General features: G+C 37.6%; 1 protein-coding gene across 1 annotated transcript; it reads left to right on the forward strand.

Moving 5' to 3' along the window:
* The first annotated feature begins 26,367 nt into the window (after nucleotides 1-26,367).
* LOC149804574 (molybdenum cofactor biosynthesis protein 1-like) lies at nucleotides 26,368-60,214 on the forward strand. Its single transcript, XM_089941725.1, has 10 exons — nucleotides 26,368-26,537; nucleotides 27,610-27,760; nucleotides 28,498-28,665; nucleotides 29,946-30,178; nucleotides 34,324-34,395; nucleotides 40,613-40,765; nucleotides 43,356-43,466; nucleotides 45,593-45,713; nucleotides 49,993-50,040; nucleotides 53,754-60,214. Exons 1-10 carry the CDS (start codon nucleotides 26,406-26,408, stop codon nucleotides 54,608-54,610), a joined length of 2,046 nt encoding a protein of 681 aa, XP_089797851.1. The 5' UTR covers nucleotides 26,368-26,405; the 3' UTR covers nucleotides 54,611-60,214.
* Nucleotides 60,215-62,297: the final 2,083 nt, after the last annotated feature.

Here is a 62,297-nt window from a genome sequence, read left to right on the forward strand (position 1 = left end):
CCACCTGTTTGCTGTACCAAGCCGACGAAGAGAAAGGAGAAGAAATCAAATACTTGGACGTGTGTTCGCTGTATCCTTACGTGTGCAAATATTGTCCCTTTCCTGTAGGGCACCCACAATTGTTCACGGAACACATCGACCTGGTCAACATTCGACAATACGAAGGCTTGATCAAGTGTAAAGTTTTGCCTCCCACGAACCTATACCCTCCCGTCTTACCTCACCATTGTCAAGGCAAACTGATGTTTCCATTGTGCCGTACTTGTGCCGAAACGTGCAACCAAGACCAACCTTGTCAGCACACCCAGGAAGAACGGGCCTTGACGGGAACCTGGGTCAGCGTAGAATTGTTCAAAGCTCTGGACATGGGATACCAACTGTTACAAGTGTACGAAATTTGCCACTTTTCCAAGACACAACAATACCATAAGGCTGACCCCAGTCAGAAAGGCATTTTCGCCGACTACGTGGATGCCTTTTTGAATCTGAAGCAAGAAGCCAGCGGCTATCCTTCCTGGTGTCACACTCCCGAAGACGAAAAGACATTCAAAGAGAAATACTATGAACAAGAAGGCATCTCTTTAGACCACATCGAGAAAAACGAAGGCAGGCGGTCGTTTGCCAAAGTGATGTTAAATTGCTTGTGGGGTAAAATGGCACAACGACCGTGTTTACCCAAGACGGAATATTTGACAGAACCTTCCCGCTACTTTCAGATGATTCACGACAAAACCAAATACATGAAACACGTGGACGTCGTTCGCGAGGATTTGATCTTGGTCAATTACGAAGAAGATCTGGACTTTGTACAAGACGACCCTTTTGGAAATGTCATCATTGCGGCTTAAGTGACAGCTCATGCTCGCTTAAAATTGTACGAAGCTTTAGAACTGTTAGGGGAACGTGTCCTGTACTTTGACACGGACAGTTGCATTTACATCCATCACCCGAGTCAACAGCACCCTGACATCGAAGGAGACCGTTTAGGAGCCTGGACAGACGAACATCCCGACGACAAGATTCTAAGTTTCGTCAGTGGTGGTCCCAAAAATTACGGCTACGAATACCGGGACCCACAAGGAGAATTGCACACGACGTGTAAAGTGAAAGGATTGACTCTGAATTATCGTACCAGTCGTGTGGTGAACTTTGGGGTATTGAAAGAAGCCTTGCAATCGGGAGAGGATGCAAACTTTAATGTGACCACCTATCAACCGAACAAAATTGTACGTTTACCCACTCACCACATCGTCAGTCGACCCTTGGAAAAAGTCTATGAAATCGTGTACCAGAAGCGAGTGCGACTTCCCAATCATTTCACCTTACCGTATGGACACGTCGGTATTGGTCTGTATATAAAAAGGAACCCTAGGCAAGATCGATAGTTCATTGTAACTACCAAGTCCAAGCGAACAAGATGAATACTTTCAGAGAAACACAAAACAAGTTTAGACAGGCACAATTCCAGTGTGGGACTTCTGAAGTGGAATGCGATTGTGAGCCTTGCGACTTTTCAACCTGTGTTAGTGTCGGTGCCAGAAGAACCCGTCACCCAGGACAGGACTGTCGTGGACAGGCATGAAAGACCCTTTCGGGAGGACACTTGTGTGACCTTACCCCCTGATAGAACTGGTCAGAATATTACCCAAAACATGTTGTACAGACACTTGTGTTTATTCCACGTTAATGGTTATCATGTGCCTTTTATCCTTGTACTTAAGCCTTTGGCTTTTATGTATTTTTTTGTCTTTCATATTCATGTTTGAAACATTCAATAAACGTGTTCTGAAAAAAAGTATATAAACTCTCGTCTTGTTTGTTTTCGTGTCACAAGTGACATTCCAGACACTATGGTTACCTCTGCTGTCTCTGCTCCCTCTTCCTCTACTGTCAAAGTCATCGACGAACTCTTAGATCCTGCCAGTTGGGAGGCTTTGTATCTTCGCCATCCCTTTAACATGCTCATTGCTGGACCTAGCGGTTCAGGCAAAACCGAATTCGTCAAACGTTTGATCGAACATAAACATCATTTGATCGATCGACCTCCTCAGCGGATCGTGTGGTGTTACAAAGAGTGGCAATCGGCGTACAGCCTCTTGCGAGAAAGTCAAGGCGATTCCATCGTGTTTGTGGAAGGCATTCCTAAAGAAGACGACGGCATCGTCTCTGACTCCCGTCAAACCCATTTGGTCATTTTTGACGACATGTTAGGAGAAGACGAAGAAGAAATTAAACTGTGGTTCACGCGCAAAGGGCATCACCGTAATGCCAGTGTCGTTTACATCACCCAAAATTTGTTTCAACAAAGTAAAGCCCATCGCACCATCAGTCTCAATGCACATTACGTGGTCTTATTTAAAAGCCCTCGAGATAAATCGCAAGTGCAAGTCTTAGCCAAACAGTTAGGAACGCCTTGGCTGACTCGGGCGTACGACGATGCCACTCAAACTCCACACGCCTATTTACTCGTCGATTTGAAACCTTCTACCCCCGAGGATTTGCGATTTTGTACCCACTTGTTTCACCACTGGGGCCAAGACGGAGGGCCTCTCCTGTACACGTCTCCGTCCTCGACTTAATTTCACTCCACAAAAAAAAAAATCTATAAAAACCTCAGACCCTTTTCGTCTGCCTCACACACATTTTGAACATGACGTCCCTTCAGTCGCATCTTCCCGTCAAATTGATTCGTGCCTTGTATGGCATCAGTCGAGAAAAAAATCCACAAATACGAGCTCGAAGTCTTACGATGGTTCACGGTGACGGCACGTCAATTACTCCAAGGGATCATTCAGATTCCTCATCAAACCAAACGCTCTTTTGATCGAAACAAAGTTTCTTTGGTCCAACTGGCCGATCCCCGCATCGACACTCAAACCAAAAAACAAATCACTTTGAAACCTGGAGGAAGCGGTACTCTAGGAGGGGTCATCATTCGCTCTCTCTTAAGATGGGATCCTAATGCCCCCAAAGTTCTCCCCAAGAAAAAAGTCAAACGAAGCTCCAAGACGAAGAAAAAGACCAGGTCCCCAAGGAGAACTTCTCCAGTGGCGGGACCCTCCTCTTACCACACACCACCACCCCGGAAAAAGAAAAGAAGCCCCCAGAAAAAGAAAAGTCCACAGAAGAAAACTAGTCGTAAGAGAGGCACTTCTTCGGCCAGGACGCAACTTTACACTCGCAAACCACGACCTGCCACGGCGGTGACTGCGTCTCCGGCAGCCTCACGTTCATCCACTTCTCCGTTGATGACACCAAGAACTGAAGAGTACTTGGAGACGTTGATCACACCAAGAACATCTCCGTTGATGACCCCAAAAAGAACTTCCCCAGTGGCAGGACCCTCCAATTTAGTGGCAGTGGCTGCTGCTCACAAAGTACCTTCTCCCAAAATCAAAGTCCAAAAAAGATCGGGCATGTTACAAAGTTTACTGGATTTGTCCAAGCAAGAACTGGCTCGATTTAGTCCGTTACGTACCCCTGCACGACGTGTCATGCCTGTCCTCAAACTGATACGACGTAAAGACAATCAGTGGCGACGCGTTCCAGTATAAAAAAGGTCTGTGACCAAGTAGGGGTATCAGTGTTTTTGGTGCTGAAGACTCAAAGATGTCACCCTCCAGAAAACATCCCTCTTCTAAACAGCCCCAAGGAAAGAAAAGAAAAGGTCTGCCTCCTCGTTTAGTTAAACATGGGGACATGTTATCTGTCCTGTCCAAAGCTTCTCCACCCCTACGAAAAAAACCACGTTCTTCGCCAAATGGTTCAAAAGAAAATTCCCATTCGTCAAAAGAAGAAGATGTTGGTCCAACGTGGAGGCATTTTACCCCTCTTGTTAGGTCCCTTACTGAAAGGAGTCTTGGGAACCATGTTGGGAGGACTGGTGGGAGCAAGATAAAAAGGCCCTCGGAAGTCCCAAGATCTCAGAATCGACCCCTGACAACCCCATGGAAGGACGAAAACTAGCTTTAGTGCCTTACAAACGATGGATGGAATACCATCGGTGGCAAGAACAACCCACCCCGCATTTACCTCCCAATCCCCATTTGAGCGAGATGTCCCAGTTACAACACGAATTGCAGTCCTTGATGGATCGCCAAGATTTGTCCGAAACAGAAAAATCGCAGAAGTACGGTCAACTCTTGCAACGACTGCAACTCTTTCACCAGAAAGCTTTAGACGAAACAGCTCTACCCACTCTGAAAGATTTTAAGACCTTGATGAAAAGTCCAGCACCATCACCACTACCAGTACCAGTACCACCACTACCAGTGACCAAGACAGAAAAAGGAGAAGAAGAAGAAGAAGAAGGGTTTCAAACTCCACCAGAAAAAGTATGCAAGTTAACAACACCACCTACCTCCAGAATTGGATGGATTAAAAAGATGATGGCCACCCCTTCTTCATCACAAGAGAAAAAGAAAGTGAAGACAGAAGTGAAACAAGAACCGATATTCCCCGCTCAGACATCCTCCTCTTCAACACCTATTGCCGGTCGCACACGCAAAGCATTGCAATCCAAGAAAGTACCCCAAGAGAAAAAGAGTAGCACCCTCCAAGAGTGGGTGTCTTATTAACACACAAACACAAAAAAAATGGAAAAAGTCTTAGCCAGCATTTACTACGATCCCTCTCATCCTGCAGGTTACGCAGGAGTTCAAAAATTGTATCGTGCTGCCAAAACTCGATTGAAAAGTCTCCGTTTACCTCAAGTGCAACGATGGTTACAAGAACAAGCTACCTACACTTTACACAAACCCATTCGACGCAAGTTTGCCAGAAGTCGCACCCGAGTGGAAGGCATCAATCATCAATGGCAAGCCGATTTAGCCGATGTCTCTCATTTGGCCAGCTACAATCGTGGCTACAAATATTTGTTTTGTGTCATCGACGTCTTTTCCAAATTTGCCTGGTTCGTGCCCTTGACTTCCAAATCGAGCAGCGAGTTAGTGCGAGCCCTGCAACGAGTGTTGAAACAAAGTGGCCGTCACCCTCTTCGATGGCAAACGGACAAACGCACTGAATTTCTGAACCACGCTTTCCAAAAAGAATTAAAGAAACGTGACATTCATTTTTTTACCACCGAGAATCACGAAACCAAAGCCAGCATCGTGGAACGTTTTCAACGCACTTTGAAAGAACGCATGTGGAAATATTTTACGCATCACCACACTCTGAAGTACATCGACATCTTACCGCACCTGGTGCAAGCGTACAACCAATCTTACCATCGAAGCATCGGACGTGCCCCGCAAGAAGTGACTCCCGAGAACGAAGTGTTGGTATTTGAGCGCCTGTTTGGTACATCCCCGACGAGGGCTGTCCCCAAGAAAAGTGGAGAGTTGGCCGTAGGAGATTGGGTGCGCATTGGCAAAACCAAACGCACTTTCGACAAAGGTTACTTACCTAACTGGACGACCGAATTGTTTCGTGTCACTGGACGAGTGCATAGCCGTCATCCTGCCGTCTATAAATTGGAAGACATGAACGGAGAAGTGCTCAAAGGATCGTTTTATTTGCCCGAGTTACAACGTGTCACCAAAAAAGAAGACGACGTATACGACATCGAAAGCATTCTCGAACGCAGAACCCGTAAAGTGGGCAAACGACGTGTCAAAGAAGTCAAAGTACGTTGGAAAGGATATCCACCCAGTTTTGATTCTTGGATCGACGCTTCGCAAGTCATCGACTATAAAAAGAAGTGACCATCATGCCCTTTCACACAGACTCAGCTACGTCGACCACTCCTTCACCTAGTTCTTCTGTGCAAGATTTACAAAAACAACCCTTGTGGGTGTGGTGTGGAGAACGTGTGCCTAAAACGCAAATCGTCTTTTTCTGCCAAATCTTTGTGGTGTATTGTGTCATCGGGGCAGCCATTGCCAGTTTGAGTTTGCAACAAGGAGACAAACAATTGTGGACCATTTTATTGAGCAGTTGCATCGGTTACCTGTTTCCCAATCCCTTCCTGAAATTCTCTTCCAACGGGAACCACGGGAACCTTGTGTCCAGTGCCAGAGCCAGTCACCACTCCAACCACAACTAGAACCCCATTTTGGGCGGAGACACGCCTCTGACGTCCAGTAACCCCTCGGACAGCCACAGAACTCTGGAATTATGAGTCACCAAAACCAATTTTACTTAACCTTACCCAGTGACAGTTCCATGGAGGTGTTTCCCCACAACACGTTGTGCTGTTTACACGGCCAAATTACCTCAGGCCATCCCATTAGATCACGAAGTCCATTGGGAAGTGGCTTTGGTAGAAATGATTCAACCAACACAAATCAAAAACATCACTGAAACTCAAAACACTTTTGACGTCGAAATTCTGGACCCAACAGTACAGCAAACCATGACGAACACTCCTCAACATAGATCATTTCTTGCGAAGGACCCATTACCCCGCAGCAGCAGTGACACTTCTCCACCTTTTTACGTTTATCACTTTAAAATTAACTCAGGCCATTATTTTAGTGGTCAACATCTGGTGGAGGCCATCGCTGACAAATTCTATGCAACATTTGACAAAGTTCTGACCGGACTAAGAAAACGTGTCACCATTGAGTACCACAAACTGTCTCACCGTCTACTCATCAAATTTGAAAGTGAGGAAAAAAGTATACGTATTAAATTTTGCCCTAAATTGTATGACATTTTGGGTGGAGACCTCAATTTGGTCACGGATAAAAAGACCAAAAAGATAGAGAAAGCAGAGATTGACAACAACGGGCATTTTGCAAGGTATTTTCGTTTCCCGGTAGAACTGAACCAGGGACTGAATTTGATGTTTGTGTACACCGATGTGGTGGAGTATAACGTGGTGGGACACACCTCCGTGCCGTTACTGCGTGTCATTCCTTTCAAAGTAAATTCTGCCACGGCCACTGACGAGGAAGGTGGAAACACTTACCACGTCCACCGCGAATTTGTACATCCTCATTATTTGCATGTCAGCAAGTCGTATTTGGACACGGTCAACATTGCTATAAAAGGAGATTTGGGACAAAATATTCCATTCACCAAAGGAAAAGTCACGGTGAAACTCCATTTTCGAAAACGGTTCTCTCACAATTCGTAAGTCATGTATCCAGTGTACCGAGGGGTTGCTCGACAGCGAGGACACGGTTTAGGAGATATGTTGAAATTGGCCTTTCGTTCGGTGGCTCCGGTGTTGAAACCGATGGTGACACGCGGATTGCACGCCTTGAAAGATGCGGCACTGACGCAAGGCAAAGAATTTCTCCAAAATGTCATCATCGACAAACAAAGCCCCAAAGAAGCCTTCATGAGGGCAGGCAAAAATGTCTTGCTACAAACAGGTAAAGACCTTTTGGGCCAACGAGACACACCTATAAATGCCCTGCACGCTACCGAGTCAGGCATTCAGCAAGGACAAGGCAGAAAGAGACGACGAAGAAAACACCCTTTCACCAGACTTCACACGTCTAAAGCTAGAAAGACCAAGAAAAGAAGAACCGTTCGAGAATTAGACGTTTTCGATTATTGAGAAACAGCAACAAAAAAAAAAATGATGCACCGAGAGTCATGCGCCTGTTCCAAGTCGGAACTGGATCTGTTTGCCATGCCCCCCACCATGATGACGATGCAAGAATCCCAATGGGTGGAATTTCACCCCGTCTCCTCATTGACCGATTCCGCTCCCATCGAGTTTGAAATCAAGGGGCAGCCCGAAGATTACATCGATCTGAATAGCAGTTACTTGTACCTGAAAGTCAAAGTTCTAGATAAGGATGATGGTGGAATAGAAGACACTGAGAATATAGCTCCCGTCAACAATTTCATGCATTCCTTGTTCAGCTCAGTGGACTTGTACTTGAATAACAAACTGGTCAGCAGCAGCATGGATATTTACCCTTATCGTGCCTACCTGGAAAATCTCTTGACGTACGGAATAGATGCCAAGAATACTCATCTCAATGCTTGTGTGCTATGGGAACCTGACGAAGCGAAGGAGTTTGACGAAATAGATAAAGACAATGACGGCTTTGTGAAGAGACGAAGCAAAATCTTAAATAAGAAGAGTTTAGAACTGATGGATCGTTTGCATTTGGACATGTGGTTGCAAGAGAAATATTTGCTGAACGGGGTAAATGTTCGCTTGAGACTGAATCGTAGCAGTGCCGCTTTCCATTTGTTGGCTGATACTGCTGCTGGCAATCCCAAAAGCCAAATCGAGGAGGCCAAACTCTACGTACGACGCGTGGAAGTGTTACCTAAAGTGGGAAACGACATCAGTCAAACGTTGAGCAGAACGACCGCCAAGTATCCCATACGACGCGTGGAAGTGAAAACGTTCACCATTCCCGCTAACCATCAAACCATGATCGAAGATCATCTGTTTCAAGGACAGTTACCCAAGCGTTTAATCCTTGGTATGGTCGAGAATAAAGCTTTCAACGGAGCCTTCACTAAAAATCCTTTCAACTTTCATCACTTCAACGTGAAGAAAATCGAAGTCAGTCGCGATGGCAAGACCTTGTGTACCCGACCTTTCGAACCTGACTTTGATCCCACAAAGATGAATTACTTGAGATCGTACTTGTCCTTGTACGAAGCCACCGGACAGTTAGGGACCAACACCAGTCACGGCATTACGTACGAGGATTATGCAGGAGGTTATGCTTTGTGGGCATTTGATTTCACTCCAGACCAAGGCAGCGACGAGGGACATTTTCACCCTGTAAAATCCGGCCAGATTCGGGTGGAACTTCAATTTACAGAACCACTGAAAGAGACAGTGAACGTCATCCTGTATGCAGAATTCGATAATACGATAGAAATCAACAGTTTGAGAGAAGTCATTCTAGACTATTAGAAGCTATGGAAGACTGTTCTCCCTCTTTACCTAGTGGAGAAGCTTTGAAGATGGAATGTGAGGAGACCGTGGAAGGAGAATCCCAACACAAAGACGAAAAGGACATCGTGATGAAGTCGAGATGTCCAGAATAAGAACAGCAATTGGTCTCCTACTGTGCTACATACCTGGCAGACACAATTACGATATGGATGAAGCATGATTACTATGGATGCCAAAACATCAGTCAAGAAGAAAAATTCAACGAATATCTGGACGAAGCTTGGAGTCTGTTTAAAAAAGACGTGTTACGTTGGTGGTATAAAGACTTGCGTGAACATTTCTGTCCTCCATTAACGACTCGAGACATCCATTACATCAAAGCCCTCTTTGACAAATTCAAAGAGAAAGTCGAGATCGAAATTGATCACTTATTATCAGCAAAAGAACATTTAGTGACTTATTTTGATCGTGATTTTTCTAGAAACGATGAGAAAGTAAATCGTTGATTTTGTGACTAGTATGCTTATTTTGTTGTCTTCAGCTAGGAAACGTAGTGTCCATCCATGACTCAATGACTTGCAACAGTGGAAATCACAATTTCATTCACAACTTTGCCAACCCTGTTTAAAGTAGAGTGTAAATTGAAAAAATGTTTGTCATTTGAAAAAAATGTTTGATGTTATATTGTTGGATTATTGTTAAAAAATGTTAGAGTTGTTGGTTAATGTTAAGTGATTTTGAATAAAAAATGTTGTGTTTTGAAAAAAATGCCTTTGTGGTTTGTTTGGCTATAAGAATGTTGATTTATGCTCTTTGACTTCTTACTATCCCTCTCATGACACTCATTGAACGTTGCGGCTCGAAAACCGTAGAGGGATGTTTTCCTTCACGTCCGCGCTTTGACTTTAAGAACCGGGTTGTTTCCAGTCTAACCATCCATAGTCTGCAGCGAACACAGTAGAAGCAACACTGAACTGAATAATGGAGCTAGCGACGGAAAACTTAATCCCACAGCAGGCGTTGAGCGCAATCCATGGACTTGGTCTAAAGATAGCCTCCGGCTGGAGCTTACGAGCTCAACATAAGAGAACGACACTCTTATTGATTTGGGAAGACAAAGAACTACAAGAGAAAAGAATTAGGCCCAGGTACCGACCCAATAGAGGGAAGAAACAGCAGCAAATACAGAGGGAGCAAAATTTGCAGACCCAGTATGCTAGCCGTCCCACTATAACGACGAGTACTACTACTACAAGACAGCAGCCGACAGTCCCGAATGTTCAACCTCCGGTAAACATTAATAGGGCCCGGGACTCGGAACAAACTGCAAGGTCAATTATGACCACCACCACCACCATCTCTACTCAAACATGCGATTTTCTACCAACCCAAAGGGCGGTGAACAACAGGGAAGCCTCAGCTACAATTACAACTTCAAAACCGCAACAGTTGGAAACAGTCGTGAAATTACCATCACCACCACCACCACCACCACAAATTCCACCAATGCTGAAGAGCATCAGGGATACGACTGAAACACCAATTCTCCATACTGCGAAGAAAAAGAAGAGGCTAAAAATAACTCCATCGCCGCCACCACCACCATCACCGGCCATATCACCGGACATTTCACCAAAACTAGCGGAAGAAGAGGAGCCTGTAAATCTAATCACATCTCCACCTAAACCAGCAAATCCAGCAGACCCTAGGGTGGGCCCTCGAAGTCTGTATGAGGCAAACAGACATATCGCCTGGGGATACTCTCAAGACTATGGAATTTCTAACATCTGGCACAACAACGAAGAAGCCTTGCACTTCATGGACGAACTCAATACCCTGATACTACACAAATGGGTAGAAGAAGATCCCTCCATCGCCATTGCCAACAAGCCGAGAAAGAAAAAAGCAAAAAAATCGCTGACGGCTTTCAAAAAGAGAGGTGAAATACTCCAGGAATGCCCACTCAACCTAGCAGTAATGATAGCCACCATAGTGGGCCATCACCACTTGTTGGAAGCAGCACCAGTAATAGCATACCAAGTTAGAATGCACGACTGGATTCTGAAAGACATAACGGAACCAGGCCCACCGGTAGACCGTCCCCGGAGACGATATACACCACCATCAAGATTCGTCGATATGAGTAGAGTAACATACCGGGACGCACCACCAAAACAGTCCTTTTAAGGGCTATCAAATTGCCTCCTTATCTAATAGGGAAACCTAAATTGGCTTGGTTTCCCTCTTTGAATTTACCAAAATACCTACAAATTGGAACCATTGGACCACCGCTCAAAATTCATAACTATCGAAAACCTACCAGTGACAAAACTCTAAAATGTCGCATAGACATATTACTTTAAATAAGGCACAATAGGGAGTTCGTTTATGTACACTACTGTACTAGATTAGATAGAACGTTTAGGGATAGGAAATTCAACAGACTGATAGGATTTGATCTAATTGCACAGGTGGCTTACACATTATTGGTTTTATCATTGTCCACTAGTACAACTGGACTCTATTTGAAATAAGTACGGGCTGGCGTTTCGGGAGTACAACATCCAGGGCTGGCTGCCGAGCACTTTTTCCTCCTTTACCACGCTCGGACATCGTACCTCACGTAGCAAGATGTGGAACTATTTCCACTTGCCACAAGACCAGGTGTCCTAATGTGACGTCATAGCTGCCGACCAATGGCAGCTGGCGTTACATACTGCTTGGCTGACACCTGGGGCGATTCAATGCAGCTGAAATACATGAGTGTGGGTTTGCACTATTCCTACTCATGACTTGGCCTTACATTTAGTTTTGTCGGGCACATCACTACTGCCCACAAGACTAACGGCCCAATCAAAAAGTACTCCATGAGTACATAAATGCCTGAGGGGTGTGGCACTATTCCTCCCCTCAGGAGTAATCCAAAATTGCACAGTGTGCAAACAAACCAGTGGTACATGCTCATGGCGAGCGAACACCACTTTAATTCAACGCAACAACAACAAAAACAAAGTCTAACCATCCATTGTCGACTCATCCTCCTACGAAGATGTGCTCCAAACTAGCTAAGCTAAACGAAGCCTACGTGAATTTGCATAGGGTCAGACACAGTCTGATACCGAAGCCAGAAGAGATAGAGAATGTGAGAATGTTAAAAGTTACTGAAGACCTGATAGAAGAGCTCTTCAGAGAAGAAGTGAACAGGGAGAAAGAAGAATGGACAGAGAAGTACAGACTTCAGAGACAGCAGCAGCAACAGCAACAACAACAGCAACAGCAGCAGCAGCAGCAGCAACCTGAACCTGACAGAGGCTTTGTCGATTGTCGTATCGACACCAAAGAGTTCTTCTTCTCTTTCCGAAGAAGCAGACCTGTCGCCAGAAAGTCTATCCTCAGAGGACATCGCATTCTTAGAAACTAAAAGATTGCCATAGCAAACAAAAAAAAAAAAAAAAAAAAAAAAAAAAAAACCCTTTTCAGGGCTACCCAATACTCTAGAAAAGAAATAACCATCAATTTGCCAATGTGTGTAGGTAGAGTAGTGTGAATATAAACACTAACTCTTTTTTTAATAGTGCGAGTGTTTGTGTGTTTGTGTTTGTAACATCTCACGTACGTTGGTGTGGATAGTAGATTAAGATCATGTTTTTTTTTGCTGTTTGAGGTGTGGGGAGAGTAGATTTGGGGGGTTTGATTGGATTGCTTTACGTATGTGAATAGTATATTGAAGTGATTAATGAAAAAATTTTTTAGAATAGGAATGGGTAGTATAAAAAAGTGAGTGAGTGTTTCTTTTAGGTCCGCGCGTTGTTTGGTCATGATCTAGGTAAGATCAATTTTATGTTTTTAGGGGGATGTTTTCCTTCACGTCCGCACTTTTAGTATAAATTGAAACTCGTTCGGCAGTCCAGCTACCCTTGTTGATTGATCAACACCAGAATGAACACCAGACTAGCGAAACTGTTGGAACTTCATGTGCATCTGGATTATGCCAGGCGCCTGTTGAACGAACTGGCCGCGGAAGCCATTGTGGAAGAGGGAAGGATGAAAGAGGAGGAGAGAAGAAACAAAGAAGAGGAGGAGAGAAGATACAAAGAAGAGGAGGAGGAGAGAAGAAACAAAGAAGAGGAGGAAAAGGAGAGAAGAAATTTCAGAATCCCAGAGACAGAAAATTGGGATTCTGAAGCTATTTATCCTCCCTCTGCTCTCTCCCCCAAAAAAGTAAAAAGCAACTGGAGAACAAGATGCGTATGTGGCGCCAGGCCTGGAAGGTGCCATCATTAACCAGGTGTCCATGAAGTTCCACAAAACAGCCCTTTTCAGGGCTACCCAATACTCTAGAAAAGAAATAACCATCAATTTGCCAATGTGTGTAGGTAGAGTAGTGTGAATATAAACACTGACTCTTTTTTTCATAGTGCGAGTGTATGTGTTTGTAACCGCTCACGTAAGTTTGTGTGAATAGTAGATTATGGGTTTGTTTATTGTTTCTTAGCGTATGTGGAGAGTATAGTTTGGGTTTTGTAACCGCTCACGTACGATTGTGTGGATAGTAGATTATGGATTTTGTTTATTGTTTCTTAGCGTATGTGGAGAGTATAGTTTGGGTTTTGTAACCGCTCACGTACGATTGTGTGGATAGCAGATTATGGATTTTGTTTTAATGATTTGCGTGTGTAAATAGTAGATTTGGGGTTTGTTTATTGTTTCTTAGCGTATGTGGAGAGTATAGTTTGGGTTTTGTAACCGCTCACGTACGATTGTGTGGATAGCAGATTATGGATTTTGTTTTAATGATTTGCGTGTGTAAATAGTAGATTTGGGATTTGTTTATTGTTTCTTAGCGTATGTGGAGAGTATAGTTTGGGTTTTGTAACCGCTCACGTACGATTGTGTGGATAGTAGATTATGGATTTTGTTTTAATGATTTGCGTGTGTAAATAGTAGATTTGGGGTTTGTTTATTGTTGCTTCACTTATGTGGATAGTATATTATATGAAATGAGAAAAGTAGGGGATGTTTTCCTTCACGTCCGCGCGTTGTTTGGTCATGATCTAGGTAAGATCAATTTTATGTTTTTAGGGGATGTTTTCCTTCACGTCCGTACTTTAACTATAAGAACCCACAAGGTTTGATGCTCGAACCATTCTACGGAATAATAAAAACGAAGATGGTGGTTGCAAGTGAGTTGTTCAACAATTTGGTACATATATACAATTGGATAATGGATGGTATCTATGTAGTGGAGAGACTAGAAAAAGAATGGAAGATAGCAGAGTATCTGGACTACGCTAAATGCCTAAACGTAGCAAAAGAAGTGATAGCAGAAATGATAGAAGAGGAGGAAAAGAGATTGAGAGGTATGATAAATCCCACCTATGTCAGAGTGGGAAGCCTAAAGGAAGAACTTGACAATGCAAGCAAAGTCAGGTGCTTTCTTGAAAATATGTCACATGGGACAGAGTGCTCTTTTGTGGAGAGAAGTCAGGAAAGACTGAGGAAAGGAGAGGCGTTGATGAGAAAAGTGATGGAGGTAGAGGTAAAGAAGATTAAAGACAGATGGAATAAAGAAAGAAAAGATCAGGAAAACAAAAAGAAACAGGCTGATTTTGAAAGGCTAAATCAGAATTGGATCAAAGTCCAGGAAAAATTTAGAGCCTTTTGCCATCCAGACTGGATGCCAGAGGAGAAAAAGAAGAAGAAATGAATAATGGAAAAAGTGAGGACTTGGTGGAAGAAGCGGAGGAGTTAGAAGAAGAAGAAGAAGAAACCCAAAGGCCCTTTTCAGGGCCACCCACATTTCTCGAAAAGAGATAGCCTTTCGATTGCCTACCCCTTTTTTAATTTTTTTTTAAAAAAATCCCATGTTCAATTCCCCTTGTCCCTAAAGTAGTTTTTTTTTTCTTTTCTAACATGTTCAATTCCCCTTTATCCCTAGACAAACCCAAACTCTATTCCCATGTTCAATTCCCCTTGTCCCTAGACAGACCCAAACTCTATTCCCCATGTTCAATTGCCTTTGTCCCTAGAATCGATATTTTTTTTCCATTGTTCGAATGCCTTTGTCGCTAAAATCAATATTTCCTTTTTTTCCTTTCTCCAATGTTAAATTCCATTGTCGCTAATCTTACCCAGGGTTTTTTGCCCATGTTAAATTTCCATTGTCGCTAATCTTACCCAGGGCGGTTAATGTTAAATTTCCATTGTCGCTAATCTTACCCAGGGGGTGTTTTTAATGCTAATTCCCATTGTCGCTAATCTCACCCCATTCACTACTTATAGTGCACTGTTTAGTCCACCATGGTACAGGGTTTTTTTTTTTTTTTTTGGATATTAGTTGTCTTTGGGATGCATCGGTTAGCTGCCTCTATAATTGTGTCTGTTAAGTTATCATAATATATGTCAATATTCGGGCTTTCTAAGTTATCTGGATTTACTCTAGCTGGTCTGGATTTACTCTAGCTAGTAATAATTGGAATTGATCCCAGTCTGCCTGTTGGTACCTCCATTTAGATGGGGTTTCGTTTGGAATGTGTTGAGTTTTTGTTTGAATATTGATTGTGATAGGGAAATGGTCACTTCCTAACGTATCTTCTTGCTCCACCCACCAATTTGTGATTTTAGCCAATTTTGGGGTAGTGATGGTTAGGTCTATGGCTGAGAGAGTGCCATCTTCAGGGTTTAATCTAGTGTTCGACCCGTCATTTAAGATGACCAGATTGTTCTCAGTTATCCATTTTTCAACCATTTTCCCTCTTTGATCTTTCTTTTTACCTCCCCATAATTCACTGTGTGCGTTGAAGTCGCCACAGATAATTAGATTGTTGTTGTTGTTATTAGTGATTGCCCTTAGTGAGATTAGGTTGGTAGGGAAGAAGGTACCCCCTGGGTTGTATGCATTTATTTTTTGAATGTTTGTGGTTCCTATATTTATCATTACTGACATTATTTCGATGCTATTATTGATGTTTAGGTTAGGGGGTATTTCTATTATTTCATAGTAGATTAGTGTATCTTTCAAAAAAAAAATTGCTAGTCCACCCCCTTTCTGCCCCTTGGGTCTGTTTTTAAAGATTCCCTGGGTATAGCCTTGTAGTTTGGGCAAGCGTTTGTGTTCTTGTGTTATGAGGGTTTTCTGTAGGCAGATTACGTCTGGTTTTACGGCCGTATTATTCAGTTTGTTCTGCAGTTCTGATAGGTTTTTAAAGATTCCTCTGCAGTTCCATTGCCAGATGGTGATTTAACTGTATCATGCAATTCATTTGGCCAACGCGTTGGCATATGTGCCAGGGCACAAGGATGTGATTGAAGGGTCATATTTAGATTTACATTTTTCACCATTAATTTGTGACGGATACAACCGTTTTGTAAAAAAAGAGATACATTTTTGGAATTATTTTGTCACAAATAATGAACTCACTCTGTTAATATCATTAAAGTCGTAACAAGATTCCTTGGGAATTTTCGTACGTTCCTTTCTGACGGAAACTACCGACGTACCGGTACAACGAAAAAGTACCGTTGTACACACCACAGGAGAAATAACAATATTTCGGTTAACTGGTATACCGGTAATAGCGCGTATCTCTACTTTTGATATTATACTTGTAATCACTTTAATATAAACACTGGCAAACAAAATCTTCAGACGGCACATGCTATAAACCACATAAGTCAATTTTAAGGCAACGACGCCATTGCACAGTAAACAATTTTCCATCGTATCGGCGTCGAAATAAATTTAAAAAGGGTATGTTTTCGTGTTTCTCTGTTTATTAATGTAAACATAACAATCCAGCTGATGGTAGCAGCTACACATAATGAATAACAAAATTAATCTTTTGACTTTTAATTTTAAGTGATAATGCATACCACATGGCTTTTGGTATAAAGCTCATCACAATTTCATAACCATACCGTTACAACGACTGGAGTCTCGAAGATTTTAAATTTAAATAAATCCGTGGCGTTTACATCTCTATCACGGCAAAGGACATAATTTTACATAACCATAGCAGTCTTGGATCTGGCGGATTTGCATTTAATGCTTTATTGCAATGCAGTGTATGACAATTTTTGTACAACATTTCATATATCCAACGATGTTTGCATTACGAAGGGAAGAAATTATGTTAAAATTTAACTGTTTACGGTCAAAGTTTTTAAATGTTTTCTTTTTCTGTGATAAACAGCCCAAAACGGCAAATTGCGTTGTTCTAACAGTCACCGGTTAAAGGACAGACCATGTAATTTTCGGGTGTGAAGTGCATTTTTTTCTTCTTTTTTTTTCTTTACAAAATCAAGGCAAGAATATTTGTTCCAGCTATTTGAGAGTCGGATTTTATTTTCTCAGAATAATCTCATCCCCCACCCTACTGGCCTCAAGTTCAAGAAAAACAGAAAACCCAACAGATACTGAAAGTGACTAAAACCTCAGGGACTGTTTATAGACCATAGTGCAATATCTGTCGAATGGGAAGAAAAAAAATTACGTCGGTTTCCAGAGACATGTATGCTGTTATCGGCCGTTAATTACAAACCGGAGCTTTTCTTAAACTGGACGAGAGGTAAAGGGGGCTAGAATATAAAAAAATATATCCACTGTCAGATATTGATATGATTGGGAACAAATAGTTGTTTTTCAATCCAGGAAAATGTGGTACAGATGGCTACACAAAAATATCTGGAAAACAGATTACCACATTTTTTTTTGTAGGAAATGTTTTCCTGTTTGGTGTAGTCAACAGTGTATTGGAACACTAATTTTTGGAGAATACAAAACAAAGATAAATAGTAGCGAATGTTCGGACGAGTTATTTGTATATATATTTTGATCCAGATTCAAAGACATTCTCAGCATCATAATCTCTCTCTCTCTCTCTCTCTCTCTCTCTCTCTCTATATATATATATATATATATATATATATATATATATATATATATATATATATATATATATATATATATGAATGTGTGACTCTGTCTGTCTGTCTACATGTATGTATGCATGCAGCATGTATGTATGTATGTTTACATATATATACTAGATAATAGTTTGACTTAACGCATCAGCAGTTACGCAGAATGCACAAATATAATTTATTGTTCAAAAGTTCATATTTTGGTCTCAGTTAGGCAACAACAACTGTGAAAAGTACATCATTTTGACAACAAAAAATAAGAACAGAAATGAATATTATTAATATAAGTTACAAAGAATTAAATAATTTCCACCAAATTCAGCTTTCTATTAGCACACGAATTTGAAATTGCGTATGTTGATCTGTTTCTGTAAAAAAAAAAAAAAGACCGTTGTCTTAAGGCATGCGCTGTTCCGAATAAGTAAGCAGAGTCATTAAGCTGCACTTACTCTTGAATAATATGAGAAATTATGCGTCCAGCGCAGTTTTGAGACAAGAATTATCACTTGTAGTTGCCTATCAGGTTGCTATCATTGGGTACGGACCGATTCGGACTGTAGCTGAATCGAGCATATTCTGGTTCCTTTCTTCTCATTGTTTTCCTCATTCTCAATCCACAATGGTACAGCTGATAGCAAATGCCCGGAATATACAAATTAAGTAACCAGACAAATTCTGTCCAAGTTTTTTCGGACCAAATTACAGACTGATTCTAACCAAACCTCAGGCTGACTTTGACAAAAGCACGTGCTGAATCGGACCACGTGAAATATCAAGTTTCTTCTTATATTAAAAGCTGAGAGTTACAACTATATCAATATTTCCGATTTATGTTGAGCAGTCCAGAATTTCATTTAAGGAAACAAAGCCCAAATTTTGCTAGACATGGTAGCGTTGTTCTGTATACCCGTCTGTACTAGCTTATAAGACGGCTCCAACTGCAAAATGAACGCATCCAGGTCTGCCGTCGCATAATGCCCCGTCAGATCAGGATCTGTTAAGTTTGCTAGGAGTAATCAATATAACGGCAGATTGAGATATTTTTGTTGTTTACAGTTTGACTCAAGCGAGTAATAATGACGGTAAGGCAATGTATCATGTGTACCAATTAGTTGTTGTTGTTGTTGTAGGGTTTAACGCCATTTTCAGCACATGATAGACTATACATGGCGGCCAGTATTAATGGTAGAGGAAGAACCCGGGAAATCCCCGGAAAGAACCACCGACCCTCGAGAATCTACTGGCAAGCTTTCTCACGTACCTACATTGGCCGAATCCGAGACTCGAACCCACGCAGACAGCGTACCAATTAGTGAAATATTTTCAAAGCAGATCATTTACAGTAGGTTAAAAAAAAATTTTTTTTCTAAATTAACAATGTATCACTTAATTGTATGCAACTTAACTGAAAAATCGTGAAAGAGCTCATGCAGTAATTTTTTTTTCGTGTATGAATGGAAGGATGGATGCATGTATGTTATTGCTTTTGTTAGAGTTATGTAGAATTTATTTTTTATCCTGTATATTGTACTATATACCTACAAAGCTACATAAAACGTTTATACTCAAATATAAAACTGGGGTCCTGTCAAATTTATGATTAGTTCCATACAAAATCATAAGTTATGGATTTAACATGAGTTTTAATTTAAATATTTACGTTTGTTAATATTTGTGTGCGACTTTGTGTATTAAACTATGTAACAGAAGAAGAGAAAATAACCAATTTAGTCAAATCAACAATTACTTTATTTCTCTAAGTTATAACGTGGAAATTAAAAACACAGTATTGTGAATCAAATCCCAAATAATCATGTATGCTCTATCACAAGTCCAAAAATATAGAATGCTCCGAATATTTCCAATAATCTTGAATGTGCTGATATGAAAATAGTCTTGAATGTGTTGCTGTACAACAACGACACTATCCAGTGTTTTTGAATGAGTTCTCAATAATCCCAAATTTTTATTAAGTCCAAAAGGGGCCCCGAGTGGCCGAGTGGTATAAAGCGCTTACCGTTCCGGATCACTGCCATCTCACCTCTGTCTGCGTGGGTTCGAGTCCAATGCTCGACTAGCGTGGATACGTGGGAAAGCCTGCCAGTAGCTTCTTGTGGGTCGGTGGTTCTTCCCTGGATTTTCCAGGGTTCTTCTTCCACCAGTTATACTGGCCGCCATGTATAGCCTATCAGAGCTGAAAAATGGCGTTAAACCCAACAACAACAAACAACAATATTAAGTCCAAAACGTCAATGACCACTTTGTAATTCCAATTAATAATTTCAATAAATAATTCTTCTAGAATTATATATGAGCACAACTGCAAACTTAGTCCCAAAAGACGTAAATGAAACAGGAATGAAGAGTTTGTTGATTAAACGTTTATTTATTTACAAACTGTCACCTAACCTATGACGCAACAGATTGCCATGGAATTCCCTGGATACAGGTGGAAAATTACATTAAATTCTCAACAAGCTCGCTCTTAGAACAATCTAAGCTCGCAAACAAGGTCAGGCAATGAACTCAAATTTTAGTATATATCTTAAACAAAGCATGATAAAAAAAATCCGGCAGGCACAACCCTCAATATGACAAAAGTCGTGTACACAATATAAATTATATGTACACAATATTTGCAACATTTTCGGAGGTTACAATGGAAATAAAATAAGTTGGGTTAATGGATTCTGATTTTACTCTCAAGATAAACGTACAATGATAACAGTAAAGTCAGTATTACTATTATGCCATTCATCAGTAACTCTTTCTACAACATTTCTTGGTAAATATGATGCAAATAGAACATGATTTGCATGAGAAATAAATAAAAGCTCTTGGTTGGTTTACATTAGTGCTTGATTGTTTTAAATGTCGACGATACTGGCCTGATTTATGTAACGTTATAACATGTTTTTCAAAAATATTAAGTTTCTCTTTGCTGCAAACATTGAACAGCTACTTTGTTTTTTTTTTTTTTGTTTTTTTTTGTTTTTTGTTATATAAATCTAATGTAATAGATCATTCCGGTTAGTTTTTGATTTCTTAGAGGTGTATTTTCGAATGACTGTAAACTCTGACTTAAAGTATGATCTGGAATGGCTGTCTTATCTTCACAGATTGAAAGTGAATAAGCGTATTCTCTTAGGCAGAGGGGGACACTTTATGTACATAATGATAGAAAGATAACTCTAATCAAATCGAATTTTTAATCATCATGAAATAGCGTTCTGTGTCACTGAACACTCCCCAAGAAGTTTTGGCAGAAGTTCACAGAAGGGATTTTTAAGGAGACACGAGTGATCCTTTCCAATACTATATACCTCCACAAAAGAGAAAAATCTAGATCCCTAAAAAAAAGAAATTAGTTCGGTAGCCCCTGAAGAATATTTTCACATTCGATCTGCACACAAAGTGACTTCTAGAAAATTTAGAATGACTGCCTACACTTACACGGTCAAATTCAAGTTTCATATCCCTGCATAGAAAGCAGCTGTCTTATTTATGGACATATTGGAGTCTATGGTAAAGGAATTGAAGCAACCAAGATAAAGATCAAGAACGCTTGCCACTGACCACCACTCACGACAGTTTGTAACTCCTGTTTGAGTTTAGTGCAAGTGCAGAAGTAACTTATTTAAAAATCGAGGACGAAATCCAACACGTCCAACAATAGAATGAACAGGCTGGTATCACCGATGGAAAATACACCATTTATATAACGCATCCTTTACCTCCTTCAGACAGCGGAAAATTAACAATCTTTTTTATTGGCGGATCTACTCCCTACTACTTAACAAAGTACTATGCACATTAACAACGATCGGGGGCCCCGAGTGGCCGAGTGGTCTAAAGCGCTCACCGTTACGGATCACTGCCATCTCACCTCTGTCTGCGTGAGTTCGAGTCTCAGGCTCGGCTAACGTGGGTACGTGAGAAAGCCTGCCAGTAGCTTCTCATGGGTCGGTGGTTCTTCCCGGAGTTTTCCAGGGTTCTTCCTCCACCAATTATACTGGCCGCCATGTATAGCCTATGTTGTGCTGAAAAATGGCGTTAAACCCTAAAACAACAACAACAACAACGATCAAGATCAAATGTGTTTAGCGCGTGCGATTTTGGTGGCTCGAGCGTATGCAGAGAAAACATAATAGAACAGAATGGAAACGATTATGGAAAAGCATTAGACTATCGGACAGAACGAAACAACAATGAGAAGTAGAAAAACTTCGGAACAAGAAGAAATTTCCAAAGAGACCGTATATAGAGATCCTGAAATCCAAAAATCGCAGGGCGTGCTCGCTTCTCGTTATACACTGCAGTATACACTCAAGTCGTTATGGAGATCTGTTTCGAGAATGGAATTTCCTAGACGAAAATAAAATCTTGCCAGTCATCACCAAAATCATTTATATGTGTGACGTGACGGGTTCTTATTCCGTCACTGTGGTAGGTGTAGGGTGGGCTATCCAATATTTTATTTAAATTATTATAGAAGTCCCACACAGGCTAGATTTTGGTTGGAAGTTAAATTAGTGAAAGATAGATGTAAAGCTCCGAGCCCCCAGTCAGCAATGCCGATGGTTAAATGATTGAAAACACAAAAAAGTGAAATTCAACGAATAACAATTTAATGACAATTCAGTAGTCAAATGATTAAAATTTCCCAAGTACTCTACTTCCGCTCGACCCTGTGATAGCCCATTGCACCATTTGATTAGTAGTGTAAGATAGCTTTCCACTTGTCTTTGTATTCTACTTATCTGTGTATTCTTCTCTCCTATTCATCCTATTCCTTCTCCTCTTCCTCCCGACTTTTTCCAAATTCCTTCTCTCCACCGACTCCTTGATACTCCTCCTCCTTCTCCACATTCTCCTCCTCGACTCATTTTCCTCCTCCTCCTCCTGGACTCTCTACCGACTAGACTTGTCGACTCCGACTGCTCTGCTTGTCTTACTTCCGTCACCCCTCTTAAAGACTTGGGACTCACTGAACCAGAACTTCAAAAAAGTCATGTGAAAACACAAGGACGGTACAATATTTTCCTTAGCCCTCTCATCTTACAACTACATCCAGCCTATCATCAGATAACGGCTATTACAGTTCTTCGGTCACGCATTCATTCACATCGAAATATGCATACGTTCTTGTATGGTAAAACAACGTCGTAATAAAAGCACGGTATCAATTGCTTCTCATACATACATCAATAAATTGCGCCAATCAGTACATATTCCTAATCCCATTATACTAAACAATATCACAGCAATCAGACGCATTTCTTTGTATTACAACTCATACAAAGTACACAAATGTTCATATATCCATGCATCCATATTAACTAATCTTACACACATCAACCATTTTCCAAATTCACAATTCAAGCATGTGTGAATTCTAACATATCACATGAATAAGTGGACTAGTTTACTACGAAGTACCCTATTAGCGAATGACAAATTAATTCTGACCACAAACTAACAATCTACATAAGTCTCTACATAATACTCAAACTCATTTCTCAAATGCGCACGTAAATTAAACACTACAAAGGTAATTCTGCGTACTAAACGATCCTAGTAGTTAAGTATACATACTGCACATAATTACAATTACATTGCCGTAGTATTCTGCAAACATCGAGCAAATAACTTAGTGACCATTACGAAGCTTTTTCTTTCCTTAGAATCCGGGGCCCCGAGTGGCCGAGTGGTCTAAAGCGCTTTCCGTCACGGATCACTGCCATCTCACCTCTGTCTGCGTGGGTTCGAGTTTCGGGCTCGGCAGATGTGGATATGTGAGAAAGCTTGCCGGTAGCTTCTCGTGGGTCGGTGGTTCTTTCTGGGGTTTTCCCGGTTCTTCCTCCATACTGGCCGCCATGTATAGCCTATCTTGTGCTGAAAAATGGCGTTAAACCCTATAACAACAACAACAACAACAATCCTTAGAATCTCCTAAGTTTTACCGCCAAATTACGAGTGGCTCTCTCGGAGTAACCCTGTATCTCTCAGCAATCTTCCCAAGCGAGACTAAACTTTCGCTTGCTAGTTAGAAGTTATAATTCGGATCGAAATTGTTATCACACCCTTTGTCTTAATTCCGAGTAGATGTTGCTTTGACCCGATCCAATCAAACTTAGCGGGCAATGTCCTTCTAGCTGTCTGTCCACGTGGGGACGGATTTAGAACACGCCCCATTTCTTGCGGGTTCCTCTGATCTTTGTAACACATATGTGGGAAGTCGCTCGATCTAACACATGTGCCGATCCGTTATGCCGGATCTTCTCTCTGGTCACTGTAACCTTGCGTAAGAGATTAACTCTAGCCTGCGGCTATGTTCAGACATCAAACCATGGCCTGTAATACTACCTTTGTTTATACACGACTTACTAACTTGGGCTGAGCAAACGTGACAATATGATATATTAGTATCAAAAGATTTATCGAATACAGTTTCTATTGTGACAAATGTAACCAAGGATTTAACAATAAGGGCCAATAAATCGATTGTGGCGAGAGAGGTGGCTGCTTTTGTTACTACCCTATGGTCACAAACTTAAGTAACAGAAAAGAAGCAAACCAACATGTTTCATAAAACTTAACAAACAATTTAATTATCAAAGTTCTAAATGAAAAACATTAGAAGAACTTACAGTATTATGAAGTGAATACAAACTAGTCATTATAAAGGTATATGAAAGTCCTAAGTGAATGAAAAGTTCTTTGTAAATTTCAATAGCGGAAATGTACTTTTCCTCTAAGAACCTTGACGTTGTCAAGATGGCGTTGTCCAGAATTCCTTCGAATGATTTATAACAGTTCCAGAATAATATTATATTATAATGAGCGCTTTCTATTTCCAATGAACAGTTCAAATAAATGTTTTTTCTCTGGAATAATATCTAAGTACAACATAAAACACGTATGCAAACTTACAACAGGAACACAATAAGTGTTAGTGACTTAAAAAATCGAAATGAATCTGATTGCTTACCTATATACACCGCTTATTGCGACTGTACTTCGTAATAGACTCCACGTGACAACATACCCTATTGATTTTGCGTCGAATTAGGCATATTCAGGTGACCTCACGCAACCAGTGGAAAGCTACATAACTATTCTCGCAACATCGATGCTACATCAGTCACTGAGAAACTACGGCATATGTACCATTTAAATCTTATTATTAAGATTGTTATCAATAATTGTGAATACGTACGTAAAGATCTATTTATAGACCCTATGCAATATTCTACCCTTAATAGATTCAAGTCACGTAGCCAAACTTAACTAAAGATATTTTGTACATATTTCAGCCAAGAATAAGAATTATAAAACTTAGAGAAAATCCTGTACCAAGAGTTACAAAAAATAAAGATATACATAACCCTCTACTTCTACGTTTGCCTGGAGATCAATACCACGACTTCGTCTGTATGCGAATAGAACAATGAGAAGCTTTGTACTCCTAGTACCAATCCCTCTTTTGATTCTCAGGGAGAACTTTTTACCTCAATCCTTTCAATTGTCAAACTTAGATAGTCAGCTAAGCCTTTGCGTTGGTTACAGTACTTATGTGAAACACAAGACAAGCGGATATAACATACTAAAAACGGTGGGGAAATTAATATTGGACCTTATTCCTTGGAAGGTTGGTATTAAGAGAACCACAAATCGTGTACACATTTCAGGGATGTTTATTTAATGAATGTCTCACTTGTTAATCTCACCATGGAAAAGTTACATTCGAACCTCTTTATGGCCACTGCAGTTATTTCAGATATAATATATACTGCTCAATTATTGGCAATATTTACATTTCTTACATACATTAAACTCTGCCATCTCTGATGCCAAATCAGGATGAGAATGGAGAAGGAGTGTGCGTAGGGCTAACATTCTGATCATATTCAAATGCCACGCTGTATAAACGCTCATTTATTAGTGAAACATGCTGAAATTGTGAAATTTGATGTCCGAACCAACATGTTAAGTTTTATTTCATCAAAGTGTTGATTATGAAATATCTATACACTTACAAGGCAACGTTGACAATGGTTACCAATCCCTTTTTTGATTCCATTTTTAATTTTTCTTCTGCTTTTATGATAGTCTTCTTTATGCGATTATAAGGCTTTCTCGTATTTGTTGCCGAATACGGGGCTTTTAGTCCTACGCAAACTACGACATCACTCCATTTAATGTTTTCATAAAAAAAAACTTTCAAGATAAACAATGAAAAATATGTGCAACAAAGAAACTAAATTCACTCCTTTCCAAACATTTCATGCACATAAACCTCAGCTACAGCTTTGTTACATGGCATTACTCTGGCGCACTCTCTTGGCACTTTTCTGATGCACCAGTCGATTTGCTATGGTCCTAACCAACCCGTAATTTGGTCTGAATAGGCCACCATTCTAACAGCTTGTTGTAGAACATTTGGCATGTTTAATTCAAACAATGCTCGTTTAAATAAAATGAAAATTTGTTTATATTTGTACACGTCAAGCACTGGTTGATCCAGCAATCGGCGTTGTGTATACAGAACTGCGACAGTTGAACATTTCATACTCGAGTATTGATAAGGCAAAACTAAAGGATAATACAAAGTAAAGGTAATTTTTTAGAACAACTACACAGATGATAGCAACCTACGAACATGACGTCTGTGTCCTTGCGAACAATAATTGGTGTAATCTTTCGCGAAAATCCAGTTAAATTGTTCTTCGGACCTAGTTCATATAGAGGTTTATGCACAATTGTTGAACCCGTGACGCAAAATGAAACTGAGGTAGGCATCATCCACAAGTATCAATTTTTTGACAGCTTTTGGACACGTGATTTCGATAGTAACCTGGTTTTGGTAACATTCGTTTTCGTCTGTAACGTAAAAAGAGTTTGGTTTTGAGGGGTGGGGGAGAGGACACATTTTTACCAACAATTGAGTATTAGGTGTACAGCCATTTATTGCCTTAAATGGCTGAATTTCTGGTGCACATGCCTAAAACAAGATTGTAAGATCATTTGCATGTGTGGACCCATTTATTTTTCTATTATTTAGTTAATTACTGAGAAAATGGAATTAGAAGCTTTATCATAAAAACTACAGATTATTTAATGTGTTTTTAACTGAGATTTGAATTCGGGTCTGCAGGTTACAGCAATGTATTTGCATACTTGAATGTTGTTTGTACCCACCCACTGATTTAAAAAAAAAATATGGCATCAAGGATATAAAAATGCACAAAACATAGTCGTTTAATTTATTTATAATTTCTAACTAGAATGTCGCTGTGGGGTCGCAAACACTGTAAACTAATTGTTGTATCAAAATAAACGAATGGGAATTTTTTTTAGTAATGCAGTCACCATATCTGCATGGGTGCATCTGTTTTCAAGCAAAAGAGACTGCTCCGGTGGACTAGTGGTTAGAATGTCTGCCTCAGATGTGGGAGGTCATGGGTTTGATCCTTGGCTGAATCATACCAAAGACTTATAAAAATGGTACTAACAGCTGCCTCGCTTGGCGCTCAGCATGAAGAGGTTAGCGTTTGGACTGGTCAGCCTGGTGTCAGGATAATGTGACTGGGTGGGACATCATGCTACATGTCTGCGGCTAGATGCCCCAGTGCTAGACATCACTATAAACTGCCACACTGCGGACATATTAGCAATATGACTGAAAAATTGTTAACGCTACATTTAAAAAATTCAAATGACATATGACACGATACCCAAATCCATGAGGAACTGTGGTCCTTATTTCAAACTTTAAATTAAAGAAAATATGATACCCAAATCCATCAGGAAACATGGTCCTTATTTCCAAGGTGTTGATCCTTCTTTGAATTCTTTATTTTCAGGTTCAGGTTAAAGATTTTATACCCAAGATCACAAGAAAACAGGGTCCTTATTTCCAGGATTCTGCAACCTTCTCTGAATTCTTGACAGATACATTTGGAAGGCATCATACATATCTGAGAATTTCTCTGACAGAAAAATGTAATTTGAGATGTAAGTCATATGTCAGTTATATCTCTGAACTTTTTGTTTTCCCTTCTTTTTTCTTAAAAGATTTAAGTTGAGATAACTTTTGCACAAAACTGAGATTGATTTACCATATATATTCACTTATAAAACGAGGCCAACTAAAAACTGCACAGACCCAGATCTACTATTGCATAATGTGCCTGCAGATCTGGATTTGTGCACTTCAGTAGGAGTAATCAGTAGAACAAACAATATAGACCCTGATTGGCAGGCACATTATGCTATTACAGATCAGGATCTTTGTTGTTGTTGTATGGTTTAACGCCATTTTTCAGCTCAAGATAGGCTATTCATGGCGGCCAGTATAATTGGTGGAGGAAGAACCATGGAAAACCCCGGGAAGAACCACTGACCCACGAGAAGCTACTGGCAGGCTTTCTCATGTACCCACGTTAGCCGAGCCTGGATCTTTGTTGTTTGCAGTTTGATTTGACTTATAAGAAAATATGTATGGTAAGATACTTGTAGTGTAAATGAAATAATTGTTAAATGAAACCTATGTAAATTGTTAAGAATGGGCCCCATGATCACAAAATCCTTCAGCATAAAATCTTGACTTGTATTAAAAACTAACATTTTGATTGTCACATTAAATGAGTCAATATGAGTATAATGAGCACAAGAGTTCTTAGTCCTGTGTCTAATTTTAAAATTTGTGTTTGGTTTTATGACTGACCTTGTACTGTGTTTCAATTTTGCAGGTCAGTATTGTATGCCAGAAGAAGGGGTTGACCTGACCCATAAGGACAAATTGCTTACCACTGAGGAAATCCTGAAGCTGTCTACAGTTTTTGTTAAAGAGGGCATCACAAAGATACGCCTAACTGGTGGTGAACCACTTGTAAGGAAGGATATAGTCGAGATTGTAGGTAAACATGAGTCACAGAGGTTGCTTCAGTACATGAAGAAGAGAAAAAAAAACACATTAAACTTGGTACACATCTGTCTTATTATCAAGTAGTGATTATGTTGTCCATACATCCATTCATCTGTTTGTAATGTTACTTCTCCTACACTATTGAAGATACACACTTGAAACTTTGCCATCTGACTGTTGGCTTGTGATTGGTTCCAAGCAGCCATGCAGCATATTGAGATGTGGTTTGGTATGAGCACATAGACCTAGATGGGCCTTTTAATGGGTATTGTCTTGTTAACTCCCATTTGGATAGAGTTGTGGTCCTTGGCACATTTTATTACATATTGTATTGTTTGTAACTAGCATATGTCAAGAACCAATCAATACATTATTTCATGGAAATATGCATGTCATTTAATGGGTTTAATCTTATCTACTCCATTTTGGACAAAGCTATGTCCCTTTGAAGAAAAGTCATATCCTCATATGGAAACTTGAAATGTTTCTTGCAGTCAGAACACCTCAAGCACCATTCAAGGTATTTGGATTCATTTTCTCCTAAACCTGGACATGTCTTTTTTAATTTGTTTTGTCTTTTTATGACAGAATTATGGCCATTTTCAATCAGCATTTTATTTTTACGTGTGATATTTCTGAAATGTTAGCAAAGCTGAAGAACTAATCAGCATATTCTGATGCAGTTTTTTATGGTTATTGTTGCACAGACATACATGTGTCAGTTATGGATTTTGTATCTTATACTCCAGTTTGGACAGGGTTATGACCCTTGTTGATGAACTGCATATCACTGCATGAGATTTTGTCTGTATTGATAAGTCCTTGAAGAAGTTTTATTGCATGTATGCCACATCATCATTTAAAGGAGTCATGGCCCCTGAATACCAGTCTATTTCCCACTTTGATTATCTAATCAAGTTTCTTTGATTAAGACCCTAAAGAGCAAATCATAATGACATTGTCTTTTTGTGATGCCCCTGTTGCTAATAGGTGTAGTTTTCTTAGTCTTTGTTTTTTTCCCCGATACTGAGCGATGCGTTTCTGCATAAATGAGTTGTGTATCCAGAAAGCTGGTTAAAGCTATTTGCCCATTTGTCCTGTGTCAAGCATATTGGAAATACTAATTGTTCTTTGTCAAAACCAAAGACTTGAAATTGTCAGATGAACAAGCCATAAAAACCATGCCTGTATTAAAGTGGTAGCTGGAAAAATACAAGAAAAGGGGAATTAGACTAATACTGGTACACTTATTCAGCTTTTCTTACTTTTCAGCTGGTTTGAGTGCTTTAAGAAGTCATGGTTTGAAAACAATAGCTATGACAACCAATGGCATTACCTTGGCAAGAAAGTTACCAGAACTGAAAGATGCAGGCTTAAATGCACTAAATATTAGCCTGGACACCCTTGTTCCTCCAAAGTTTGAATTGATCGCTCGACGGAAAGGATGGGACAAAGTCATGCAAGGAATTGAGAAAGCATTAGAGCTGGGATATGACCCTGTTAAGGTATTTGTGCTTTTAAAGGACAGATGTACCAATTTTATGATAGTCGTGAAATACTGAATAGATAGAAATGATATGTATATTAATTTATATTGTGTGTTTAATTTTTGTCCATGATTGTGGATTATGAAAATGTAGTTTATGTCTACCTCATTTTTGTCATGCTTTTTAAGAGACTGAATAAAATTTGAGTTTAACGGCTCACCTTGTTCATCCTGACACCAGGCCAACCTGTCCTAACACTAACCTGTTAATGCTGAGCACCAAGTGAGACAGCTGTTAGTACCATTTTTATAAGTCTTTGGTATGACTCAGCCGTGTATCGAACCCACAACCTCCTGCATCTGAGGCAGACGCTCTAACCACTAGGCCACCCTATTTCCTCATGGATTTGGGTATCGTGTCATATGTCATTTGAATTTTTTTAAAGTAGATTTTTAAAAAATTCAGTCATATTGCTACTATGTCTGCAGTGTGACAATTTATAGTGATGTCTAGCACTGGGGCATTATGCAGCAGACATGTAGCATGATGTCCCGCCCAGTCACATTATCCTAACACCAGGCTGACCAGTCCGAACACTAACCTCTTCATGCTGAGCGCCAAGCGAGGCAGCTGTTAGTACCATTTTTATAAGTCTTTGGTATGACTCAGTCGTGTATGAAACCCACAACCTCCTGCATCCGAGGCAAACGCTGTAACCACTAGGCCACCGGAGTGGTCACAATTTGATGGAATTTTTCATTAGAAATGACTCACAATTTGGGAATTCCTAAACATCATGTTGAGTTGCAGGTCAAGTGACATTTGTATATAAAGAGATTTGGTAAATAATTATTCATTCTGTTTTATGATCAGCCTGTGGCTTCACTTATAGTTGCGTTCAGATATACACTACTCTCTCAATAATTCGAACCCTGATAACTTGCGAACCTGGTTTAACACGGGGGTCAGGTGTGGATCCCATTTTTCTAAAACCAAAAAACACAAAAAATGTTGATCACTATTTGTTGAACTTGAGGAAAATCGCAATCAAAATTGGTAACTGAAACTTTGATAAAACAGCACGATAGGACCTGGAAATTTTAATCAACATTATGAAATTATCAACTTTTAATAAGAAGCCATATATTTTGTTTCATTTTCTTTCCTAATGACATTTTTAATAGACCATAATTAACACCGTTCAAGGAAATTTTGATCAGTGAAAATGTCCCTTACGCCTTGTGGAAGTAGTACGTTAATAAATAAATACCAATTAAGTAATTTGTTATCAAGTGAAATTTGTCTTTTAGTTCTTTTAGTTTCTTTTTAAGTGTAATCATCATAAATGTAATGTGTCTTGTACTTAAACGTTTAATATGTCAATCTGCCGTAACAACTATGTCTGCAAGCATTTCTCTGAGAAGTGACAACCATGTTTTGATATGTGACAAGTGGAGATATTTGTTGTATTGTTGCACTAATTGAAAAGCTGGCCTCCTTTGTATTATCACATTAATTATGTCCTTTGAATCAAAAAAAGCAGGTGGAATAAAACCAACGTTAAAAGTTGCGCAAATCCTACATGCTTAAGATCTAGCAGCCCTGGTCATATGTCAGGTGAACTCATTTGATCTGATCAGTTGAACACTGTTATAAACATTATTGTGTATGTAATATAATTAAACTACCTTAAATTAATCTACTCAGTCATAATTGTGATCAAAGATAGCACGCCAACCAAGTGAAATGATTACTTTGTAAAAAAGAGCTTTGTTTCACAGATACGGACCATTGTGGGGGAAATGAGTTTCGGTGAATTCCGGAATTGGCACTTAGAGATATCCTCAAGGGTGCTACGAAATTTCACTATTACTTGCAATAAATCCATGGCATCAGTATTTTACTAATTGGACAATACAAAAATTGAGTTTCCATGTAGATGATTGTCTCACAAAATAAATGTCACTACTTTTTTTTAAAAATCTTGTTTGGTGGTGTATCAACATTTAGTCTGGTTCCCCATTTGTTAGACTCTCTACTTCATACTAAGCTATAAAATACTGTTACATGTTTAGACTCAAATAAACAGTAACACAAGAAAGAGTGAAAACAACAAGCTTTGAAAAATTTAACAAAGTATTTATTTATTTCCCTGGAAAAATACTGTAACAAAAAAAAAAAAAAAAGAACTTATGATTTTAAGAATCAAATCCAAAAATTATCCAAGAATATTCCCCGAATAAAATTTTAGAAATCCTAATATTGAAATGTTCTAAAGAATTCAAGTTCGAGTCCTGACAAAGAATCCAAGATGGAAGGCAATGACATATGCTGTATCCTGTACTGTGTTGAAGTCTACAGTTCCTTGTAGAAACACAAGAAATAATCTGGTGTTTGAATTAATGAAATATCTTTGTTCAGGAATTCTGCATGAGCATTCAGAATATTTCCATGGATGCGAATTAATCTTTTAGAATCCAAATAATCTGAATAAACATTAAAATGTAATTTCCAAAATGACAAGAAAAGAAACACCTTTACATCCCAGTGTTTAGAAACCCAACTGAGATTATTTCTGTAAAACAATGGTTTAAAACTTGAATATTACTTAAAACATACGCCCAGATAAGGGTCATGTGATCATGTTTACATATAAAAAAGTCATGTAGCCCCTGTATGTCCTTGATAAGAACCATTCATTTTACAAACTATTTGCAAGTTGAGAGTCGCATATCCAACACAGCTTAGATTTCAACCTTATTATTCCCATAATAAAAATAAATTAGATTAAACCTTGTTGACGTGACTGTTATTAATTTTGAATTAAGGTCAAGAACCAGGTCAGCCTTATGTGTTTACAAAAATGAACAATCAAGGTCAAACTATTTTCTGGAAAAGTATTGAGTTCCTAGTAAACAGAACTACATTATTTTAACATATAATGAAATTAAAATAATATAAAGCTTTTTATGCTTTACAAACAATTAAATCAGATATAAAAATTAAATCAAAAAGATATACATAACAGTACCAGTCCAGGAATAAGACAAATCGGCAAAACAAAAAGCAGTGACATAATACACAAAAAAACAGATGGAATAACGACCTTTCAGATGTTGGTCATTTTGAAAATAAATGTAATTGATACATAATAACGAACAACTTAATTAGAAAAAGCACTTTATAGACAATTATTCTCGATGTGATTATAAAAGGAGGCATCAGTCATTACACAGCTCAGTTCCCATTCCACCAACATACCCCCACCCCCCACGGTTTTCTACATTCTAGCAGAGTTTTTGGGAGGTAGCTCGTGCCCTCACTTACAGTGCAGTCTATGTTTTTGGACCCCGTTATGCACAAGTTATCAAGGGAGAAGTATAATTTGAAAGGAATTATTGATTTAAATTATTTATTGGAATTACAAGTGCTTATTGATTGGACTAAAACACTATATTGCATTATTGAGAACTTGTTCAAAGATATTCTGAATTGTATCTTTGTGGTACATGAAGACATTCAAGATTCTTGGTACATCAGGACATTTGAGATTATTGGAATTCATTCAGAACATTCTGTACTTTTGGACCTGTCATAGGTCATTTAGGATTATTTGGAATTTAATTTACAAAACTGTAAGTATCATTTGAATTTTCACTTTGTCTTCTTCAGAAATGAATTGTTTGTTTAACTTGACTTAAACTGTTGGTTTAACATTCTGCTACATAGTTTAAGACCATTGAGTCATGACAGAAATCAGTATCTCATAATGCATGTCATGTCAGTGAGTGTCAAGCACTACATTCAGTTGCCAAGAGTCACCCATCCATTTGTCAACAATTATTTCCACTCTGGTGGCCATATATCTGATCCAGTTTTGATGAAACTTGAAATATGGGTTTATAGCATCAAGTTCTCAGCTGAGTTTGATAATGAATGTAGTCCACACAAATCAATGAGACCATCTTGAATCAGATTGGGTGAGCTTGTTACCACGGTGAAGGCATTATTTCTTGTCTGATTTTGATCAGTCGTTTAATAAAAGCTTATATCATGATTTGGGTTTGGTGGTTGATGAAAATGATCAAGAAGAATGTGGGCACATTTGACTTTACAGAGTATATTTATCATTTTGATTGCCTTTGGACTTTTTTCAATTTTAGGTGAATTGTGTTATAATGAGAGGCACTAATGAAGAGGAGATCTGTGATTTTGTTCAGTTTACAAAGGACAAGGTAAGAATTTCCACTAACATGAAATTCACATGTTTTTGCTCAGATTTTGTCTAGAAATTTTAAATATTATTTGTTTTATGTTTATTATACATTTTCCAACAAACTTATTACAACTTAATCCTGTTTATCCAAAGATGAACCCTGTTTATCCAAAGATGTTTGGATTAACAGCTGAAAGGGAGATATTTCCAATGTAATTTCCATGCTAGGCTAGTAGGTCATCAAAGGTCTCGCTAGGATTTTAAAACTAGGAGTCCAGGACTCCTATTTTGGTAAAAAAGCAAGTCCCAACATTAAAAGTTGCAGTCCCTTCTTTCCTACAGAATCAACACAAACGTGAGTGCAACTATTTTTAGATGGAGAGGTTTTCATAATGTAATCACTCACTTTAATATAGCTTCATTACAACAGTCTACTGACAGGATTACACATTTATGTTTTTTTTAATTTGTCTACGTCCTTGTAGTAAATTTAGGCTATGGTTAAATAGTATCTGATTTGCTGTTTTTTCCCCCCCATATTTTCACAAATATGTGTCAAGTCGGAAAACTGCTTAGACCTTAAAGCCCATCTTGCGAATTCCACAACATAGCATTGTCCATATGATTCTGACCTACATAATTTGCATTTTAAAGCTAAATCTTTAATAAAATAATACCTTTGCTTTGCTTTCATTGATTTTTATATTTTTTCTGAAAATATTTGCCCGATGATTTATGAAAACAGACAATCTAATAAACTGGTACATCCCAGACTTAGCGAAGTCTGCCATTATTTCCCATTAGGCCTACTGGTTCACTTACAGTTTCAAACTAATTTTATGACGAAATAGTGTACAAGAGGCAGTTAATATATATCCAGATCACCGATTCTAATCTTAAAACACGTGTTAGTTTGTTTTATCATCAAAGGATAGCATGCAGGAAATTGATTGTTGCTACCTTACTCAGAAAAGGGTTAATGGTCAATGAGCTATCAAAACATAATTCTTGTGAATGGGCAAGAGTTCGTCAGTGTAATTGATATCAAAACTAGGCCTAGCTACTGATGTCTTAATGAATACATTTTGCTACAATGCTAAAACTAACCAGACTAAGGCGAGGGGCATTTAAAAAAAAGTGTGGTCAGTCAATATACCTCTTAAATAGCTCTTGTTTGTCCATCATAATGATACTGAATTTTGTCAATCCAAGTAAAGACTTATTCCAAACACTAAGCTAGGCATCACACACTTTCTTACACTTAGCTACTGTCCTATCCGAACTATCAATTCTAGCAGCTTTAGCACTTTTCTGAATCTTGGTAAGTTTGTGGATTAACCCCAAAATACTTATCGAAATTTATGAATGGCATTTTGTCTAAGTCTCAACATGTCTTGATTCTGAGGTCATGTGCATTACGTATTCTATACATTTGGAAATGAACACAATAATGAAAGCTAAAGTTGTTTATTTGCTGTAATTTTATAAGTGACCGCATGTACATCTCTGGGTCTTTCTGACTGAATTCAATCACTGTAAATATAAGTACATTTCCCCACCCAGTCGCCAGTCAGAGCCTTTGAACTAGCTGCCCAGCTATTGCATTATGTTCTTTTTTATGTACTCTTATAATGGCAACATAGTGGGGCCCCGAGTGGCCGAGTGGTCTAAAGCGTTCTTCGTTATGGATCACTGCCATCTCACCTCTGCCTGCATGGGTTCAAGTCTCAGATTCGGCTAATGTGGGTATGTGAGAAAGCTTGCCAGTAGCTTCTTGTGGGTCGGTGGTTCACTCCGGGGTTTTCCCAGGTTCTTCCTCCACTGTTAATTCTGGCCGCCATGTATAGCCTATCGTGTGCTGAAAAATAGCATTAAACCCTACAGCAACAACATAATGGCAACATATATGTACATCAAGGGGTCTTTCAGTCACTGAATTCTGTCGTTATTGTTGTTGGGTTTAATGCCATTTTTACAAACATTCTTGACAGCTTCCATTTGGCATAAGGAACAAGCCTTCCAATTTTGTGGTCAAAGGTCATTGCCATTATGACTGAAAGATTGAAGGTCTGAGTCACTGTAACTGAAAGAAGAAAAGTGGATGTTACCCAAAAACACAAAGGTCAAGATTGCTGTGACTAGAATACAAAAATGGTTTCCAAACAATAACATAAGTTTTACATTACAAACTTAGAGTGGGGCCCTGAGTGGCCGAGTGGTCTAAAGCGCTTTCCATTACGGATCACTGCCATCTCATCTCTGTCTGCATTGGTTCGAGTTCCGGATTCAGCCAATGTGGGTATGTAAGAAAGCTTGCCAGTAGCTTCTCGTGGGTCGGTGGTTCTTTCCGGGGGTTTTCCCTGGTTCTTCCTCCACCATTAATACTGGCCGCCATGTATAGCCTATCGTGTGCTGAAAAATGGCATTAAACCCTACAACAACAACAAAATTAGACCAGACTTTGTGGATGGCTTGAGCTTGTGATAAGGGGAAAAACAAATTGAGGATCTAGATAATCATAGGTCAAAATCAATGTGACTCAAAGACACAAAAATGTATTTCACACAATAACACAGACCTGGATCAGACTTAATAGTTGGCTTGAGCTTTGGGTTAGGAAGAAGTCTATTTATTTGGAGATGAACAGATTAAAGGATCAAGGTCACAGAAGAAACATTTTTGCCCAAATTTTCCATACTCATCATGTACTTTCAACAAAGCTTGCGAGTGATTTACACATTTAGTAAAAAGAAGCCTATGGATTATCAGGTCAGATTTGCTTTCTGTACTTACAGGTGTCAACACATTAGGCAGGACTAAGTTTTTGTGTGCAAGCTATTTGAGGACAATGAGGCTACCTGTCTAGAATGTTTGGAGTGCAGTTCGAGCCATTCATGTAACATCTTCATACTTTGAGCCGAAAATCTGTAGATTACAGACTCTTGGTCAGAGAGAGCACACAGAATAAAGAGAAGGAGAGGCAGCACAACTGCAAATAGTATGATGCTATTTAGTATTGCCACTGCCTGCTATCTCAGTGAACCAATTTCTTCTGGTGGAAATATTAAAAGTGGAGAGTTCACTGGTGGAAAAGCAAATCAATTGGACCATTTTAGCATCGGCTTTACACACGTTCCCAGCTCTGTCTTCACCTCTGTGACTAGAATGGATCTTTTCAATGTTACTTGTAAGACTAATTATAGCACCCCATCTGGTCCAACAATGACAGTATAGTACCCCATCTGGTCCATCAATGAAAATAAAAGCGGGTTAACGGAGGTCAATACTGGCTGCAACACAGTCACATCTGATGCAGGGAGGGACTGGTTCTGGTGATCTGTTACCTTGTAGCCTGTCACAGAATCATGAACTTGTCACCAGAAGGAAGGAAACAATGGATTCTTTCTGTCAAGACTGGACTCTGCCATCAGATATTGATTGATTATGGTCAACACAGAATCTGATAAAGCTTATACCTATGCCTGAGAGGACCAGTTATGGTCATCCTGGCTTTATAAAACTGGCATTGACATGGTAAAGCCCATGTAGTATATTGCGGCAATGGACCTGTGTTTGTCCATTGCCAGTATAGTGCCATGGTACCCAAATGCTGTTATGTAACTAGGTCAGTCCATAGCTATGATTCATTTCATAACTATTACAGGTCCTTGTATGCCTAGTGCCTTTATGCACCTCCTGATATTGTTTTGGTAAGTAGGAAGATTTTGGCATTTCTCAGTACAGACTGTTGTGCCTGGAGATGAAGCCCATAGCGAATAAATTTCATTGATGAGTTTTTCTGTCTTGAAAGATTGTCCATGTTCAATTTGTCATCTCCATTGTGTGAAACTATTCACAGAATGCAAGTCGGAACAAGATACCCAGACTTTTCCTTCCAGGTTTGGAATATTCTTGGGTGGTGTCAGCAATGGCAAATTCACATTCATGTCTGTCACATTCCAGGCAGGCTCAGGGTATTGTTATCCTTGTACAGATGAAATCATTCAAAAATTGAATGGTCACTTTATTTCTCAGTATTCAGTCCAGTCTTTGCCTTCTGGGACCAGCCATTCATGAATATATTTATGACAAGGTGGAATGTGAAGCTACCAACATTTGTTTCTCCTGTACTAGAGCCAAAGGTCACATACACTTCCCTCAAATGCATTTGATCCTGTAAGTCTTTGTAACAAAGCCAATCCTGTGTTATCATGCAGAAGGGCTTTTGACTATGAGATTTAGTGGAAGCTTGAGGATGATCAATTTTCAGATTTATTTGTGACATGCATTTGCAGTTCATTGTTTTCATTTATCATTTAATCCCTCTGCATTTTGCATTAGCACTTTCCATTTTCTTCAACATTTATTGATAATTTGTGTGTGATTTTTATTCTACTTTTCATTTTATTGGCTTTAGTTTTGCATTCCATTTGCATTTGTTCTGCATTCCATTTTTGACCAAATTATCCTTTTCAAGGTCTATATTGCTATGTCCATCTGTCTGTATGACTCAGATTGTTAAAGGTATTTTAACCAAACTTTGTACACATATCAGGCTTTTGTAGAGTGCCTTTTGATTCTTAGAACTTTTGACATTCAGTTATTTTTAATTATTTCTTTTTAGGGGTCCTTTAGGCACTCGCCTTTAAAAAATGCATCTCACATTAGTCAGTGTGGGTTTGAGTCTCTGCTCAGCCAGTGTGGGTATGGGATAAATCTTGCCAGTAGCTTCCCATGGGGGCTTTCCAGGTTCTTCCTCCACCATGTGTACTGCCCACCATGGATGGTCTATCAGTGGTGTTTAACTCACTAAAATCAACCAAAGAAAACAATATTTTGTATGTTACCTTGGAAACAAAATGAAGCATAAGTAGTATATATATTGAGGCTGCTAGACCATATGGTACTATTGCATACAGTATATATAATGAGACTGCTGGACCCTAGGGTACTAGTATAAACTGTATGAAAATTGAGGGTGCTGGACCATATGGTACTAATACAAATAGTATGAAAGTTGAGAGTGCTGGATAATAAGGTACCAGCATATTAACTAGTGTAAGAATTTAGAGTGATGGACAATAGGGTACTGGATAAAATATATTTGATTTTAATATAGCTTTAACAATCCGAGTCATATCACTACAATGTCTGAAGTGTGGCAGTTTATAGTGATGTCTAGCATTGGGGTATCATGCTGCAGACATGTAGCATCATATCCCACCCTGTCACATTATTCTGACAGCAGGCCAACCAGTCCTAATACAAACCTCTTAATGCTGAGTGCCAAGCAAGGCAGCTGCCAGTACCACCTGTAGAAGTCTCTGGTATGACTTGACTGGGGTTTGAACCCTTGACCACCTACATCTGAGTTGGATGCTCTAACCACTTAGGCCACCAGAGTGGTCCAGTCCTGGATAATATGTACACTAGCATGAAGAGTATATAAATTTAGGGTTATTGACCATTGGGTATTAGAATAAATAATGTAAAGTTGAAAGTGCTTGACTGATGAGTACTTTCAGCAGGATATATTTCCATACTTCAGCATGGGATTAAGGAATATATCATCTTGAAATAAATCTTGAAACTAAATTAAGTAGGCATTAAATTTATGTAATAAATATCAGTCAATACTATATACATTAAAATATACATTTATGAAAAAACATCTTTCAGGTATTGAAAATGAAACAACACTTATAATGAAGGCAGGAACAAGGAACCAAGACAAACTTTCCTAAACTGGCTACTCTTTCTTCGAACTGACCATCTCTTTTATCCTAATGAGGCTATTACACTTATAAGTCAAAAGCAAGTGCAAACATCTTAGACCCTGATATGCCATAGCATAATACATCAGTATATCAGGGTCTGTGTTGTTTGTTCTGTTGGTTACTCCTAGCAAACTGTATAGACCCAGATCTATTGGTGCATTATGTGATGGCAGATTTGAGTCTCTATAGTTTGAAGTTGAATCTGACTTATAAGTGAGTATATAGATAGTACAAATCAAATCTCATTTCACTAGCCACCTCTTTAAAGCAATCAACAATTTTTGGTCCCAACAGTGCCTGGTTTAGAATATTTGTACTATATATATGAATTTATATGAAAATTTAACTGAAATTGTTCTGCATTTGAAAGAAATATTGAAATTTACAATGTATGAGACGTGTTTTGTTCTTATTTGAGAGTAATAGTTTATTTGTTTATATCATAAATCTACATTGCAGAAAATTGATGTCAGATTCATAGAGTACATGCCATTTGATGGTAACAAGTGGAATTTCAAGAAGATGGTGCCTTACAAGGAGATGCTGGATACAATCAAGTTACGATGGCCTGATCTTCAAGAACAGATTAATGATACCAATGATACAGCCAAAGTAAGTCAAGGCCCCATTTTGATAACATTTATGTAAATGCTATGGTGACATGTTGAATTCAAAAATGTGATTTTTCTTGAAAAGTACAGGTAATTTTGTTTTGAATTATTGAATCCTGCATTAAACAATGGTCAAAAATGTCATATAAATTGAAATATCTTCAGAACAAAACGTTTGCAATGAACACTTCTAACAAAAATTAACAAATAGAATTAAAACATTGCGTAGTTTTTGTTTGAATCTCAGAATTGCAAGATTTATAGAGTCATCTACTGTATGTGAGGAAATTAGTAAAGTTTCTACTTCTGAAAATTGCGCAGACTGATGCAGTAATTGACTTTTATATATACCCTTGTTATGTTAGACATATTATGTTATGATGTTTTCCATACATATAACCAATAACATTTGCTAGTCTGTACCAAAATTTATGCTGGTTGGAGAAGTTTTCTTGAAGTTTGATACATATATATAGCATGACTTGACATTATGTTGTATACCATAACCAAGTCCTCTGTCACTGGGTCAAGGTCGCAGCAAGGGAAAATGTGATTCTGTCTGATGTAACATTGTCAGGAATAATAACAACAGAACCAGTGATTAAAGATATTTTAATGAAACTGTTCAAGTTTATATCATGACTACACAATATCTCATGTACCATATCCACATCCCCAGCCTCAAGGTCAGGGTCAAAGTCACTGCAAGGGAATGTGTTTAACCATGTCTGGAGTATAACTTTTGTACCATGGAAAATACTTTAATAAAACTTTGCCAAGTATATATCATACCTAGCTGGTGTGTCACATACTATAGCCAGGCACCATGCTCCAATGGCAAGGTCACAAGAACAGAAAATATACAGTTATGTGACTTTTATACTTTTGTTGATTATAACTTCTGAGCCATTGAAGATATAAAGAAACTAAAGCCAATTATATGTCATGTTTTGATACTAAGTCACATTCCATAATGACACCCACTTATGATGAAGGTGCTAACAATGGAAAATAAAGCTCTAAATTGTATCATTGTCTGGAGCATAACTTTAGAACCACTGAAGATATTTTAATGAAACTATGACGAGTTATCTCAATGACTATACAGTACATGATATATCATAGCCATGCCCCTTGTCTCAATTTTAAGGTGACAGCATGGGAGAATATACACCACTGACCTCTGTCCATGTACTGGTCCACACCTTATCATACAATATTCAAGTCCCAAGCTGTATGGTCAGGGTCATTTGTAGAGAAAAGATTACTAGTCAGGGATGTTGTGCACCATTTGCTTGATTCATGTATTTACAATTATAATACTTAAAAACCACAAAAATAATGTATGAGAACGCTCATGATTTTCAGTATTTTATAGCTGACTACTCATTTTTAATTGCCTCATGCAAACTCTGTGTGTGATTTGTGACATAACTTAAACAATTTTCCAGTCATATTGTGATGTCTGCAGCACTGAGGCATCATGCCGCAGACATGTAGTATCATGTCCCACCCAGTCACATTTTCCTGACACCAGGCTCATCTTAACACTAACCACTTAATGCTGAGTGCCAAGCGAGACATCTGTTAGTACCATTTTTATAAGTCCTTGGTATGACTTGACCTGGGTTCAAACCCGCAACCTCCCATATCTGAAGTGAATTCTCTAATCACTTAGGTCACTGGAACGGTCTCTTGCAAGCTTTATATTAAAAGATAATTGCATAAAAATCCACCGCACACAAGACAAATAAAAAAAATCTGTCAAGAATTTACATGCACTAACATGTAGTTGAAGATTTTGTTCATACATGTAAAGTGGTCCCTAACTGCAAAATTTCCTCAGTACTACTTGCCCCTTTTAAACATAAGTATAAAACCCACTATTAAACCCCTCAGTTTACTCTTCTGCCCCTTTCAGACACAAGTATATAACCCACTATTAAGCCCCTCAATATACTGTTTCTTATCTTAAGCATAACTACATGACCATTATTAAGCCCCTCAGTATATTCCTTGCCTCTCTTAAACATAAGTATATAGCCCACTGTTAAGCCCCTCAGTATATTCCTTGCCCCTCTTAAATACTGGTATATGACCATTGCTGATTAAGTTTGTTGAATTTTGTGTACACATGTACAGTGATCCTGATCTGTCAAGTCCATCAGTAATGCTTGCTGCTCTTACAAAAATGCATATTGCCCATGCTTTTATTCAGTTTGTATTTTGTTTGTTCATACATGGTCCCTCACTATTAAGTCTTTCAGTATACTGCATTCTCCTCTTAAACTGTATATGGCCATTGCTTCCAATAAATTCATGGACTTTAGCTCATACATAGAATATCATCAATGCTTCCAATAAATTTTTATGGAATTTTGTTCTGTTATTGCTACTTAATTTATTTCATTTGACTTTAGCTCTTGACTTTCGGGAGTCTATTATAATGTTGTACATTTTGCTCAGAACAATTGGAACATTAAGTACCTCATTATAATATGACGTCATTACAGTGTATGTTAATTCATGGCTTGGATAGACATAAAGAGGAAACATGTATTTAAGCTTGGTTGTTCTTGTTGCCATTTCAGGCCTTTAAAGTTCCTGGCTACATGGGGCAAGTGGGCTTTATTACCTCCATGAGTGAACACTTCTGTGGCACATGTAACAGATTGCGTCTTACAGCTGATGGCAATCTTAAGGTCAGTTGTTTTAGGAATTATTTGACAAAAACATTTTGTGGGGGAGGATTTGAGGATATTGATTGTGAGATTTTGTTTGTAAATTGAGTTTTACTACTTGTCATTATTATGTGTGTGCATGTGTTGTTCTATCCATCAGATGCATCTGGATGGCAAAATCATATCTGACAGACTTTAATGAGTTTTACTGTTGTACTGTAAATTTTGATGTCCTATTTCATACTATAGTAATACATGTACTGTATGTACTTGCTTATAAGGTGACTCAGACTGCAAAGACCCAGATCTGCCAGCATACAATATGCCTGTTAATCTGAATCTTTGCAGTTTGTTAGGAGTAATAAGTAGAACAAACAACATAGACCTTGATCTGCCAGCACATTATATGATGCAGTTCAGGGTCCATGTTTGTTTGCATTTGAACCTGTCTTATAAGCAAGTATACATGGCATATGTGCTAGTGAAATGTTTGTATGCTTTACCTGTTCATTTATGGTTCTAAGTTCCTTTAGCTTAAGCTTACAAGTTCAGAAGAGCTTTGCATTTCAGCATAGTCAGACTGTCTGATTCAGCAATACATTTGTTTTTATGTTCCAGGTGTTGTAATGGGGCATATTTTGTTAGACTCTACATGTTACATCAGAGATTGCTTGGCTTCCCAAAAAACAAATATACCAGATAACAAAATTCTTCCATACTGTTTAAATTTTACATTTAAGATGTTGAGAACTACTTTGATCTGCTTTCCACTCCACTATAAGCAGAAATTTATTTTATGTGTGTTGAGCAAACAATGAGAGTTAAGTGTTAATTTCCAGCATTGTTTGCATCATTGTCATAAGATTCTTTGTTATTTTTTTGAAAGTACACCACTACCTCGATAACTTGCGCCCTGATAACTCGCGGACCCGCTTATAATGCGGGGTCAGGAGTGGATCCCATTTTTTAAACCAGAAAATACCTCAAAAATTGATCCCTATTTGTTGAACTTGAAGTAAATCGTGATCAAAATTGGTAACTGAAACTTTGATGTATCGCTCGTTTTATCGTTGAAAACGGTAGATAGGACCTGGAAATTTTAATCAACACAATGAAATATCAAATTTAGAAATAGGTCATACACTTTTTTACATTTTCTTTCTGACATTCTTAGTACACTGCAATTAACGATATGTAAGGAAATTTTGATCACTACAGGAACCGGACTCATCAAGAAAACAAAAAGCAGTGATGTAATACACAGATATTTTTTCGTGTACACGTGATGGTTGTTGAAACCGGTTGGAATGATCTTTCATATGTTGGACATTTTGAAAATAAATGTTATTTAAACAGAATAACAAACAACTTCATTAGAAAAGGCACGTTATTAAAAATTACTATCAACGTGATTTTAAAATGAGGATTCAGTCAATAAACAGTCCAGTTCCCTAACATTAGCCCCCACCCCACCCGGTTTTCTCAATGTCAAAGTGATTTTTTTCAATTTTTGGAGGGCCCTCTGTAACTCACACATCACTTATAGTGTGGTCCAATGTTTGTGGACCCCGTTGTGTGCGAGTTATCAAGTGAGAGGTGTATAATAATTTACATGTTTTGTCTTTAAAGCTGAATGCCTAAGTATATGCTTGGACTGATGCCTTCCCCACCTTAACAGATGCCAGTTTCATCATAGCACCTTTTGCAAGCTAAAAATCCATGCTGAAAGATTTTAATGCAAGCATGAATAGGGTCCTTGCTTGTTTAATATTTTATGTTAAAGATATGTACACTTTGTCATAAGAAATTGTACAATAAATTATTAAGATCACGTTTCATTCCCACTGTGGGCTTGGATTTGCAGAATAGACCCATTGTACCCTCTATCATATTGTAAGAGGCAATTAATGGAAACAGGAGTCATGGTAGCTCAGTGGTGAGCATGCTTGACTCACAATCAAAAGGGTGCAGGTTTGAATCCTACCATCAAATCAGCCTGGTTCACCTGCCATTGTGTATTGGTGGGCAAGGCACTTTTTCTCCAATCGCCTCAGTACTAACTTATCTAATTGTTTTAAATTAAAATAGAAAACCAAACGACGACATAGTTTCAGTTTTGTACTTTGTATTTTTGTTGATAATTTAAGGTATGTTTGCATGGGAATGCTGAGGTTTCCTTGAGGGATCTGATACGAAATGATGTTGCAGATGCTGAACTGCTCACCATAATAGGTGCTGCGGTCAAAAGAAAGAAGAAGCAGCATGCTGGTATGACATTGTTTTTAAAATTAATCAGATTTCTACTGCACTACTTAGGTAAATAGTGGATTTATGTTGGTTGGTGGTTCTTACTGGGGTTTTCCCAGGTTCTTCCTCCTCCAGCTAAACTGACAACCATGTATAGCCTATGGTATGCAGTACAATGGAGTTAGACCCACAACAACAATGACAACTTAGGTTAATATACTTATATGAGAAGTTTTCTATATATAGCACATATAATAAAATGATGTCATGAATCATGTCATGGTGTCCTGACTGAAACATCCAGATGTTTTTAAAAGTAGCTTCACTTCAATATTCTGTGGTTCCATTGAATGAAATCAGTATTTTTCATCATGTGATAAACACTACATCCCTTCTTATAAGTCGAGTCCAACTGCAAACAACACAGACTCTGATCTGTCATTGTATAATATGCAGGCAGATAAGGGTCTGTGTTTTTTTCTTTCTGCTAATTACTTCTAACATATTGCATGGACCTGGATCTGCTGGCACCTTATACAATAGCAGAACTGGGTTCATGCAGTTTGCAGTAGGACCCAACTTGTTTTGCGTACATATGGTAGAATTATACATCTGTGCCCATTTCAAATGAACTTTATGAAATTGATTTCAATTAACATAGAAATTATTTGATGAGTTTCATAAATTTCATTTTGATATGAGAACTCATGTGAGATCCTCAGTGTATTTCATTAGTCAACACCTTGCTCACACTTCTAATAAATTTTCCAAAAACATTTGTGAAAGTAAGAAAATCAGCTTTTGCACCAGATAGCCAAGTATACAACATGCATTTCTTGATTGAAGTTAGCACAGACTTTCTGAACATTCAAAATGGTGAATGTTTTTGGCCGTTTGTTTTGAAGACTAATGTTTGTCAAGTGATGGAATCATTAAAGGTATAATGAAACAAATCTCTGACTGTCCACTTCTCCAATTTTCTTTATTTGGTATATATTACAAGTAAAGATGGCTTAATTACATTTCTGACATATGTTTAATGTTCACATGCTGGTTGCCATGAAAACTGCATTGAGAAAATATCAAGGAAGATATGCATATTTCATCTTCATGTATTGCTCATTGATACTGCCTATCCGTAACATGTTCACTATAAATTGATATCTTATTTTGTTTGGGGTTTTTTCAGACTGCATTCTGATTGGTTAAGACAATGATTTGAAAACACGCATCGTAGACCAACATAAATAAATCTAACTTACAAGTCAACTTGAAACTGTTTTAAGTTCTGTTGCAAGAATTAGACACTCATTCATTTATAAAAGTGATAACTGTCTGTTTCAGATATTGTTTTCGGATATTGTTGGCTGATATGATTGTTAGAGAGGCCTTTCTGTGGATTTCTGAGTACTTTTATTCACTGAAAATATTTGTGTTTGATCCCTTGTTTCCTGGAAACGAAACTGTTTACACGATTTATTTTTATTTTTATAGTAATATACATATACACATAACAAAAAAATCTTCATCAGTGTTCTACCTCCTTAATCTTGAGAGTTATGGCAGTATTCATTAACTCTTTTGCTTGTTTCAGCAGAGAGACCATGTGCTGGCCTCTCCACTATAAAAAGAAAAGGTTTTTTATTCTTTCAAGATGATTCATTTGTCGGTATATCAGCTACGTCTAATACCAAACCAGAGTAATATCTGATACTGCTATACACTGGATACATTGGTATTGTTTGTTTAAATTAGCCAAGAAATATATTTTTAAAAATGTGAAGTTAAAAGTTTTAACTCATAACTTTGTCTTGTGATAACTGCAGGAAACTAAATTAGGAGTCACTCTTCATTGAAGCTGCTTGTCAATGCTATAATTAGCTTCAGGATCTATCCACTTGATTGTAATTAATGACGGCTTATGGAAGTATGCACACTGAATGACCTATTTAAACTAGGTTTAAGGAGCCACCTACCTAATTTTAGAAATTTCAGAGCCACAATAGACAACACCCTTTCTAAAAGCTATCTGCAGGAGACAAGTCAACCTCAGGATGCATATTTTCAGTCACCCTATTCAACATCAAAATTAACAACATAGTGAAATGCCATCATCCAGGAACTGGCTGTTCATTATTTGTCAAATACTTTTTGATCTGCTGTAGATCTAAGAGGATGCATACACTTGAATATCAGTTACAGTCATCATCTAGGAGCAGCAAAAAGTACTGTAAATATTATAGAATTATATCTTCCCAAATCACCACATTGATCATCAAATCATCTCAAAATAATTTTGGACTTTTGTAAATTTACTAAAATCTGCAACAAATCATCTAGTTCATGTAAATTCAGTGACAGCAGAGCCTACTATTATTGTCAAATATACAGATGGTTTGAAAGACGAAGACAGAGCTGCCATTGCAACACCTAATGGCACCATCTCAGCCCACTTACCAGATAAACCTCAACATTTACTTCTGCAGTTTCAGCCATATGCAGAACTGAAACCTCTCCAAAAGCAAATTTCATCATGTTTTTGCATTTACTGTTAAATCCTTGCAAAACCTTAATTTTGAGAACCCATTATTATCCCAGATACTGCAGAAACATGATGCTCCGTCAGATGCTGACTTAAAAAGATTTTGTATAAAGCAGCATATTAGTCTTACATCGCAAAACTCTAAAAACTGCATATCATTCTACAGTAAAAACTAAGAATATGTGTATCAGTCTACAGTAAAACTGTAGACCCTCAAGGAATGGTTACATTACTAGGTAAATTACATTTTGGATCAGGGCCCAGAGTGGCTGAGTGGTATAAAGTGCTTGCTGTTACGGATCACAGCCACCTTATCCTCTGTCTGTGTTGGTTTGAGTCTCTTGTTCGGCCTATGTGGGTATGTGAGAAAGTTTGCCAGTAGCTTCTCGTGGGTGGGTGGTTCTTTCTGGGGTTCTTCCTCCACCATTAATACTGGCTGCCATGTACAGCCTATCTTATGCAGAAAAATGGCATTAAACCCCACAGCAACAACAACAACAACATTTTAGATCTGATCCTAAAACAGATGTCAGCATTATCGGAATTGTTTAATCATAATGATAATGATGTTTAGACTAACTTGTACTTAATGTAATCAAGCAATGTTCATTTTGTACTGATAAAAATATTCCTTTAGTTTATCTTAACAGTGTGAATTAGCTTGATCAGTTTGTATTATTTAATATAAAATTTATGTATATAGCACTGTATAGTGCCACAAAATTTGGGGTACCCTGTTTTTATATCATTTTAGTTTTCCCCAGGTCTTGATTTGGATTTTCATTGCATAGTGATGAGAGCCACAGTGGGTCAGGTGACTGAGGCTAACCAATCAGTAGACTCTGTAAAAATTCAGTGTTGGTACAGTCTAAGCCTGTTAATGAGAACCAAACGTTTCAGTGTCCCGCAAGGTGTTACAGTGAATGTGCTTGTACTGTATCACAATTGAAAACCAATGGAACTCACCCACACATTACTCTTCCAGTTGGATTCTGGTTCCATGTTTGGAAATATTTTAAGAAAACTTGATAGAGAGAGACAGTCTTGAAATCCTAGAACACACTAGCTTTATCTAGTTAGAGAAAAGGAATGGCTGAGGTCCATTAAATGTTACCAGAGGGGTGATAGCCATTTTTACTCATCATCGTAACATTTTCTACATAATGATGAAGTTCATGTATTGCCACATTTTATACAAAATTCTTCACAGTTGATACATTATTAATATAACATTTTGTAAGTTTTACTAATGAAACAGAAAATTGAATATTTCAATTTAAAAGATTTACATGTGTTCCTTTTTGCCCTACAGAATTTTGTAACTGAAGCTAGACCAGCTTCTCCTCACTGGAATTTCTGCATAATAAATGAAGGGTGAAGCAGAAATCCATTTATTCTATCTTTTATTTTTAGACATTTGACTATTTCATTTTGTTTAATTCAGTTAAATTGGTCACATGTGGGCAAGTTAAATGCAAATGAATGATCTTGTCAGATTAATCAGGTAAATAGGTCACATATAGCAAATTAAATGCAGTTGAGTGTTCTAGCCAAAATAAAATACATGTAAATATGTAAAAGTAGTTTTCTGTTTTTTTAGGATATATTAGAATTATATTCATTAATTTTGGTTTCAGTGTTGCAGCAATATATAGATAGGTATTTTGTTTACTTGTTTGTGTTCGTAAATGTTGTTTGACATATAGCAAGAATAAAAATGTGTAATTAAAATAAATAACATGGTCCTTTTTCATGTAGGTATGGAGAGCCTGTCCAAGATGAAAAACAGACCAATGATATTAATTGGTGGGTGATGCTGATTTATTCATTGACAAGTATGTACTCTGAAATACATGGATGTAAAATGATTATGATAGGACACACGGGAAAAATAGAAGACAAATCCAAAAATTGCCATGCATACTTAAGGTGAATTACAAGGAAATACTCTGGCATGTATATTCTACAGTCTTCAAGTTTTAAAAGTTGGTTCTTTGCTACCATCATTTTTGTCTCACCTATAAAAGCATGGTGCAATATAGGTTGACACTTTTCTGCCGTAGTATCAAAAGTTTAAAGTTTTCCAATAAAGTCTTTGAAAATAATATATTTAATACATCATAATCTGCATTCAAGTGAAACCCTTTGGTAGTATCACTAAAAGTCTGAAGTTTCTACCATGATTTCTTTCCTGCCCATTTCCCATATTATGATGGACAGGGTTGAAGTTCTGCATTCATTAGAGGCTGCATTCAGCTAAAACTTTAGGATAATATTATTTAAAGTTTTTTCATTGATATGCTTGGAATTTCTGTCTTGCCTTTCTCAAGTTTTTTCACTGATATGCTTGGAATTTCTGTTTTGCCTTTCTCAAGTTTATACACTGATATGCTTGGAATTTCTGTTTTGCCTTTCTCAAGTTTATACACTGATAGGCTTGAATTTTCTGTCTTGCCTGTCTCAAGTTTATACACTGATATGCTTGACATTTCTGTCTTGCCTGTCTCTTCTATGTAAGCTGTATGGTCAGCAATGTTAAAGCATTCAGTGACAGTTTATGAAATTCAGATACAGGTGTTATACTAACAAGATAAAGATGTGGGGAAGACACACAGTTCCACAGAACACTCTCTAGCTCTACTGGTCAAAGTCTCTGTCCCTCTGGGTTTTTTCATTTGTCCATTAGCATTTGGTTATTATTCTCTTAAATTAATTGGTGGAATGTTGTGAAACTTGGAACACAATTTTGTCATGATTTATGGTGTTCTCTCACCTTTCCATGAAAAGTCATGGGCACATAGTTCCATGTTTTCATCGTGTTATGACTCTAAGTCTTAAAATATGTAACAGAAAGAAGTGAAACTAACAAAAGACACTTACAATATTGTGAATTAATATCCAAATAATCCTTAATGTCCTATCACAAGTCCAAAAGTATATAATGTTCTGAAAGAAGTTCAGTAGTCTTGATCGTCTAATTTAGCACAATGATACAGTCCAGAATGTCTTTGAGTTCTTAATAATCTCAATATAGTGTGTGTTAATGTGAAAGTCAATGAATGACCACTTTAGTAATTCCAGTGAATAATTGAAATAAATAATTCCTCTCAAATTATATTTGACAGACTGATCTACAGTAGGTATGAATTATTTTATTTATTACGTTATCAGCAGAACTCATATGCTTGTCTGCACTATTCAACACAATAATAAAATACATGTTCTCTTCCAACGTTATGTTCAACACAGGATTGCTTTATCTTGCTTTCTTTAATCCCTCTTATGAATTAAATGATCAGCAACTTCTAAAAGAAAATCACTGATCCTAATTTATTTATTGCATTATGTCAAGTACTGATTTCACTACAAATTGACAGCCTACTTATGGTCATGAAACAGACTATTGATTCTTTGTTTGGCCAGCTTGTATAATTTGTTTTAGAAACATGCTTAAAACAATATCTGGATTGACCAGTTACTGAACTTTCTGAGATCAAGAGATGGTGGTCTTATGTGAGAAGTTTGTGACAAAATGGAATGAAAAACAACTTATTATGGCTAATATTAGTAACACATAAACCAAACCTGTGCCTACCTTCACAGACAAGTGTTTCAGTATTGAATGATATCTGAACCTAATAAAAATGTATATATCCTGTTTCTGATACTTTTTGTGTGTGCAACTAGTACTGCAGAATTTGATGAATTGCCTTGAAACTTTCTAGACATTATTGACTTCAGGTGAGCCTGTGCATATTGTTCTATCCTCATTCTAATTATTTTTTATTCCTGTAATTATACCCCTTTTTAGTGATACCTGTATTTGTGATGTACACTGTGTTGCCATATATTTATGAACAAATTTTAGCAACATCATACAGCAAGAATTTTTCTAGTCCTGTGCTGAAAGCTGGCCCCATTCCCAGTGCACAAAACTGCATAGACCCTATTGGCTGAAAGTTGGCCCCCATTCCCAATGCACAAAACTGTATAGGCCCTATTGGCTGAAATTTGGCCCCATTCCCAATGCAAAACACTACATAGACCTTTTTGACTGTAATTTGGCCCCATTCCCAATGCATAAAACTGCATAGACCCCATTGGCTGAAAGTTGGTCCCATTCCCAATGCACAAAACTGCATAGACCCTATTGGCTGAAAGTTGGCCCCATTCCCAATGCACAAAACTGCATAGACCCTATTGGCTGAAAGTTGGCCCCATTCCCAATGCACAAAACTGCATAGACCCTATTGGCTGAAATTTGGCCCCATTCCCAATGCAAAACACTACATAGACCTTTTTGACTGTAATTTGGCCCCATTCCCAATGCGTAAAACTGCATAGACCCTATTGGCTGAAAGTTGGCCCCATTCCCAATGCACAAAACTGCATAGACCCTATTGGCTGAAAGTTGGCCCCATTCCCAATGCACAAAACTGCATAGACCCTATTGGCTGAAAGTTGGCCCCATTCCCAATGCACAAAACTGCATAGACCCTATTGGCTGAAAGTTGGCCCCATTCCCAATGCACAAAACTGCATAGACCCTATTGGCTGAAAGTTGGCCCCATTCCCAATGCACAAAACTGCATAGACCCTATTGGCTGAATGTTGGCCTTATTCCCAATGCACAAAACTGCATAGACCCTATTGGCTGAAAGTTGGCCCCATTCCCAATGCACAAAACTGCATAGACCCTATTGGCTGAAAGTTGGCCCCATTCCCAATGCAAAACACTACATAGACCTTTTTGACTATAATTTGGCCCCATTCCCAATGCACAAAACTGCACAGACCCTATTGGCTGTCACATTAGGTACTGATAGATCTGGTCTTTGCAGTTGGCTCTGACTTGTGTTCAAGTATATAAAATACTCATGAAAAGAAATGGAATTTTTTATGTATTTATTTTAACAACACTTAAAAATGTTCTTTTGAGAGATAGTTTTACTGTAACAACACTTACAATATGATTCTGAGAGATAGTTGTACTTGTTTTTCATTGTATATTCCTTACATTAAATCTTGTTGTTAAACTTATCATTTTTTATTGTCACTTTATATACAAATATATCAACAGAACAAAATACTCTGAATTCATTTTTTGTGGGCTTCAGCTTTTGATGATTTGCACAAATAAAGTTCATATATACTTAAATATGCGGATATATCAGGAACAGCAATACAGTGTACTCCTTAAACCATTGTAGATTGGTTATTGAAATAAAATGTATGCCAAAGACATTGTAGATTGGAAATTCAAATCTATGAATTGTGACAGCCATCAAATCCATGAATATAATACAGTGGTACCCCAGGAATAAAACAATTCATTGTGGGGGGGGAGATGGTGGAGATAGATTAGCTTTCTAGCGCAGTCTTGCAATTGACTGTATAGATGTTGATAACTTTCTCCACACTGTATATTAATGTATCACAAATTTAGCTTGTTAAATGGTTCACAAGGATACTGTTGATAGACATGCTGCTAATATAACATTTTTTATTTCTCATTCCAGATGGTCATTCGGATGAAGTCATTAATCAGTGTGATTACTTAAGAGTAAGTCTTCCAGAATCAATTGTATTTGTGATTACCGGTAGCTCTGATTCTTTGCCTAATTGGGACATTCATATTACCTCAGAACATTTTAGACTCTTTTCATCTCATGTATTAGACGGTGCCCACAGACATATCAGTAAGGTCTCAATATATCACTCGTGGAAAGGCCCAGATTGTATGTTGTCTCCTGTGCGTTTGTTTCATGGTGGAAGTTTTTTTTCAAGGAAAGAGTTGGAGCAGGATCGTGATATTAAAGTCAGTAATAAAAAGGTGGATTCTGTGAAGACATCTGGGTCAAGATCAGAATATGAAGGACATAATGAAGATGACTCTAACCTGACCTTGACACATGTTGATGTTACAGGCAAAATGACAATGGTGGATGTTGGATCAAAACCTGAGACTGTTAGAACAGCTGTTGCTTCAGCGACCATTACCCTTGGATATGAAGCTTTTCAGTTGGTCAAGGAAAACAAAATCAAGAAAGGAGATGTGCTTTCTGTTGCTCAGCTTGCTGGGATAATGGCTGCTAAACGAACAAGTGAATTGATTCCCCTTTGTCACAATATTAACTTGACAAAAATTGATGTTGACCTTAACCTTGTTGATGAGACTAAAAGTATAAGAATTACCTCCCTTGTGAAATCATCAGGAAAGACAGGTGTTGAGATGGAAGCCATTACAGCAGTAACTATTGCAGCTGTTACGGTGTATGACATGTGCAAGGCTGTTACAAGGGAGATGGTTATAAGTGATATCAGACTCATAAAAAAAACTGGAGGTCAAAGAGGAGACTACATTGCAGAAAAATGAATTGCTGCACAGAATTTCATTTGTTAATACCAGTAATTTTACATCAGATATATCTGAGCTTTGTTAACTTAAACAACATGAAAGGGCATTTTTCATGCATATTTTTTGTATTTAACATTTGCAGCTCACCTGGCAATTAGACCAAATCAACTTACAGTTCAGCCACTGCATCTCTCATATGCTGTTCTTGGTCCATCTGTCACCACTTGCTTCTTACACGCTGGAGTAGGTATTTCTGATCCTTTTTCAGTCCAACTTGGAATATTGGTTTATATCAGAACCATGCATATTAATGAGGTGATTTTGCATATTTTTACCTAAGCTTGTTACCACTTTTGAGGCCGTATTTCTGACCCGATTTGATGAAACTTGGAATGTGGGCTTATGTATCAAAATCTTGGAAAATTATGTAATGAGTGAGATGCACACATGTTAATAAAATGATACTGCATCTGACTGGCTGAGTTTGCTGCCACTGTAAGAGCCATATTTCCAGTCTCATTTTGATCAAATTTTGTCACTAAAGCTTTGCAGTACTTAAAGAAATTGGTGAAATTCTTGTAAAATTTTGGGAGTCACAGTATGACCATGCTATACCCAGTTTTGTGTTATAAGAAAGCATTTTCACAGGGTTACACTGTATGTGGTCCTGTTTGAAAATTATAACTAACATTTATCACATTCACCTTGGTGCTCAGTGAACATTCACTGCAGCCATCGTGAAGATCTTTTTATCACTACTCCTCTTGAATGGATGGTTTTTAACCACAGACTGAAAGAGTATGTACGATATATGGATTATTCTTGATGAAAATTATGTTATTATCATATACAAAATGGCTGCCATCTTGAAAATCTTGATACTGATTCTGGGACTTTCACTAAAAGACATACTATTTATATGGTAATAAGTGAAAATGATGCTGATGTTATGTCCAACATGGCCACCACAGTATATATCTTGAAATATTTGTTACTGCTACACCATTTGAACAGATGGTTATGCCTTTACCTCATAGAGCAAAGTTACCCAGTGCAGCGTGCTATAAATAGAACACCTGTTACCTATTCGACGCCATGCGCATAGGCCAGCCTGTTAACTGTTAAGCATTGTAGTGTATGTTACATTTAACAGCAATTTTAACCATTTTACATTTTTGGTACACATCTATTATGTGTGGAAAAATTTAAGAGTAAAGTCTGATTGTTATAGCTGTGTCATTATTTTTCACGGAAAAATTTTTTATGTGCTTTAAAATCTTGAGAGAACTCGTTCACCGTCAAGTCAGTGAGACCGCGTGACCAACCGTACCTGCCATTTCTCATACTCAAAATTTACAAGTTTTTTGTCTGTGTCTACATCACTTAAGTCATCCAAATTTGATAATTTATAAAAACTAATTGCTGCCTACATCAATATCAGAGCCTTTACCTAAGTTATTGAATCTTTCATAGTTGTGATTCTAATCATGAAAACTTGGTAATTACTGAATGAAATCCATGACCTCCATTTCTGAGAGTGGAGATTACAAACCAGTTACTTTAAATAGCAGATATCGACCAGAGCATAAACAGTGACCACATGATCTGACGTAATTTTCAGTCGCAGAAATGAATGTAGTATTTAATAGGGGGTTTTCCCCCGAAGGTGGCACTACGAAAACTGGCTTAAAATGGCTGATGTTTACAGCAGACGTCAAAAGGCGTTTCCATGTGAATGGAGTAGAGACGTCAAAAGGCGCTTCCATGCAGATGGAGTAGAGGTGTCCAAAGGCACTTGCTTGAGGTAAAGGGTTAAATCAACATTGGATTTAGCTAAAATACTTTGTTTGGTATGTAGTTGGCCTTAAATGAAAATGCTAACTTGACACCACCATCTTGAAAATCAAATTATCATTGATCTTGAATAGATTGTTGTAGTGTTTTGGAGTTTCACAGTGTTCATCTTCAAAGGCCAGATATTGCTACACCTCCTAAACAGATAATTCTATTGACATGGGATTTTTACTAAATGTCTTTTTTTGTTATGAAGTTGATTGTACATGAAAATGGTGCTGGTTATTGATCTTACTTGGAAAAGATGGCACCATTCTGTATAATAAGTGTAGTGGCACAGGTAAACCTGCTAAACTTGTGACAAGAAAGGGGCATGTTTTATGTATCCCACTGAAAGGCACATTAATCCAATTTCCTTGGCATATTGCAAGACATTGCTCTGCCATAAAATGTGAAAGTGAACCATTCCACTCTGTTGCTAGCATGGCTTCTTTGGCAGCCATCTTAAAGATCCTATTGTTGCCATTTGAAGGGATGGTGGAATCGACCTGTGGTTTTCAGTAAAGGAATTGCCATGATTTGTAGTTGGTTCTAAATGAAAATGATTCAGATATGACCTCACATGAATTCTTCTTATAATTACTCCTTTGGAGTGGATGGTTGTATTGACACAGAGATTTTCACTACAAGATTTCTTATGATTGTGCTTTGTTAAAGATGAATATGGTGTTGATCTGACCTTATCGAGTTTCTGCCACAGTGGCCAGCCTTAAAATTGGTTATGTATGGCAGGCATTTTGAAAATATTTTTTTGCTAATTCTCCAGACACCCAGGCCAAGAAAAATGGTCCTGCTAAGGTTTTATTCCATCACTGATGGTTTTCATTTGCACAGAAAAAAGTGGTAGAATATATTGCAATCAATTAACTTTTTTCCATTTACACAGAAAAAAGTGGTAGAATATTTTGCCATAAATTAACTTTTAAATGAAAGTTACAATATTTATAAGTATTTTTAAATACAATGTAATGCATATTTTATTTATCTTTTCTTTATGAAGATAATTTGAAAGTTGTATTATTGCATTTTCTGCCTGTCACAAAAGTATTCAACAGTACTTCAGCTTTAGAAAAACATAGTTAAATTGCATAAATTTTATGTCTGTTTGATATTTTCACAGTTTGATATCATCTTGAAATCTCACAAATGCCCTATACATTCATTATGAATGTTTTTTGAATTTCTTGTTTGTGTCACAAAATAGTCAATAACATCAGTAACGTTTTTCTTTTGGTTCCTTAATAATTTCACTATAACTAATTAGGAACACAGAAAATGTTTATGGACCAAATAATAATACATAAAAAATAAAATCATGCCTTCTATAAAAGATTTTGATTGAATTTTGCTCAAAACATATTCAGTTGCTTTTCGTTAAGCTGTGACATTTAAGAAAATAACTTCCATGATGCAATTTTCAAAACAAAAGGCTATTTATGGCATTTTTGAATACTTTTTATTATCAGAAAGTTAAAATTATAAATACATTAATTTTCTTAAAATTATTCAATGAGAAACAAAAATTGTTGGTGATATTATAAAAAATATTATTACCTCAGTAATGTATAACATCCAAAATCTGACAATGAGCAATGTGTGCTGTGTTCCCATGGAAAATATTTTTTGACATTTGATTTGCGGGTCATTTTTCATATTTAAATGCTGAATATACCTGTTTTTCAGAAAACTTCAAATTGTGTCCGTTTCCCTAAACTTTAAAATTGAATAATTGTTTTTGAACTTGAACCATTTTCCTGGGATTGGATGCTGAACAGCTAGTTATATTGGCATGAAGTTGTCACTAAAACAGTGTAAGAATATGTGGCTGGTCCTGAATGAAAATGATGCCAGTCTGCTTGTATTTGTTTTTTAGCCCACTGAGCTTGTGTACACAGTGACTTGTACAGATGAAGTTGGTCATTGGTACACTGACACTGATTTCAGGATCCAAGTTTTTGATGGAGATTTTTTATCTATAAAGACTTGATAAGAAGCCAACATAAACAAGTAAAAAGTATTTTTATAAAACCTTTTTTAGTCAATTTATCAGAAAACTGGCTTGAATGATGACAGTTCACTGACTTTTCTTTTCCCCATTAAATATTAATTACAGAGCTATACAAACTTGGCATGTGGGAATATCATGACAGCATCTGAAACAAGTTCAGTGACCTTCTATCCATATCAGGCTAAAGGCCAAAGGTCATGCCTATAATTATTGTACTGCACCTATCTTGTCAGCTTGTTAACTCTGAGATACGAGAAAACATTTTTGTTACCAGGTTTGTTATGTTGACAAAGACATCTGAGATAATTTCAATACACAACTGTTTCAAAGAATAATAGGTTAGAAACAGACTTACAGTGGATTCTTACAAACTTCTGTTGGTCATTAGAATGTCAGTTCCTGCAGGTGACTTGTTATTTATTACTTGTTAACAACATTGTTATTGCAGATTAGCAACATCCTGATTACAGATTAGCAACTTTGTTATTACAGTTTAGCAAGTTTACAATTGAAAAAAGGTGAAAGTAATACATTCCCATTCTAATCTAAATACATTAGAGGAAAATAAAATCAGGTATGTTAGAGTGGTCTTTAATTTCTGTTTGTCATTCCATTCCATTTGTCTGGCAGGTCCACTAAGATGTTCTACAAGGTAACTTGGCTTAATAACCATCAAATTTCAGGTAAATTTGGCTTCAGTCATCAGTTGGTGAGATCATTTGCAGCTAATTCATGCCAATTTTCAACATAGATTTGGTGTACAGCTTCATGATAACACAAGCTCAAGTGAATGTGATTATCAGCATTCTGCATTATCCTTTGGCAGAGTTACAGCCCCTGATTGACCATGAACATGTTTTTAAAAATAATGAAGAAAAAAAAGAATGACAATTTTGATTTAGATTGCAATCATCTGACATTTACCTTCCTAACTTTGTATACATGTCTTGTGTAAGTTCAAAGAAATTTTAAACCTGAATAAAATTTATTAAAATAATGTACCCTGCCAACATCTGGAAGAGTTTGAGGAATAAACTTGTTCAGGGGCTGGAAATAGTTGTGATCTGAGATCCAGGACCAGGCAGAATGTTTCCAGTCAGTAGTCCATTTTACAAGCCCATTTGTGACAGTTCCTAGCATAGCATCATACAATATATCCATAATCCAAAACTGGCTTAGGCTTTTAGAGTCCTGGTAAACTGGTCACTAGATAATACAATTATTAAATAGGTAATAACAAAAATAGATGAATACAGTTGGTAGACCACTCCATCTAGTTTGAGGACCTGTCACAATAAGCCCAAGACTTGTCATATATGAGAATCAACTGGGCCTGGACCTTAGTTAGCCCTGGACATTATTTTCACCCCCAGTTGTTGTAGACATCTCTACTGAACATCAGAAGAAAAAAATGTCACCACTTCAAAAGTACAAAATTAATTTTGTTTACAAATGCAATATATTTAATTGCAATATTTTTACAGATATAAATATGCTTATTATAAAATAGTGTGCAAATTTTGTATATTAATAAATCTTTTGATGCAAAATATGTTTGTAATGTTATTTTTCAATAAAGTAGGCAATGTGTTTGCTTGCTTTCATTTTTATATCTGACCATTATAGCACTATAGTACAGGAATTTTGAAGCAGAGACATATGAGTGCACAAATGTTTTGATAAAAAATCATGATTATTGACGGGACATATTTACATACTTATAAATCTGTTTTGAAATAAAGATTTTGTTAAGGTGACAAGGCTGTATTTTCATGTGTCTGTATTTTTCAATGACATGATTCCTCGTGTCATATATATTTTAGACTCTTCCGCACAATATCCATTTCTTTTATTTATATGTTTGTCTGTGTGTTAATCTAGTTTATAATCTATCTAACATAGATTGGCATTTAAAAGCAAAATGATAACAATTGAGGATTTCATACCAGAAATTTAGTTTCTTACTAAGTGTAATATAACATAACTTGAGAATGTAATGTATATCGTTTTTTGACATTCATGAATCATACATGAAAGGGATTAATGTATGTGCCATGCACTTGTTTGCCTCTCCAGAATATATTCAGTCTGTAAGAGTCTCTGAAAAAATACAGCTATAAATATTGTTTAAAGATTAAGTGTAAAATTGTATGACCTCCACTTGGCCATCTGTAACCTCTTTCATTTCTACACAATAATTTTAGCTTTACACAGTCAACCCTGTCCAGGCATTGTAGATGGTTTAAAGTTGGGGCAAGGAAGAAGTCAATAGTCAAAAGGTCACAGTCACTGTGACTAATAGAAGAAAAACGGTTTCCACACGGTGTACTAACGACAAGGATGAGAACCAGTAATAAATGCTATGTAGTGAAGAACAGTTTGCTTTACTTCTAGAATATTGAGCACTTGTGGATTTTTGTGTGAAGAATATAATCTTGTAAAACTTAAGACTCAGTATTAGAGTTGTACGCCTTATATCCATGTATGAAATTTTATATAGTAAGTGGAAAAAGCAAGATGATGATATGCCTGTGTCTTTGGTCTTTGTAAAGTAGACATGATAATAAAATAGTTTTCTACAGTCTCTGTCCTGCCGCAAGAGCAAGATGGGTCTGATGTAATGTTTCTCATAAACAAATGGGTTTTAAGTAAGCTATATTTATGACTGAGTTTACTGTGAAAACTAAAGTATGTTAAGTCACTGTAATGTTGACATTATAATAAAAAGTGTCCTACAGTCTATATGCTGCAACAATTGGAACATGGGTATGATACAAAATTTCTCTGATATAAGTATGTTTTATGCTGTATTCAAGATGGATTCTAGTATGATAAATCCGACCTAATCTTGTGCCTGTTTCATAGTCAGCAAGAATATTATAGCACCAGTCATTGAGCAATTCTTTGCAGTTTAATACTAATTAGGAATATTACGTTGCTGGGCATTCAGTAATCCTTTGTGTGTTTCCTTTGTGGGTTTAATACTGAAAAGGATATTACAATGCTGGGCATTCAGTAATCCTTTGTGGGTTTAATACTGAATAGGAATATTACAATGCTGGGCATTCAGTAATCCTTTGTGGGTTTCCTTTGTGGGTTTAATACTGAATAGGAATATTACAATTCTGGGCAATCAGTAATCCTTTGTGGGTTTAACACTGAATAGGAATATTACAGTGCTGAGCATTCAGTAATCTTTTTTAAATTTATAAACTGATTTAGATTAATTATTAGAATTTTCCTTTAGTCACAGCATAAATATCTGAGAGTTTGACATTTTTGGCAATATCACACTGCCTTCATCAGCGACTACTGGTCATGTGATACTAAGAGACTGGTGTAGATAGGTGGCAATTTAAGACCCTTGTCCCTGTTTAGTGTTGGCCTCTGTTGTCGTTTTTCAGTTGCCTTCACCTTCCCTTTCCATGTGTTGTACTCAGATGTGATGGCATTGGTCTGATTGGGAATGATGGAATGTACCATATTGCTACAATGTTCATAAATGAATAAATGAATGATAGAAAAATGTAAAAGAAAAGAGAAAAATAGGAGAATTAAGAAATATATGAACACACAAACGAAAATAACCAAGAGAAAGTAATGTAGTTAGGTATCAATTACGGGAATGAAGGAAGTCTTTACTGAAGCTCGTCTGCACTTTCCTTGCATGAATAGGCTTATATTTTATTTATAGCACACGTTATACATTAAAATTCAAGCAAACTTTACGTTTGCACTGGTTTAAAAAATTACCAAACAAAATGCAGGTTTTTAATGGTTGTTGCTTAAGTTGGAGTGAAATTGGGTCTGGTGTTCCTCAAGGAAGCCTACTGGGTCCCTTAA

This window comes from Sinohyriopsis cumingii, chromosome 2 (genome assembly GCF_028554795.1).
Source record: "Sinohyriopsis cumingii isolate HCF-2022 chromosome 2, ASM2855479v2, whole genome shotgun sequence".
Classification (NCBI taxonomy): Eukaryota; Metazoa; Mollusca; class Bivalvia; order Unionida; family Unionidae; genus Sinohyriopsis; species Sinohyriopsis cumingii.

Excerpts from the sequence above, each read along its gene's own strand:
- LOC149804574 (XM_089941725.1), top strand. The coding sequence starts at position 26,406 with ATGACGTCTGTGTCCTTGCGAACAATAATTGGTGTAATCTTTCGCGAA. Across the intron at positions 40,766-43,355 it reads ATACCAATGATACAGCCAAA|GCCTTTAAAGTTCCTGGCTA; the intron begins GTAAGTCAAGGC and ends TTGCCATTTCAG. Across the intron at positions 50,041-53,753 it reads CAGACCAATGATATTAATTG|ATGGTCATTCGGATGAAGTC; the intron begins GTGGGTGATGCT and ends TTCTCATTCCAG.